We start from the raw sequence: 52,418 nt of genomic DNA on the forward strand, positions 1-52,418 counted from the left end.
TTCTTTCGAAAATGCTTCTCCGAGACCATCAATACACTATATTTTTGGAATCAGCTTGTCGAGATCTACGTTCCTGAATTTTTTCGCAATTTTTTGACGACTTTTTTAAAAGTGAAATTTTTCCAATGGTCCCCCCTTCTTCAAATTTCGGCCAATTTTTGACATTTTCGAAACTTAACTAAATACATTTTCTTGTAGATTTAGAGCTCTAAAACTCAGTTACGGTCTCGTTTCTATGATAACTGCAATCGTTTTTCCGGAATCGACCGTTGAAATATCGTGATTTTTAGAAATTTTCAAAAGTTCGCATTTCCTAGCGATTCTTTCGAAAATGTTGCTCCGAGACCATCAAAACACTATATTTTTGGAATCGGCTTGTCGAGATCTACGTCCCTGAATTTTTTCGCAATTTTTTGACGACTTTTTTAAAAGTGAAATTTTTCCAAATTTTTTCTTCAAATTTCGGCCAATTTTTGACATTTTCGAAACTTAACTAAATACATTTTCTTGTAGATTTAGAGCTGTAAAACTCATTTCCGGTCTCGTTTCTATGATAACTGCAATCGTTTTTCCGGAATTGACCGTTGAAATATCGCGATTTTTAAAAATTTTCAAAAGTTCGCATTTCCTAGCGATTCTTTCGAAAATGTTGCTCCGAGAAAATCAAAACACTATATTTTTGGAATCAGCTTGTCGAGATCTACGTCCCTGAATTTTTTCGCAATTTTTTGACGACTTTTTTAAAAATGAAATTTTTCCAATGGTCCCCCCTTCTTCAAACTTCGGCCAATTTTTGACATTTTCGAAACTTAACTAAATACATTTTCTTGTAGATTTCGAGCTCTAGAACTCACTTCCGGCCTCGTTTCTTTGCTAACTGCAACCGTTTCTCCGGAATCGACCGTCGAAATATCGCGATTTTTAGAAATTTTCAAAAGTTCGCATTTCCTAGCGATTCTTTCGAAAATGTTGCTCCGAGACCATCAAAACACTATATTTTTGGAATCAGCTTGTCGAGATCCACGTCCCTGAATTTTTTCGCAATTTTTTGACGACTTTTTTAAAAGTGACATTTTTCCAATGGTCCCCCCTTCTTCACTTTTCGGCCAATTTTTGACATTTTCGAAACTTAACTAAGCACATTTTCTTGTAGATTTCGAGTTTCAGAACTCACTTCCGGCCTCGTTTCTTTGATAACTGCAACCGTTTTTCCGGAATCGACCGTTGAAATATCGTGATTTCTAGAAATTTTAAAAAATTCGCATTTCCTACCGATTCTTTCGAAAATATTGCTACGAGACCATCAACACACTATATTTTTGGAATCAGCTTGTCGAGATCTATGTCCCTGAATTTTTTCGCAATATTTTGAAGACTTTTTTAAAAGTGAAATTTTTCCAAAAGTCTTCTTCAAATTTCGGCCAATTTTTGACATTTTCGAAACTTTACTAAATACATTTTCTTGTAGATTTCGAGCTCTAGAACTCACTTCCTGCATCGTTTCTTTGATAAGTGCAACCGTTTTTCTAGAATCGTCCGCTAAGATATCGCGATTTTTAGAAATTTTCAAAAATTCGAATTTCATACCAATTCTTTCGAAAATGTTGCTCCGTGACCATCGACATTTTCACTATATGAACTGTTTAAGATAGAACTACTTTATGATAACTCAACTCAGTAGGTTTTACTTACAAGTTTTTCGACATCACCACTGATAGTACAGTTCTTAAAAAAAAATCTGTTTTATGCAATAATTGACGAATCATTATTTTTAGACGTAAAATATTCAGATTTATTTATTTTTAATTAAAAAAACGTAAAAGTATTCTTGGTAGCCCTTATGGTTAGAGTGATAATAAAGCTTCAACTTTATAGCTGCAATAATAAATGATATGTACAGCAATGCATTTGAAATTGATAATAATTATATTTTTATTTAGATTTTTGCAAATTTCGTGTAAACTAGTATTTAATGTAATTTTAATTGTATGTCGTTTATTTTTATGATTTCCACAATCTACGCAATGTTGTTGGATTGTTTACTTTAAAAACTGCCTATTTTACAAAATTAATCACGGACAGACGATTACAGAGACATGGAAATGCGAACTTGCATTTTCCTATTTTGGAAGAAATTTTTTTCGCATCTGAAGCACGACCAGTAATATTCGTATTTGTTTAAGGTCGGTGTAGGTTTTTCAATCAACTTAAAACTGTTTTTATTAAAATGTACCCACAAAATAATCAGTATAATTATGTAAGTTTAATATGTATATAAGTTGTCTGCTAATTCCTCCACATTAAATGAATCCCCGTCTCTTCGATAAAAATTCTAGTCAAGTTTAAGTTAATTTTCTTTTCAATTAAAATCTCCATGCCACCAAATGGCGCAAAAAATTCGGCCATCCCTTGAAACAATCCTACATTCCAGTGAAAATCGCCACGATTTGGTGCCAGTGAGACATCACCCATGACGCCTTCAAATCCAGATAAGGAAGTCTTCTGCTTATGGGCACTTATTTTTTAGACACGCACCATGATGGCCAAAGCTCGACACTGAGAAAAATATTCTATACTAAGAGCAGCCAAAATTTTTGTCATCTTAGAGAAAAGTTGTTATAATAATCTAAAAGAGCTACTTTTTGTTTTTCTAGATTGTAAGAGATATAATATGTTCTTTCTGCTAAATTCCATACGAATGATCAAACTTGTGACTGCTGTTTTTGTCGGAATGTTCTGAATCTTTCGTCTGAAGGTTTCGAGTTTTCTTCGAAAGACACATCGTTTTCGTTAGAGGCGTGTTTTATATGTCCTTCACCTTTAAAACGAGCCAAATTTAGGTCAGATCAATTATACGTACCAATCTTTAAAATATTTAAAAATAGTATGTACTGTACGGTAGTCACGAGTAGTTTCATTTTGATGTACAAAATAAGTTGCACTGGGTTTTATAGGTTTCGTGATATCGTTACTTTTATCTTTGAACGCTCAACCTAAGGTTAATGGTGCCTTTGAAAAACTTTAGATAAGTTAATTTTCTGCCTCATGTATGTAAAAGAGCATTTATCAAAATGAAATATTGCTATTTACTAAACCCATTTCCCTAGATCGTACCTAACGCTCTTTAATATGAATAACAATGTTAAGTAATAACCATGTTTCGCACCAATTGAAAACATGTTCTTGGGAGGAAATGGGTTTTTAAAGTATTCATCTTAACTTTTTTATCTTTCAAAGCACAACCTAAAATTAATGGTGCCTTTGACAAACGTTCATGTTAATTTGCTGTCACACATATCTTAACTACAATATATTATAATAAAGTATTACCAGCTAGTCAAAATTTGACATGAACTATACATAATAATTTAGCCACATTTAGTTCCCAAACAGTGGCTTTCTTAACACAATCCACACGTATTTCTGGGATTAACGTTGTTATAAACAGAGTGTTTTATGTTTAAAAAATCTGTACGAATCTGTTGGGGTGAATTTTTTATTGTATGTACCCACCAAATAGTCTTTAAAATTATGTAAGTTTGATATATATATAAGTACCTACAAATACAACACTGTAAAAATTTCATAGTTCTAGCTTTTCTATGACTTTATCAACCACGTTTGGGTCAGCAGGAAGTTCCATACCTACAATATACTCAACAATTTCAGACATATTCACGTTCCCCAAACACCATTTCTGGTCCCCTATATCTCGTAAGAGCTTCGCCAAGCCATGGAAAGCTTTTTCTAATTTCAGTTTCTTAATCGTCTCGTCAAGATCTTGAATGCTAGTGCGCCATTTCTGCCCCAAATTATCACCCTTTACTCGTGAATTCGTGAAATATAATTTTAAAACCACAATCAAGTTCTCCTTTGAATTGTTTCCCTCTTTGGCCAGTATCATTTCTTTGATAATATTAATTAACCCATCAAACCCGTAGGTGATGTCTCCCCCCAATTTGTTAGTTACTGTAAAAAATTCCACTGGATTGTTTAAAGTTTCGCCCAGTATTTTTCCCAAGTCAAGGTGTTCTGCCAACTCTTCCAAAAAGTAGCACATTACATGAATCCCCGTCTCTTCGGTAAAAATTCTAGTCAAATTTAACTTAATATTCTTTTTAATTAAAACCTCCATGTTACCAAACGGAGCAAAAAAATCCCCCATTCCTTGGAACAACCCAATGACCCATTTAAAATCACCGCGATTCTGGGACAGGACATCACCCACCACCGTTTCAAACCCAACTAAAGAAGTCTTCAGCTTATCAGCGCTTATTTTCGAGATGTGACCCAGCGTGGCCAAAGCTTCACACTGAGAAGAATAATCCATACTCAGAGGAGCCAAAATTTTTGACATCTTTTCAGACATATCTTCCGGTATCGATTCCGGATCAAAATGGAGGCCGTGTTTCTCACCAATTGAAAAAATCTCTTTTGGCGGAACCGGATTTTTAAAGTATTCGTCGTAGCTTTGTTTCTTAACAATCCAAGTCTTGTCGGAAGTTCCAGCAGGAATGTAAACTCCTCGTCCGTCTTCGTACGAAAAACCGAAAGCGTCGCCGGTTAGACCGTCGTAGAGGATGCTAATGTTGTTGTGATAATCCAAAAGGGCTACTTTTTGTTGTTGTGGGTTGTGGGGGAAGTAGTATCCGTACTTTGCGTAAACTCGAAAGAAGTTACCAGATTTGGGGTTGTTGGGTTCTTCACAATGTTGCGATTTTTCTTCGGAAGACACATCGTTTACGTTGGTGTTATGTTTTCCATGGGCTTCACCTTTGAAACGAAGGAAATTGTGGTTGGATGATTGTTATTAGTGTTATACCTACCGAGCTTTAAAATATTTAAGATCAATATACCATGTATAGTAACCGAAATTGTCTTCATTTTTGGATTTCCAAAGTGAAGAAGTGCTGTTGGTTTTATAGGTTTGTGCAGTCGTAATTGTTTAATGTATGCTTATACTAGCATTAATTGTTTTACACTTTACTCTTGTATTTATATATTTTTTTTATTATTTTAGGTTAATTTAGTGTCACACATAATACATAAAACACAATTTACCCAAATGATTGGCTAGTGAAAAATAAAAATGCGAGATAAGTTCTAGTGGATATGCATTGAATTTCAAAATTCCACTTCGCAAGTAATAGCTTTCTTATCGCTTGGCATAATTACGTAATAAAAATTTAAGTGCAACCCAAAAAACTATATCTTTTTATTTTCAAAAAATCTTTATTGCAACACTAAAAATTTTCTTGTTGATGGGCCGATAATTTGCGGCAATTTTTTTACTGACCAAAATATAACTAATTACATTGGCTTCATTTCTTCGACAATTTAAACTGTTTTTGCAGAATCGTCCATTGAAATATCGCAATTTTTAAAAAGTTCGAAAAATTCGAATTTCATACACAATTTTCCGAAAATATTGCAGTTTTATAATCAACACGCTATATTTTGGAATCAGCTTGTCGAGATCGACATTCCTGAATTTTTTCGCAATTTTATGACGACTTTTTAAAAAGTTATATTTTTCCAATGGTCTTCTTCAAATTTCGGCCAATTTTTTACATTTTCGAAACTTAACTAAATACATTTTCTTTTAGATTTCGAGCTCTAGAACTCACCTCCAGCCCCGTTTCTTTGATGACTGCAACCGTTTTTCCGGAATTGACCGTTTAAATATCGCGATTTTTAGAAATTTTCAAAAATTCGCATTTCCTACCGATTCTTTCGAGAATGTTGCTCCGAGACAATCAACACACTATATTTTTGGAATCGGCTTGTTGAGATCTACGTCTCTGAATTTTTTCGCAATTTTTTGACGACTTTTTTAAAAGTGAAATTTTTCCAATGGTCCCCCCTTCTTCACATTTCCGCAAATTTTTGACATTTTCGAAACTTAACTAAACACATTTTCTGGTAGATTTCGAGCTCTAGAACTCAGCTCCAGCATCGTTTCTTTGATAAGTGCAACCGTTTTTCCGGAATCGACCGTTGAAATATCTCGATTTTTAGAATTCTTCAAAAATTCGCATTTCCTACCGATTCTTTCGAAAATATTGCTTCGAGACCATCAAAACACTATATTTTTGGAATCAGCTTGTCGAGATCTACGTCCCTGAATTTTTTCGCAATTTTTTGACGACTTCTTTAAAAGTGAAATTTTTCCAATGGTCCCCCCTTCTTCAAATTTCGGCTAATTATTGACATTTTCGAAACTTCACTAAACAAATTTTCTTGTAGATTTCGAGCTCTAGAACCCACTTCCGGCCTCGTTTCTTTGATAACTGCAACCGTTTTTCCGGAATCGACTGTTGAAATATCGTGATTTCTAGAAAATCTCAAAAATTCGCATTTCCTACCGATTCTTTCGAGAATGTTGCTCCGAGACTATCAACACACTATATTTTTGGAATCAGCTTGTTGAGATCTACGTCTCTGAATTTTTTCGCAATTTTTTGACGACTTTTTTAAAAGTGAAATTTTTCCAATGGTCCCCCCTTCTTCAAATTTCGGCCAATTTTTGACATTTTCGAAACTTAACTAAACACATTTTCTTGTAGATTTGGAGTTGTAGAACTCACTGCCGGCCTCGTTTCTTTGATAACTGGATCCGTTTTTCCGGAATCGACTGTTGAAATTTCGCGATTTTTAGAAATTCTCAAAAATTCGCATTTCCTACCGATTCTTTCGAAAATGTTGCTCCGAGACCGTCAACACACTATATTTTTGGAATCAGCTTGTCGAGATCTACGTCCCTGAATTTTCTCCCAATTTTGTGACGACATTTTTAAAAGTGAAATTTTTCCAATGGTCCCCCCTTCTTCAAATTTCGGCCAATTTTTGACATTTTCGAAACTTAACTAAATACATTTTCTTGTAGATTTCGAGCTCTAGAACTCACTTCCGCCCTCGTTTCTTTGATAACTGCAACCGTTTTTCCGGAATCGACTGTTGAAATATCGTGATTTCTAGAAAATCTCAAAAATTCGCATTTCCTACCGATTCTTTCAAAAATGTTGCTCCGAGACAATCAACACACTGTATTTTTGGAATCCGCTTGTCGAGATCTACGTCCCTGAATTTTTTCGCAATTTTTTGACGACTTTTTTAAAAGTGAAATTTTTCCAATGGTCTCCCCTTCTTCAAATTTCGGTCAATTTTTGACATTTTCGAAACTTAACTAAATACATTTTCTTGTAGTCTTAGAGCTCTAGAACTCACTTCCGGCCTCGTTTCTTTGATAACTGCAACCGTTTTTCGGCAATCGACCGTTGAAATATCGCGACTTTTAGAAATTTTCAAAATTTCGCATTTCTTACCGATTCTTTCGAAAATGTTGCTCCGACATCATCAACACACTATATTTTTGGAATCAGCTTGTCGAGATCTACGTCTCTGAATTATTTCGCAATTTTTTGACGACTTTTTTAAAAGTGAAATTTTTCCAATGGTCCCCCCTTCTTCAAATTTCGGCCAATTTTTGACATTTTCGAAACTTAACTGAACACATTTTCCTGTAGATTTCGAGCTCTAGAACTCAGTTCCAGCATCGTTTTTTTGATAGGTGCAACCGTTTTTCCGGAATCGACCGTTGAAATATCGCGATTTTTAGATATTTTCAAAAATTCGCATTTCCTACCGATTCTTTCGAAAATGTTGCTCCTAGACCATCAACACACCATATTTTTGAAATCAGCTTGTCGAGGTCTACATCCCTGAATTTTTTCGCAATTTTTTGACGACTTCTTTAAAAGTGAAATTTTTCCAATGGTCCCCCCTTCTTCAAATTTCGGCCAATTTTTGACATTTTCGAAATTTAACTAAATACATTTTCTTGTAGATTTAGAGCTCTAAAACTCAGTTCCGGTCTCGTTTCTATGATAACTGCAATCGTTTTTCCGGAATCGACCGTTGAAATATCACGATTTTTAGAAATTTTCAAAAGTTCGCATTTCCTAGCGATTCTTTCGAAAATGTTGCTCCGTGACCATCGACATTTTCACTATATGAACTGTTTAAGATAGAACTACTTTATGATAACTCAACTCAGTAGGTTTAACTTACAAGTTTTTCGACATCACCACTGTTAAAAAAAAATCTGTTTTATGCAATAATTTACGAATCATTATTTTTAGACGTAAAATATTCAGATTTATTTATTTTTAATTAAAGAAACGTATAAGTATTCTTGGTAGCCCTTATGGTTAGAGTGATAATAAAGCTTCAACTTTATAGCTGCAATAATAAAAGATATATTAAGCAATGCATTTGAAAGTGATAATAATTATATTTTTATTTAGATTTTTGCAAATTTCATGTAAAATTAGTGTTTAATGTAATTTTAATTGTATGTCGTTTATTTTTATGACTTCTACAATCTACGCAATGTTGTTGGATTGTTTACTTTAAAAACTGCCTATTTTACCAAATTAATAACGGACAGACGATTACAGAGACATGGAAATGCGAACTTGCATTTTCATATTTTGGAAGAAATTTTTTTCGCATGTGAAGCACGACCAGTAATTTTCGTATTTGTTTAAGGTCGGTGTAGGTTTTTCAATTAACTTAAAACTGTTTTTATTAAAATGTACCCACAAAATAATCAGTATAATTATGTAAGTTTAATATGTATATAAGTTGTCTGCTAATTTTCCACATTAAATGAATCCCCGTCTCTTCGATAAAAATTCTAGTCAAGTTTAAGTTAATTTTCTTTTCAATTAAAACCTCCATGCCACCAGATGGAGCAAAAAATTCGCCCATCCCTTGAAACAATCCTACATTCTAGTGAAAACCGCCACGATTTGGTGCCAGTGAGACATCACCCATGACGCCTTCAAATCCAAATAAGGAAGTCTTCAGCTTATGGGCTTATTTTGGAGACATGCACCATGATGGCCAAAGCTTGACACTGAGAAAAATATTCTATACTAAGGGCAGCCAAAATTTTTGACATCTTAGAGAAAAGTTGTTATAATAATCTAAAAGAGCTACTTTTTGTTTTTCTAGATTGTAAGAGGTATAATATGCTCTTTTGGCTAAATTCCATACGAATTATCAGATTTGTGATTGCTGTTTTTGTCGGAATGTTCTGAATCTTTCGTCTGAAGGTTTCGAGTTTTCTTCGAAAGATACATTTTTTTCGTCAGAGGCGTGTTTTATATGTCCTTCACCTTTAAAACGAGCCAAATTTAGGTCAGATCAATTATACGTACCAATCTTTAAAATATTTAAGAATAGTATATATTGTACGGTAGTCACGAGTAGTTTCATTTTGATGTACAAAATAAGTTGCACTGGGTTTTATAGGTTTCGTGATATCGTTACTTTTATCTTTGAACGCTCAACCTAAGGTTAATGGTGCCTTTGAAAAACTTTAGATAAGTTAATTTTCTGCCTCATGTATGTAAAAGAGCATTTATCAAAATGAAATATTGCTCGTTAGTCTAAATTAAAAATGAAAATTATATTCTGCTATTTACCGAAACTAATTTCTCTAGAACGTAACTCTCTTTAACATCAATTCTGGATAAAAATGATAAGTTATAACCATGTTTCGTACCAACTGTCTATCGTTATTTGTATCTTTCAAAGCACAACCTAAAATTAATGGTGCCTTTGATAAACGTTCATGTTAATTTTCTGTCACACATATCTTAACTACAATATATTATAATAAAATATTACTAGCTAGTCAAAATTTGACATGAAGTATACATTAAGTTCCTCATACAGAATCCACACGTATTTCTGGGATTAACAGTACAAGTTGTCATAAACAGAGTGTTTTATGTTTAAAATAAACATTTTCTTGTTGAGCTGATAAGTTGGGGTAATTTTTTTATTGATCGCCCCTGAAGTACGATGCAATAAATTCCGCTTCTTGGAAAAATGATACATTAGTGTAAAAGGTTGTTATTCAATTTGGATTTTTTTGCAATAGTCTGGATGCCTAGGGGAAATTTAAGGCGGATTCATAAATTACAAGTGCAGGAGTATGCTGTTACGAAATAAACCGGTACGACGCCTATGGGTTCTAATATGAACGGCGATGATGACTCATCGCGGCTTGACGGTGTTCGCCGGAAAAGAGCCTGGAAGCGGATGTTGCGACGGGTGTTCCAGAACAAGTCTTGAAGCGGTGATGGACCGTCGGGAGCAGTTCGTGTAGTCCAGACAACGAGAGCCAAATTCAGTTAACAAGCCGACCCCAACAAGTGTCAAAAAAACCAAGTGAAGTTGTGCCAGAATTATTTTTGTACATAATCGCTCTGCAATTAGTCGTGTAAATCCAAGTTATTAAGAAATACAATTTTTGAGTTTAACCCACGCCGATTTTAATACCCGTTCAATGTAACAATATTATATAAAACAATAGTGTAAAATTTCATAGTTCTAGCTTTTCTATGACTTTGTAAACCACATTTGGGTCAGCAGGAAGTTCCACACCTACAATATACTCAACAATTTCAGACATATTCACGTTCCCCAAACACCATTTCTGGTCCCCTATATCTCGTAAGAGCTTCGTCAAGCCATGGAAAGCTTTTTCTAATTTCAGTTTCTTAATCGTCTCGTCAAGATCTTGAATGCTAGTGCGCCATTTCTGCCCTAAATTATCACCCTTTACGCGTGAATTCGTGAAATACAATTTTAAAACAACAATCAAGTTCTCCTTTGAATTGTTTCCCTCTTTGGCCATTATCATTTCTTTGATAATATTAATTAAACCATCAAACCCGTAGTTTATGTCTCCCCCCAATTTGTTAGTTACTGTAAAAAATTCCACTGGATTGTTTAAAGTCTCGCTCAGTATTTTTCCCAAGTCAAGGTGGTCTGCCAACTCTTCCAAAAAGTAGCACATTACATGAATCCCCGTCTCTTCGGTAAAAATTCTAGTCAAATTTAACTTAATATTCTTTTTAATTAAAACCTCCATGTTACCAAACGGAGCAAAAAAATCCCCCATTCCTTGGAACAACCCGACGGCCCATTTAAAATCACCGCGATTCTGGGACAGAACATCACCCACCACCGTTTCAAACCCAGATAAAGAAGTCTTCAGCTTATCAGCGCTTATTTTCGAGATGTGACCCAGCGTGGCCAAAGCTTCACACTGAGAAGAATAATCCACACTCAGCGGAGCCAAAATTTTTGACATCTTTTCAGACATATCTTCCGGTATCGATTCCGGATCAAAATGGTAGCCGTGTTTCTCACCAATTGAAAAAATCTCTTTTGGTGGAACCGGATTTTTGAAGTATTCGTCGTAGCTTTGTTTCTTAACAATCCAAGTCTTGTCGGAAGTTCCAGCAGGAATGTAAACTCCTCGTCCATCTTCGTAGGAAAAACCGAAAGCGTCGCCGGTTAGACCGTCGTAGAGGATGCTAATGTTGTTGTGGTAGTCCAAAAGGCCTACTTTTTGTTGTTGGGGGTTGTAAGGGAAGTAATATCCGTGTTTTGCGTAAACTCGAAACAGGTTACCAGATTTGGGGTTGGTTTCTTCACAATGTTGTGATTTTTCTTCGGAAGACACATCGTTTGCGTTGGAGTTATGTTTTCCATGCGCTTCACCTTTGGAACGAATGAAATTGTGGTCGGATGATTGTGATTAGTGGTTATACGTACCGAGCTTTATAATATTTAAAATCAGTATACAATGTATAGTAACCAAAATTGTCTTCATTTTTGGATTTCCCAAGTGAAGTGGTGTCAGGTTCGTACAGTGGTAATTCTTAAATATAAGCTTATCCTAACATTAGTTGTTATACACTTTGCTGTTTTTTTTTACTATTATTTTAGGTGAATTTAGTGTCACTCATATACACACAATTTACCCAAATGATTGGCTAGTCAAAAATAAAAATGCAAGTGAAGTTCTAGTACCTATATATAGAATTTTCATATTGCGCTTTGCAAGTAATAGCCTTTTTATCACTTGGCATAATTACGTAATAAAACTTTAATGTAACCCAAAAAATTATCGCTTTTTATTTTTAAAAAGTCTTTACGGAAACAATAAAAAATTTCTTGTTGATGACCTGATAAGATGATATATTAGTGTGAAAGGTTAAGTATACAATTTGGATTTGTTTGCGAAAATCTGGATGCTCTCGGAAAAACGTAAGGCTGGTTCATAAACTACAAATACAAGAGTATGTTATTTTTAAAGTTTTAATAGGTTGTATTATGAAAAATCTGATGTGGCATCCTCTTATTTTAGCAAGTACTAACCCCGCCCACCCGCCCTATATTTTATTACAGGGAACTCATTTGCCAAAATCAGTGTTGTCTTAGCAGCTACTAACCCCGCCCACCCACCCTCTCGTTTCTTGGAAGATATGTCATTTGCAAAAATCAGTTTTTTCTTAACAGCTACTAGATAGGATAAGACTGATTTTGGCAAATGACATACCCTCTAAGAAGAGAGGGTGGGTGGGTGGGGCTAGTATCTGCCAAGATAAGACTGATTTTGGCAAATGAGGTACCTTCTAAAAGAAAAAATACTAGAAAATACATGAAAAATTGTAGAATCGAAAAACTGAAAAATCACAAAATTGAACGAAATATCCAAAAATTGGGAAATTAAAAAATTGAAAAATTGAGAAATCGAAAAGTCAAAAAACCAAAGTCGAAATATTACAAAATTAAAAAATCAAAAACCTGAAAAATCGAAAAAGTGAAAAACTGAAGAACTGAAAGATCGAAACTTTGGGAGGTCGAGAAATGCGAAAATCAAAAAATAGATTAATTGAGAAATCGGAAAACTGAAAATTCACAAACGTCAAAACTTGAAAAATTAAAAAATATTGAAGAACTGAAAAATCGAGAAGTTGAAAAATTAAAATCTGGAGGAATGTGAACATCAAAAAAATAAAAATTCGAAATCATAAAATTTAAAAATCGAAAAACTAAAAAATCAACAAATCGAGAAATCGAAAAAAATTGGAAAATTGAAAAATCGGATAATTTAAAAATCGAAAAGCCAAAACTAACAAACAAAAAATCGAAACATCGAAAAATTAAAAAAATGTGACATCCAGAAATTGAAAAATCAAAAGAACGAGAAATTAAGTAGTCGAAAAGTCGAGACGTCGAAAAATTAAAAAACTGAGCAATCAAAATGGGCCGAAATCGAAAAATCGAAAAGTTAAAAATGGAAAAATTGATAAACCGAGACACTGAATAGTCACAACATCGAAACAATGGAATCTTGATAAATCGAGATCTCAAAAAATTGAAAAGTCTAAAATTAAAAAATTCGGAAAATTAAAAAATTAAATTATAGAAGAACTGAAAACTGAAAAATCGAAGGATCTAGAATTTTAAAAATTGAAAAATTAAAATATCGAAAATTTGAAAAATTGAGAAATCGAAATATAAAACAGTCGAAAAATTGAAAAATCCAAAAAATTAAAAAAATAGAAACATCGAAAACTCTAGAAGTTGTTCAAAGAAACGAACTGTTGAAAAATTGGGAAATTAAAAAAATGGAAAATTGAGAAATCGAAAAACCAAAAAAGCTAAGTTGAAAAATCGAAGAACTGAAGAACTAAAAAATCGGAACTTGGATAAGTCGAGAAATGGGAAAATCAAAAATAGATTAATTGAGAAAGCGGAAAACTGAAAATTTAGCAACGTCAAAATTGAAAAATAGAAATGCTGAAGAAGTGAAAAATGAATACATCGAGAAATCGAGACATCAAAAAATCAAAAATTAAAATTCGAAGATGTAAAATTTAAAAATAGAAAAACTGAAAAATTGAGTCGAGAAATCGAAACTCCACAATTTAAAAAAATGAAAAATTGAAAAATCGGATAATTGAAAAATCGAAACATTGAAAAATTCGAAAATCGAAAAACTGAAAAGCCCAAAAGTAAAAAATCGAAAAACCGAGATATCATAAATCGAAACAGAAAAAATCAAAAACCGAGACATCGAGAAATCGAAAAATCAGAGGATCGAAGAAAAAACAATAAAAATTGAAAAACTGATGAATCGAGAAATTGAAAAATCGAAACATCTGAATTCGATAAATCGAGATAACAAAAATTGAAAAATCGAAAATTTTGAAAAAAGAAAAACTGGAAAATCGAAAATTTATAAATTCGATAATCGAAAAACCTAGAATTTTAAAAACTGAAAAATTAAAATATCGAAAAGTTGAAAAATTGAGAAATTGAAGTCTAAAACAGTAAAAAAATTAAAAAATCGAAATATTGAAAAATCCTAAAACTGAAAGAATTATCCAAAAAAAAACGAGAAATTAAAAAAATTGGAAAATTGAGAAATCGAAAAAATAAAACAGCAAAGTCCAAAAATCGATAGCTTAATTTAGATTGAAAAATTGAAGCATAAAGAAGTGAAAAATCGAAACTTTGGAAATTCGAGAAATGGGAAAATAAAAAAAAGACTAGTAGCTGGCAAGATAAGACTGATTTTGGTAAATGACATATTCTTTAAGAAAATATAGCGCTGGCGACTGGGACTAGTACCTGTCTATTTTTTAGGGTATTTCATTTGCCAAAATCAGTGTTATCCAACCAGGTACTAGCCCCACCCACCCACCCTCTCTTTTCTTAGAGCATATCTAATTTGCCAAAATCGATCTTATTTTAGCAAGTACTAACCCCGCCCCCCCGCCCTATATTTTATTAGAGGGATCTCATTTGCCAAAATCAGTGTTGTCTTAGCAGCTACTAGCCCAGCCCACCCGCCCTCTATTTTCTTAGAGAATCTTATTTGCCAAAATCATTCTTATCTTGGCAGCTACTAGCCCCGCCCACCCACCCTCTCTTTTCTTGGAAGATATGTCATTTGCAAAAATCAGTTTTTTCTTAACAGCTACTAGATAGGACAAGACTGATTTTGGCAAATGACATACCCTCTAAGAAGAGAGGGTGGGTGGGCGGGGCTAGTATTTGCCAAGATAAGACTGATTTTGGCAAATGAGGTACCTTCTAAGGGAAAAAAGTCGAGAAATCGAAAAGTCCATTACTCGAAAAATCGAAAATTCGAAATACTAGAAAATACATGAAAAATTGTTGAATCGAAAAACTGAAAAATCACAAAATTGAACAAAATATCCAAAAATTGGGAAATTAAAAAACTGAAAAATTGAGAAATCGAAAAGTCAAAAAACCAAAGTCGAAATATTACAAAATTAAAAAATCAAAAACCTGAAAAATCGAAAAAGCGAAAAACTGAAGAACTGAAAGATCGAAACTTTGGGAGGTCGAGAAATGCGAAAATCAGAAATAGATTAATTGAGAAATCGGAAAACTGAAAATTCACAAACGTCAAAACTTGAAAAATTAAAAAATATTGAAGAACTGAAAAATCGAGAAGTTGAAGAATTAAAATCTGGAGGAATGTGAACATCAAAAAAATAAAAATTCGAAATCATAAAATTTCAAAATCGAAAAACTAAAAAATCAACAAATCGAGAAATCGAAAAAAAATGGAAAATTGAAAAATCAGATAATTTAAAAATCGAAAAGCCAAAACTAACACACAAAAAATCGAAACATCGAAAAATTAAAAAAATGTGACATCGAGAAATTGAAAAATCAAAAGAACGAGAAATTAAGTAGTCGAAAAGTCGAGACGTCGAAAAATTAAAAAACTGAGCAATCAAAATGGGCCGAAATCGAAAAGTCGAAAAGTTAAAAAGGGCAAAATTGATAAACTGAGACATTGAATCGTCAAAACATGGAAACATCCAAATCTCGATAAATCGAGATCTCAAAAAATTGAAAAGTCTAAAATTAAAAAATTCGGAAAATCAAAAAATTAAAATATAGAAGAACTGAAAACTGAAAAATCGAAGGATCTAGAATTTTAAAAATTGAAAAATTAAAATATCAAAAATTTGAAAAATTGAGAAATCGAAATATAAAACAGTCGAAAAGTTGAAAAATACAAAAAATTAAAAAAATAGAAACATAGAAAACTCTAGAAGTTGTTCAAAGAAACGAACTGTTGAAAAATTGAGAAATTAAAAAAATGGAAAATTGAGATACCGAAAAACCAAAAAACCAAGTTGAAAAATCGAAGAACTTAAGAACTAAAAAATCGGAACTTGGATAAGTCGAGAAATGGGAAAATCAAAAATAGATTAATTGAGAATGCGGAAAACTGAAAATTTAGCAACGTCAAAATTGAAAAATAGAAATGCTGAAGAAGTGAAAAATGAATACATCGAGAAATCGAGAAATCAAAAAATCAAAAAATTAAAATTCGAAGATGTAAAATTTAAAAATAGAAAAACTGAAAAATTGAGTCGAGAAATCGAAACTCCACAATTTAAAAAATTGAAAAATTGAAAAATCGGATAATAATTGAAAAATCGAAACATTGAAAAATTGGAAAATCGAAAAACTGAAAAGCCCAAAAGTAAAAAATCGAAAAACCGAGATATCATAAATCGAAACAGAAAAAACCAAAAACCGAGACATCGAAAAATCGAAAGATCAGAGGATCGAGGAAAAAACAATAAAAATTGAAAAATTGATGAATCGAGAAATTGAAAAATCGAAACATCGAAACATCTGAATTCGATAAATCGAGATAACAAAAAATTGAAAAATCGAAAATTTTGAAAAAAGAAAAACTGGAAAATCGAAAATTTATAAATTCGGTAATCGAAAAACCTAGAATTTTAAAAATTGAAAAATTAAAATATCGAAAAGTTGAAAAATTGAGAAATCGTAGTCTTAAACAGTAAAAAAATCGAAAAACTTCGAATCAAAAAATCCAGTAGTCCAAAAATCGACAAGCTGAAAAATCGAAATATTAAAAAATCCTAAAACTGAAAGAATTATCCAAAAAAAAAACGAGAAATTAAAAAAATTGGAAAATTGAATAATCGAAAAAATAAAACAGCAAAGTCGAAAAATCGTTAGCTTAATTTAGATTGAAAAATTGAAGCATAAAGAGGTGAAAAATAGAAACTTTGGGAATTCGAGAAATGGGAAAATAAATAAAAGATTAGTAGCTGCCAAGATAAGACGACTGATTTTGGTAAATGACATATTCTTTAAGAAAATATAGCGCTGGCGGCTGGGACTAGTACCTGTCTATTTTTTAGGGTATTTCATTTGGCAAAATCAGTGTTATCCAAGCAGGTACTAACCCCGCCCATCCGCCCTCTCTTTTCTTAGAGAATCTTATTTGCCAAAATCATTCTTATCTTGGCAGCTACTAGCCCCGCCCACCCACCCTCTCTTTTCTTGGAAGATATGTCATTTGCAAAAATCAGTTTTTTCTTAGCAGCTACTAGATAGAACAAGACTGATTTTGGCAAATGACATACCTTCTAAGAAAAGAGGGTGGGTGGGCGGGGCTAGTATCTGTCAAGAAAAGACTGATTTTGGCAAATGAGATACCTTCTAAGGGAAGAGAGGGCGGGTGGGCGGGAGTAGTACCTACTAGAATAAGACTGATTTTGGCAAATCAAATGAGATCTTTCTAAGAAAAATTCCACAAAGAGTTTTATCTTATCAAATACTAGCCCCGCCCACCCACCCTCTCTTTTTTTAGAAGGTATGTCATTTGTCAAAATCAGTTTTATCTAGCAGCCACTAGTTAGGATACGACTGATTTTGGCATTTTCTGATAAGAGAACAGTTCTTAAAAAAATCTGTCTTACGCAATAAGTTACAAATCATTATTTTTTACGTAAAATATTTAGACTTATCGTTAAAGAGACATAAATATTCTTCGTAATCGTTATGGTTACAGTGATAATAAAACTTCCAGTTTATAGCCAACAACAACAAGACAACAAGAAATGATATGCTAACCAATGCTTTTCAAGTTGATATTAATTATATTTTTATTTAGATTTTTGCAAATTTCATGGAAAACTAGTGCTAAATGAACAACGGACAGACGATGACAGAGACACGGAAACGGAGACTTGCATTTTCATGCTTTGAAAGAAAATTTTTTCGTGATATTCGTATTTGTTAAAGGTTGAAGAAGGTTTTGCAATCAACTTTAAACTGGATTTATTAAAATGTGCCAGAAAATAATTTTTATAATTATGTAAGTTTAACAGAAACAACATTGTACAATTTCATAGTTCTAGCTTCTCTATGACTTTGTTAACCACGTTTGGGTCGGCAGGAAGATCCACACCCACAATATACTCAACAATTTCAGACATATTCACGTTCCCCAAACTCCACTTCTGATCTCCTATATCCCGTAAGAGCTTCGTCAAGCCATTGAAAGCTTTTTCTAGTTTCAGTTTCTTAATCGTCTCGCCAAGATCTTTAACGCTAGTGCGCCATTTCTGCCCTAAATCATCACCCTTCGCTCGTGAATTCGTGAAATATAATTTTAAAACCACAATCAAGTTCTCCTTTGAATTTTTTCCATCTTTGGCCAGTATCATTTCTTTGATAATATTAATTAACCCATCAAATCCGTAATTAATGTCTCCCCCTAATTTGTTAGTTACTGTAAAAAATTCCAGTGGGTCGTTCAAACTTTCACCTAGTATTTTTCCCAAATCAAAGTGGTCCCGGCAATTAAAAAAAATGGAAAATTGAAAAATCGGATAGTTCAAAAATCGAAACATCGAAAACTCGAAAAGCCAAAAGTAAAAAATCGAAAAGCCGACAAATCGAAAAATCGAAACATCGAAAAATTCAAAACCTGAGACATCGAGAAATCGAAAAATCAAATGCACGAGAAATCGAGGGGTCGAAAAGTCGAAAAATTGAAAAATTCAGAAACCGAAAAATCGAAAAGTTAAAAACGGAAAAATTGATAAATCGAGAGACTGAAAAAAATTGAAAAAATATAGAAGGACTGAAAACCCAAGAAATCGAAGAATCTAGAATGTTAAAAATTGAAAAATTAAAATATCGAAAATTTGAAAAATTGACAAATCGAAATATAAAACAGTTAAAAAATTGAAAAATAGAAAATTTTAAAAATCGAAAAACCAAGATGGCAAAATAAAAAAATTGAAAAATAGAAATATTGAAGAACTGACAAATCGAGAAATCCAAACATGAAAAAATCGAAAAAATAACAATTGGAAAATCTAACATTAAAAAAAAAACGGAAAATCGAAAATTTAAAAAATTCGAAAATTGAAAAACTGAAATATGTATAGAAGAACTGAAAACTCGAGAAATCGAAAAACCTAAAATTTAAGTTTAAGAAACGAAAGATTGAAAATCCAAAAAATTACAGGTCTAAAAATCGAAAAATCCAGAACTCGAAACATTGAAAATTGGAAATACTTACTAAAAAATCCCAAAACTCAAATATCGAAAAATTGAAAAATACAAGGAAGATTGAAGACTGAAAAATCAAAAAATTGAACGTTGGATCCGAAAATTGAGAAATTCAAAATTGAAAAATTGAGAAATCGAAAAGTCAAAAAAGCAAAGTGGAAATGTCGCAAGCTTAAAAAATCAAAAACCTGAAAAATCGAGAAATTGAAAAACTGAAGGACTGAAAAATGGAAACTTTGGGAAACGTCAAAATTTGAAAAATTAAAAGATATTGATGAACTGAAAAATCGAAATCGGAAAATCTAAAATTAAAACATCGTAAAATTGAAAAATGGAGCAATCTAACCATCAAAAACTTAAAAATTCGAAAATCTAAAACTAAAAAATCCAAAAACTGAAAAATCAACAAATCGAGAAACCGAAACTCGACAATTAAAAAATTGGAAAATTGAAAAATCGGATAATTCAAAAATGGAAAAACTAAAAGTAAAAAATCGAAAAACCAACAAACCGAAAAATCGAAACATCGAAAAATTCAAAAAATGTGACATTGAGAAATCGAAAAATCAAAAGAACAAGAGATTGAGGAGTCGAAAAGTCCAGAAGTGGAAAAACTGAAAAACTTAGAAATCGAAATAGTCCAAAATCGAAAAGTTGAAAATGGAAAAATTGATAAATCGGGATTCAAAAGAATTGAAAAATCGAAAATTTAAAAATTCGGAAAATTGAAAACTTAAAATATCTTAAAGTTGAAAAATTGAGAAATCGAAATATAAAACAGTCAGAAAATTGGAAAATCAAAAGTTTAAAAAACGAAAAACTGAAAATCCAAAAAATAAAAAATCGAAAAATCGAAAAATTCAGAAGTAGAAAGATCGAAAAGTCGAAGAAACGACATATTCAGAAATCCCAAAACTGAAAGAAGTATCCAAAAATTGAGAAATTAAGAAAGTGGATAACTGAGAAATCGAAATACCAAAAAAGCAAAGTCGAAAAATCGAAACTTGGAGATCTCGAGAAATGGGAAAATCAAAAATAGATTAATTGAGAAATCGGAAAACTGAAAATTCGGAAACGTCAAAATTTGAAAAATTAAAAGATATTGCAGAACTGAAAGATCGAAAAGTCGAAAAATCTAAAATTTAAAACATTGAAAAATTAAAATACCGTAAAATTGAAAAATGGAGAAATCTAAACAAAAAATTAAAAATTCTAAAATTCAAAAACTCAAAAATCAACAAATGGAGAAATTAAAACCCGGCAATTAAAAAAAATGGAAAATTGAAAAATCGGATAGTTCAAAAATCGAAACATCGAAAACTCGAAAAGCCAAAAGTAAAAAATCGAAAAGCCGACAAATCGAAAAATCGAAACATCGAAAAATTCAAAACCTGAGACATCGAGAAATCGAAAAATCAAATGCACGAGAAATCGAGGGGTCGAAAAGTCGAAAAATTGAAAAATTCAGAAACCGAAAAATCGAAAAGTTAAAAACGGAAAAATTGATAAATCGAGAGACTGAAAAAAATTGAAAAAATATAGAAGGACTGAAAACCCAAGAAATCGAAGAATCTAGAATGTTAAAAATTGAAAAATTAAAATATCGAAAATTTGAAAAATTGACAAATCGAAATATAAAACAGTTAAAAAATTGAAAAATAGAAAGTTTAAAAAACGAAAAATTGAAAATCCAAAAAATAAAACATCGAAATCTCGAAAAGTCGAAGAACGAAATACTAAAAAATCACAAAACTGAAAGAAAAATATCCAAAAATTGAGAAATCAGACAATTGGAAAATTGCGAAATCGAAGAACCAAAAAGCAAAGCCGAAAAATCGAAGAATTGAAGAACTGAAAAATGGAAACTCTGAGAAGTTGAGAAATGGAAAAATCAAAAAGAGATTAATTGAGAAATCGGAAAACTGAAAATTTAGCAAAATCAAAATTTGAAAAATTGAAAAATAGAAATACTGAAGAACTGAAAATTTAAAAAATCGAGAAATCGAAAAACCAAAATTTAAAACATTGAACAATTAAAATACCGCAAAATTGAAAAATCGAGAAATCTACACATCAAAAAAGCAAAAAATAAAAATTTGAAAATGTAAAATTTAAAAATGGAAAAACTGAAAAATCGACAAATTGAGAAATCAAGACTCCAAAATTTAATAAATTTTAAAACTGAAAAATCGGATAACTGAAAACTCGAAACATCAAAAAATTGAAAAGCCCAAAAGTAAAAAATCGAAAAACCGAGATATCCATAAATCGAAACATAGAGAAAATCAAAAACTGAGACATTGAGAAGAAAAATTAAAAATTGAAAAATTGATGAATGGAGAAATTGAACAATCAAAACATCGAAATATCTGAATTCCATAAATCGAGAAATCAAAAAATTGAAAAGTCGAAAAATTTGAAAAAAGAAAAATTGGAAAATCGAAAATTTAAAAATTCGGTAAGCGAAAAACCTAGAATTTTTAAAATTGAAAAATTAAAATATCGAAAAGTTGAAAAATTCAGAAATCGAAGTCTAAAACAGTAAAAAATTGAAAAACCTCGAATCAAAAAATCTAGGAGTCCAGAAATCGACAAGTTGAAAAATCGAAATATTGCAAAATCCTAAAACTGAAAGAATTATCAAAAAAAAAAACAAGAAATTAAAAAAATTGGAAAATTGAGAAATCGAAAAAATAAAACAGCAAAGTCGAAAAATCATTAGCTTAATTTAGATTGAAAAATTGAAGCATAAAGAAGTGAAAATTCGAAACTTTGGGAATTCGAGAAATGGGAAAATAAAAAAAAGATTAGTAGCTGCCGAGATAAGACCACTAGTTAGGATAAGACTGCTTTTGGCATTTTCTGATAAGAGAACAGTTCTTAAAAAAATCTGTCTTACGCAATAAGTTACAAATCACTATTTTTTACGTAAAATATTTAGACTTATCTTTAAAAGACATATTCTTCGTAATCGTTATGGTTACAGTGATAATAAAGCTTCCAGCTAATAGCCTGTAACAAGAAATGATATGCTAACCAATGCTTTACAAGTTGATAATAATTATATTTTTATTTAGATTTTTGCAAATTTCATGGAAAACTAGTGCTAAATGTAAGGTAATTTTAATTGTATGTCGTTTATTTTTTATGATTTTCACAATCTATGCAATATTCATGCATAGTTTACTTACTTACTTGAAAAACTGCAAATTTTAAGAAATTAATAACGGACAGACAATGACAGAGACGCGGAAACGGGGACTTGCATTTTCATGCTTTGAAAGAAATTTTTTTCGCGATATTCGTATTTGTTTAAGGTTGAAGAAGGTTTTGCAATCAACTTTAAACTGGATTTATTAAAATGTGCCAGAAAATAATTTTTATAATTATGTAAATTTAACAGAAACAACATTGTACAATTTCATAGTTCTAACTTCTCTATGACTTTGTTAACCACGTTTGGGTCGGCAGGAAGATCCACACCTACAATATACTCAACAATTTCAGACATATTCACGTTCCCCAAACGCCACTTCTGATCTCCTATATCCCGTAAGAGCTTCGTCAAGCCATGGAAAGCTTTTTCCAATTTCAGTTTCTTAATCGTCTCGCCAAGATCTTTAACGCTAGTGCGCCATTTCTGCCCTAAATCATCACCCTTCGCTCGTGAATTCGTGAAATATAATTTTAAAACAACAATCAAGTTCTCCTTTGAATTTTTTCCATCTTTGGCCAGTATCATTTCTTTGATAATATGAATTAACCCATCAAACCCGTAATTAATGTCTCCCCCCAATTTGTTAGTTACTGTAAAAAATTCCAGTGGGTCGTTCAAACTTTCACCTAGTATTTTTCCCAAATCAAAGTGGTCTGCCAATTCTTCCAAAAAGTAACACATTAAATGAATCCCCGTCTCTTCGGTGAAAATTCTAGTCAAGTTTAACTTAATTTTCTTTTCAATTAAAACCTCCATGCTACCGAATGGTCTAAAAAATTCTCCCATCCCTTGAAACAACCCCACATTCCAGTGAAAATCGCCACGATTCGGTGCTAACGAGACATCGCCCATGACGCCTTCAAATCCAGATAAGGACGTCTTCAGCTTATCGGCACTTATTTTGGAGACGCGTACCATGATGGCCAAAGCTTCACACTGAGAAGAATAATCTATGCTAAGAGCAGCCAAAATTTTTGACATCTTTCCAGACATTTCTTCCGGTATCGATTCTGGTTCAAAATGGTAGCCATGTGTCTCACCAAGTGAAAACAACTCCTTTGGAGGAACTGGATTTTTAAAGTATTCGTCGTAGCTTTGTTTCTTAACAGTCCAAGTTTTATCGGAAGTCCCAGCTGGAATGTAAACTCCGCGTCCATCTTCATAAGAAAAACCGAAAGCATCGCCGGTTAGACCATCATAGAGAAGACTAATGTTGTTGTGGTAGTCCAAAAGCGCTACTTTTTGTTTTTGTGGGTTGTAAGGTATATAGTAGGCTTGTTTTGCCAAAACTCGATAGAAATTACCAGCCTTGTTTTCTTCGGAATGGCCTGAGTTTTCTTCGGAACACTCACATTTTTGATCGGAATGGTGCTTTATGTTAGCTCCATCTTTGAAACAAGCAAATTTTGCTGAGAAATTTATTACGGACTAATAAATACATACCGATTTTTAAAATATATAGGATTAGTATGACAGTCACAGGTGCCTTCATTTTTTGATTTACAAAGTAAATGCGGTGCACCGGCTTTTATAAGTTGTGTATTGACGTAATCGTTATCTTTGGACTCATAACCTAAATTTAATGGTGTTTTTTGAAAAACTTTTATGTTAATTGTCTGTCACACTTATGTTAAACTATGTATATCAAGTTTGCTTTTCAAAATTAGAAGTGAAGGTAATATTCCAATGTATATCGACTCCTAGCACTAAGTTCCCTTAATCATAGTCCTCTTAACACATCACTTTCAATAATTAAGTTGGACATTCTGATTATTGGCAGCAATGTCAGTTCACAGTTGTCAATTTGACAGGAGCTCACCAAAAAACCAATAGGAAGATGGCAGCTACTGCTCAAAATTTCAATTTATATCAAGTATGCCATCATAAAATTTTAAATATGCTGCCAACTTGACAAAACTAATCATAAACTTTCATAGTTACTCGGTACTTAGGTAATTAAAATTAAACTATTCACAAACTCGTTTTTATGTTCTTTTTTTGGGTTGTAAGCTACATGCGTATGTATTTTTTTGCATGAAGTTAATATACATTACCACACTTTTGGAAGATGTTTTCTTACGAAGACACGTCGCCTGAGAACTTGTTTGATCCACAGACCTGAGCGCGCTCAAGCCAATGTCGACTCTAAGCAACTATTTTTTTTTTTTAACTAAAAATTAATTCTTTAATTGCGTTTGACAATTAACAAAACGTCCTAAGCATTGCTAGTGGAACCATAATCATGAAATGGATTTTTTTCGGGAAAGTGAAGTTAATTTTTACACATTTAAAAGTTAAAATATCGAAAAATTTAAAAAAACAGAAATTGATAAGTTGCCAAAACTGATAATGTTGAAAAAATTGAGAAATCGAAAACATGAAAAATCGGGAAATCTAAAAATCGAAAAGTCGAAACATTTTTAAAGTCGAAAAACCAAGATGGCAAAATTAAAAAATCGAAAAATTGAAAAATAGATATATTGAAGAACTGAAAAATCGTGAAATTCAAACATGAAAAAAAATAGGAAAATCTAAAATTTAAAAATCGAGAAATTCAACAATCGGATAATTGAAAAATCGAAACATTGAAAAATTGGAAAATTGAAAAATTAAAAAAAAACGAAAAATCGAAAACTTAAAAATTCCGAAAATTGAAAAATTGGAATATACTCGTAGAAGAACTGAAAACTCAATAAATCGAAAGACCTAAAATTTTAAAAACTGAAAAGTTAAGATATCGAAAAGTTGAAAAATTGAAAAATCGGAGTATAAAACAGTCGGAAAATTGAAAAACCCAAAGTTTAAGAAAGGAAAAATTGAAAATCCTAAAAGTAAAAAGTCCAGAAATCGAATGATCCAAAACTCGAAAAATCGAAAATTCGAAATGCTAAAAAATCCCAAAACTCAAATGTCGAAAAAATGAAAAATACATGAAAAATTGAAGAATCGAAAACTGAAAAATCACAAAATTGAACGAAGTATCCAAAAATTGGGAAATTAAAAAATTGAAAAACTGAGAAATCGAAAAGTCAAAAAACCAAAGTCGAAATATTGCAAAATTAAAAAATCAAATACTGAAAAATCGAAAAAGTGAAAAACTGAAGAACTGAAAAATTAAAAAATATTGAAGAACTGAAAAATCGAAAAGTTGAAAAATCTAAAATTTTCCACACTGAAAAATTAAAATCTGGTAAAATTGAAAAATGGAGGAATGTGAACATCAAAAAAATTAAAATTCGAAATCATAAAATTTAAAAATCGAAAAACTGAAATCAACAAATCGAGAAATCGGAACTCGACAATTAAAAAAATTGGAAAATCGAAAAGCCTACAAACAAAAAAATAATAACATCGAAAAATTAAAAAAATGTGACATCCAGAAATTGAAAAATCAAAAGAACGAGAAATTAAGGAGTCGAAAAGTCGAAAATTTGAAAAACTGAGCAATCAAAATAGGCAAAAATCGAAAAATCGAAAAGTTAAAAATGGAAAAATTGTTAAGCCGAATTGAATAATCAAAACATCGAAACATCCGAATCTCGATAAATCGAGATCTCAAAAAATTGAAAAGTCGAAAATTAAAAACTTCGGAAAATTAAAAAGTTAAATTATAGAAGAACTAAAAACTGAAAAATTGAAGGATCTACAATTTCAAAAATTGAAAAATTAAAATACCGAAAAATTGAAAAATTGAGAAAACGAAAAAATTAAAAATCAAAAAATAGGAACATCGAAAACTCTAGAAGTCGTTCAAAGAAACGAAATGTTGAAAAATTGAGAAATTAAAAATTGGAACATTGAGAAATCGAAAAACCAAAAAAGCCAAGTTGAAAAATCGAAGAACTGAAGGACTAAAAAATCGGAACTTGGATAAGTCGAGAAATGGGAAAATCAAAAATAGATTAATTGAGAAATCGGAAAACTGAAAATTTAGCAACGTCAAAATTGAAAAATAGAAATACTGAAGAACTGAAAAAAAGCGAGGAAACGAAACCTATAAAATTTAAAACATTTTGAACAATTAAAATATCGCAAAACTGAAAAATTGACAAATCGAAACTCCAGAATTTAAAAAATTGAAAAATTGAAAAATGGGATAAATGAAAAATCAATACATGAAAAAATTGAAAAGCCCAAGAGTAAAAAATCGAAAAACCGAAAAATTAAGAAGTCGAAGAAACGAGATATTGAAAAATCTCAAAACTGAAAGAAATATCCAAAAATTGAGAAAGTAAAAAATTGGAAAATTGAGAAATGGAAAAACCAAAAATGCAAAATTGAAGATCGAAGAATTGAAGGACTGAGAAATCGAAACTTGGAGAAATCGAGAAATGGGAAAATCAAAAATAAATTAATTGAGAAATCGGAAATCTGAAAATTTAGCAACGTCAAAATTTGAAAAATCAAAAAAATAAAAATACTGAAGAAGTGAGAAATTAAATAATCGATAAACCGAAATATATAAAATTTCGAACATTGAATAATAAAATATCGCAAAATTGAAAAAACGAGAAATCCACACATCAAAAAATTAAAAAATTAAAATTCGAAAATGCAAAATTTAAAAATAGAAAAACTGAAAAATTGACAGGTCGAGAAATCGAAACTCCAGAATTAAAAAAATTGAAAAATTAAAAAATCGATTGACTGAAAAATCGAAACATCGAAAAATTAAAAAAAAATGGAAAATCGATAACTTAAAAATTCCGAACATTGAAAAATTGGAATATACTCGTAGAAGAACTGAAAACTCGATAAATCGAAAAACCTAAAATTTTAAAAACTGAAAAGTTAAGATACCGAAAAGTTGAAAAATTGAAAAATCGGAGTATAAGACAGTCGGAAAATTGAAAAACCCAAAGTTTAAGAAAGGAAAAATTGAAAATCTAAAAAGTAAAAAGTCGAGAAATCGAAAAATCCAAAACTCGACATTTCGAAAATTCTAAATACTAGAAAATACATGAAAAATTGAAAAATTGAAAAATCATAAAATTGAACTAAATATCCAAAAATTGGGAAATTAAAAAATTGAAAAATTGGGAAACCGAAAAGTCAAAAAACCAAAGTCCAAATATTGCAAAATTAAAAAATCAAAAACCTGAAAAATCGAAAAAGTGAAAAACTGAAGAACTGAAAGATCGAAACTTTGGGAAGTCGAGAAATGGGAAAATTAAAGAATAGATTAATTGAGAAATCGGAAAATTGAAAATTCAGAAACGTCAAAATTTGAATAATTAAAAGATATTGAAGAACTGAAAAATCGAAAAGTCGAAAAATCTAAAATTTACAACATTGAAAAATTAAAACATCCTAAAATTGAAAAATGGTGAAATCTAAACATCAAAAACTTAAAAATTCCAAAATCTAAAATTAAAAAATCCAAAAACTGAAAAATCAACAAATCAGGAAACCAAAACTCGACAATTGAAAAATTGGAAAATTGAAAAATCGGATCATTCAAAAATCGAAAAGCCAAAAGTAAAAAATCGAAAAACCAACAAATCGAAAAATCGAAACATCGAAAAATTCAAAAAATGTGACATTGAGAAATCGAAAAATCAAAAGAACAATATATTGAAGAGTCGAAAAATGGAAAAATTGATAAATCGGGATTCAAAAAAATTGAAAAATCGAAAATTTAAAAATTCAGAAAATTGAAAAATTAAAATATCTTAAAGTTGAAAAATTGAGAAATCGACATATAAAACAGTCGAACAATTGGAAAATCTAAAGTCTAAAAAAGGAAAAACTGCAAATCCAAAAAATAAAAAATCCAAAAATCGAAAAATTCAGAAGTAGAAAGATCGAAAATGCGAAGAAACGAAATATTCAGAAATCCCAAAACTGAAAGAAGTATCCAAAAATCGAGAAATTAAGAAATTGGATAACTGAGAAATCGAAAAACCAAAAAAGCAAAGTCGAAAAATCGACTAATTGAAGAACCGAAAGATCGAAAAGTCGAAAAGTCGAAAAATCTAAAATTTAAAACATTGAAAAATTAAAATATCCTAAAATTGAAAAATGGTGAAAGTAAATAACAAAAAATTAAAAATTCGAAAATCTAAAATTTAAAAATTTAATTTTCTAAAAATTAACAAATCGAGAAATCAAAACTCGACACAATTAAAAAAAATGGAAAATTGAAAAATCGGATAATTCAAAAATCGAAAAATCGAAACATGGAAAAATTCAAAACCTGAGACATCGAGAAATCGAACAATCAAATAAACGAGTCGAAAAGTCGAAAAGTCGAAAAATTCAGAAATCGTAATAGACCAAAATCGAAAAATCGAAAAGTTAAAAACGGAAAAACTGATAAATCGAGAGAATGGAAAAAATTGAAAAAAATATAGAAGGACTGAAAACCCGAGAAATCTAAGAATCTATAATGTTAAAAATTGAAATATAAAACAGTAAAAAAATTGAAAAATATAAAGTTTAAAAAACGAAAAATTGAAAATCCCAAAAATAAAAAATCGAAATCTCGAAAAGTCGAAAAACGAAATACTAAAAAATCCCAAAACTGAAACAAAAATATCCCAAAATTGAGAAATTAGACAATTGGAAAATTGAGAAATCGAAGAACCAAAAAGCAAAGTCGAAAACTCGAAGAATTGAAGAACTGAAAAATGGAAACTTGAAGAAGTTGAGAAATGGAAAAATCAAAAAGAGATTAATTGAGAAATCGAAAAATTGGAAATTTAGCAAAATCAAAATTTGAAAAATTGAAAAATAGAAGTACTGAAGAACTGAAAAATTAAAAAATCGAGAAATCGAAAAATCTAAAATTTAAAACATTGAACAATTAAAATACCACAAAATTGAAAAATCGAGAAATCTACACATCAAAAAAGCAAAAAATAAAAATTCGAAAATGAAAAATTCAACAATGGAAAAATTGAAAAATCGAGAAATCGAGACACCAAAATTTAAAAAATTTTAAAATCGGATAACTGAAAAATCCAAACATTGAGATATCCATAAATCGAAACATAGAGAAAATCAAAAACTGAGACATCGGGAAGAAAAATTAAAAATTGAAAAATTGATGACTGGAGAAATTGAACAATCAAAACATCGAAATATCTGAATTCGATAAATCGAGAAATCAAAAAATTGAAAACTCGAAAAATTAAAAAAATGAAAAATTGGAAGATCGAAAATTTAAATACTTGGTAATCGAAAAACCTAGAATTTCAAAAATTGAAAAATTAAAACATCGAAAAGTTGAAAAATTTGAGAACTCGATGTACAAAACAGTCGAAAAATTTTAAAATCTGAAATCAAAAAATCCAGCAGTCCAAAAATTCAAATATTGAAAAATCCCAAAAGTGAAAGAAATATCCAAAAAAATGAGAAATTAAGGAATTGGAAAATCGAGAAATCGAAAAACTAAAACAGCAAAGTCGAAAAATCGTAAGCTTAAAAGATCGAAAAATTGAAGCGTTGAAGAAGTGAAAAACCGAAACTCTAGGAAGTCATGAAATGGGAAAATAAAAAAAGATTACTTCAGAAATCGGAAAACTGAAAATTTAGAAACGTCAAAATTTGAAAAATTGAAATATCGTAAAATTGAAGAGGACAAAAATTGAGAAATCGTATCATTGAAACATCGGAAAATTTGAAGAATGGAAAAGTGCTAAATTGAAATACTGAAAAATTGAAACATACAAAGTTGAAAAATCGAGAAATCGATAAGCGAAAAATCTCAATAGCGTATTTATAAGCCACAAGCAGGACTGTGCCACTTTTTAACATTTAAATAACATTTATTCGACAAAACTGTAGGATGACATCATCAACTCCTGGGGGCCATCAACGGATAAATTTTGACTAACGACTTGACACGATTGTAATAACTATGTATAAATTGGAAAATGTTGTTTTTTTTTTCCCAAAAATCTTAACATCTAAGGGAAAAACTCAACACGAATTCATAAACCATAAACAGAGGGAAAATTTTTTTTTTTAATTACATATACTATCATAAAATATGGAGATTACGTTATTTGATTGTTGGTGACAAATTTTGGTGAGATGGTCGAAACGGGTTAGTTCTTCGTAGTGGATGTGTATCAGATCAGCTATAATAAAAGTAAGTGCAATTTTCGTCCGTTGGTCTTAATGCTTTTTGTCTTTTTTTGCCTTTAATGCATTCAAAACCTTCCATACTGAACGTTTGTTGCCAGGCAGTTTTTGGTCCGAGATAGTTTTAAGAACTTCATACATATCGACATCACCAATCTGCCACTTCTTCTCATCGTCCATACGTTGCAAAATTTTAAATATTTTTCCCAACTTTCCATCCAATTTAGTCTTTTTAATAGTTTTTCTGATACTCGAGATTCCCCCTGCCCATGTTTTCTGGTAGTCGTCTTGAACTCCTCCTTTGTAGGTAATATATCCAGACACAGTAGCTTCTATGCTTTCATACGAACGTTTTCCATGCAAATAGCCCACGCTTTCAGAAACAACGTAAATATATCCACTGAAACTATGCCTAATGTGTCCTCCGAACCCTGCTACTATTTCAAAAAACGTCTCCTCGTCATCCAAATGTGGTGTTATTGCATCGATGAGGTCAGAATGGGGTGCCAAAGCTTCGAGAAAATAACCCAAAAGATGAAATTCTGTTTTGCTATTTAACAACTGCTTGTAATTCAACTGTACGTTTCTTTTTTTCAAGGCCTCCATTTCGCCGTCCAAATAACCAAAGAAAACTTTCCATCCCTTGTAGTAGCCGAGGGTTTGGTATAGATCACTCCGCAAGTCTAAATCACTGAGTGGTTTATCCAAAACTTGCTCATAACCCTTTATTCTTACTAAATGAACAGAACTGGCGGTCTCCAGTGCGTAGGCAAATGCTTGGCACTCGTCGTTGTAAGCCTGACTCTGGCTTGACAAAATTTTGAATAATTTCTTTTGAAGATCTTTTGGGATAGTTTCAGCGGTGATTTTCATTCCTTTTGTTTCACCGAGTTTGTAGAGTTCTTGTAGGGGGACTTGGTTTTTTGAGTATTCGGAAAAGGACTGTTTTTTGGCGAGCCAGGTTTTGTCGGAGACTCCGCCGGGAATGTACACTCCTGCGGTTTCAGCGTTGATAAAGACGAACACATCGCCTGTTTGACCGTCGTAGAAGCCTGTTGCGTTTATATTGTAAGCCAAAACGGCTACATACTGAGTGTTTTCCTTTTGTAAATCGCAGCCGAATTTAGGGTTGTACGAATATTTTATCCCTGTGCCCTTTTCTTTTGGTTTTTTACTTTCTTCACTGCTGCTTTCTTCTGAACTTTTACATAATCCTCCGCCTTCTCCAGAATGTTCATCTAAAAATTAGTAAAATAATATTCACTAACTATTCGTGAATCGTTGAATATTTTACCGCTATGTTTTTTGGAACCTTTTTCAAAAAGTTTGCCTAAAAATTTTTAAATAGTAACTAAAGTCTTTAATTTCGTTACTAAATACCTAATCCATCGTTCCCTGTAGGGTGTTTCCAGCCGAATCCTTTATGTCCTCCCAAATGTTTACCTACTGGTAATAAAAAAAACCAAAGCATACTTAAAAAATTATGTTGTAACGTTTCAAAAACTTTCAAAAACTGGCACATTTTCAAAATTTCTTACCTTCTTTACTTTCTCCGGAGTGACTCTCTGGAGAATCCTTCTTCTCTTTACTTTCATCTAAAAAGCGTTAGTTAAATTTGCTATTCTCAGTCGAAACTTAGCTTACCTTTAGCGAGAGCAGTTAGAACCAAAACAAAAAGTAGAAGTACTGGAAGTCGTTCCATTTTAAAAATGGAACTCATCCACTGTGTGGTACCTTTTTATATGGTGGTTTATGATGTATTTTTAAATTTTAGATTTAGTTCTTGCGTCAAGAGTTCGTCTTCATTACGTTTGCTATCTATGGTAACACGATGTAAAATTGGGATTTAACCACATGGAATTCATTAAAACCAAAAACATATGTACATTCATTTTACATACGATTTACAGATAAGAAATTCGAAAAATTTTATTTTTTGGGTTAATTTTGAATGTATTTGACACAGAATATACAAAAAGATTTAAAAAAATTTCAAAATTAATTGAAACTATAAGTGTAAATTCGGTATACAGTCTGTAGAAAATTTTATGGTAAGTGTGCACAATAAAATTATAAATATACAAAAAATGTTTATTAACAAAAATACATTTTTGACGTCAAAAAAGTAAATTTATGACGTTATCACTTATCAGTAGCGTCAATAAACAGTTTATATCCATTTTATTTTTATTTTAGATTATAGGGGTTATTGCGAAAATTAAAAGTTGTTCAGGAAACTGGACTTAAGTTTAAGCATACTTTTTTGTTGGAACCAAGTGCTTGTACACAGTTAGGAACGGAGAAAGGTATTAGATTATCATTATATCATGTTATTATAATTTTTGTGCATATTTTTTATGGTTATTCTGCTCATCAAATTCTGTCGTAAAACAATATTATTGTTTAAGATAAGATAAACATAAACCAAATAATGTTTTGCTTAAAAAAACTGCATAAACATGTATTTTGGACTTTTTACAGTTGTTAAAAAAGCACTGAAAGGAGAACGTGGAAGCATTTTTTAGCATATTTAATTAAGTTTGTATTTCTAGGGAAAATGAAATAGTAGTTTCGAGTCCAAAAGTCATTTTTGGCTTCATTTGTTCGAAAAATCCTGCCATTTTTCCAGGATTGTCCAATGAAATAAGTATGGCAATTTTTAAGATTAAAAAAAAATACTTTCAAAACTAATATTTATAAAATATGACCCAGGGACAGAAACGTGCTGAATTTTTCTGATCACTGATCAGCATACCGAAAAATCGAAAAATTGAGAAATCGAAATAGAAAAATTACAGTTACAAACTGAAAAATTGGAAAATATAAAATTTAAAAAATCGGTAACCCGAAGAATTGAAAAATCGATAAATTGAACACTAAAAAAATGAAAAATTGAAAAATCGAAATCCAAAAAAATTAAAAATCTAGAAAGTGAAATATTGAAACATTAATAACATGTCGAAAACTTGAAAAATAGAGAAATCTAAAAATCGAAAATTTGAAAAATTTTTAAAATCGCATGATTAGGATGTGAAAAATATCAAAAATTACAAAATGAGAAAATGTAAAATTTAAAAAATCGAAAAATTGGGAAATCAAATAATTAAAAAAAAACGAAAAATTGAAAGATCGGAAATCGAGAAATCGGAAAACCAGAAATCGAAAAATCCAAAATTTAAAGAAAAATTGAAAAATCCCAAAACCGATACATCCAAAATCGAGAAATCAAGAAGTCAAAATATATAGGATTAGTATGATATTTGGAATTATTGAAGAACTGAAAAATCTAAAATTTAAAACATTGAAAAATTAAAATATCGTAAAATTGAAAAATGGAGAAACCTAAACATCAAAAAAATAAAAATTCGGAAATCTAGAACCTAAAAATTGAAAAACTTAAAAATCAATAAATCGAGAAATCGGAACTCGACAATTAAAAAAATTTGAAAATTGAAAAATCGGATAATTAAAAATCGAAACACCGAAAAATCGAAAAGCCAAAAGTAAAAAATCGAAAAACCGACAAATCGAAAGTCAAAAACTCGAGAAGTCGAAAAATTGCAAAATTGAGAAACCGAAATAGGCCAAAATCGAAAAGTAAAATTGATAAATCGAGAGATTGAAAAAAATTGGAAAATCGAAAATTTAAAAATTCGGAAAATTGCTAAATTAAAACATAGAAGAACTGAAAACCCGAGAAATCGAAGAATTTTAACAATTGAAAATTTGAATTATCGAAAATTTGAAAAATTGACAAATCAAAATATAAAACAGTCGAAAAATTGAAAAATCGAAAAATTCAGAAGTAGAAATATCGAAAAATCGAGGGAACGAAATATTGAAAAATCCCAAAACTAAAAGAAACATCCAAAAATTGAGAAATTATACAATTGGAAAATTGGAAAATCGAAAAACCAAAAAAGCAAAGTCGAAGAATTGAAGAACTGAAAAATCGAAACTTGGAGAAGTCGAGAAATGGGAAAATCAAAAATAGATTAATTGAGAAATCGGAAAACTGAAAATTTAGCAATGTCAAAATTTGAAAAATTCAAAAATTAAAAATACTAAAAAATCAAAAATCGAGAAATCGAAAAATATAAAATTTAAAATATTGAACAATTAAAATATCGCAAAACCGAAAAATCGAGAAATGCACACATTAAAAAATCAAAAAATAAAAATTCGAAAATGTAATATTTAAAAATCGAAAAACTGAAAATTTAACAAATCGAGAAATCGAAACTCCAGAATTTAAAAAATTGAAAAATTGAAAATTCGGATAACGGAAAAATCGAAAAAAAGCCCAAAAGTAAAAAATCGAAAAACCGAGATATCCCAAAATTGAAACATAGAAAAATTCAAAAACTGATGAGACATCGAGAAACCGAAAAATCAATCGAAAAGTCGAGAAGTGGAAAAATTGAAAAATTGAGAAACCGAAATAGGCCAAAATCGAAAAATCGTAAAGTTAAAAATGGAAAAACTGATAATCGACAGATTGAACAATCAAAACATCGAAACATCCTAATTTCGATAAATCGAGATCTCAAAAAATTGAAAAACTAAAATATAGAAGAACTGAAAACTCAAGAAATCGAATAATTTATAATTTTTAAAATTGAAAAATTAAAATATCGAAAATTTGATAAATTGAGAAATCGAAATATAAACAGTCGAAAATTTGAAAAATCAACAGTTTCACACGAAAAACTGAAAATCCAAAAAATTAAAAATCGAAAAATCGAAATATGTACTAAAAAATCCCAAAACTCAAATATCGAAAAATTGAAAAATACAAGAAAAATTAAGAAATCGAAAAGTCAAAACAGCAAAGACGAAAAATCGAAAACTTAAAAAATCGAAAAGCTGAAAAATCGAAAAATTGAAGAACTGAAGAACTAAAAGATCGAAACTTTGGAACGTCGAGAAATGGGAAAATCAAAAAATAAATTAATTGAGAAATCGGAAAACTGAAAATTCGAAAAGTCGAAAAATCTAAAATTTAAAACTTTGTAAAATTAAAATATCGTAAAATTGAAAATTGGAGAAATCTAAACATCACAAAAATAAAAATTCGAAAATATAAAACTTAAAAATCGAAAAACTAAAAAATCAATAAATCGAGCAATCGCAACTTGACAATTAAAAAAAAATCGAAAAGCCAAAAGTAAAAAATCGAAAACCGACAAATCGAAAGTCGAAAAGTTGAGAAGTCGAAAAATTGAAAAACCGAAATAGGCCAAAATCGAAAAGTTAAAAACGGAAAAATTGATAAATCGAGAGATTGAAAAAAATTTGGAAAAAGTAAATTTATGACGTTATCACTTATCAGTAGCGTCAATAAACAATTTATATCCATTTTATTTTTATTTTAGGTTATAGGGGTTATTACGAAAATTAAAAGTTGTCCAGGAAACTGGACTTAAGTTTAAGTATACATTTTTGTTCGAACCAAGTGCTTGTACAGAGTTTGGAACGGCGAAAGTTATCAGGTTATCACATATATTTTGTACATATTTTTTGTGGTTGTTTTGCTCATCAAATCTGTCGTAAAACAGTATTATTTCTTTAGAATTCAGCAAGATAAGATAAACAACATAAACCAAATAATGTCTTGCTTAAAAAAACTGTATAAACATGTATTTTAGACTTTTTACAGTTGTTAAAAAACCACTCAAAAACAGAACGTAGAAGCATTTTTTAGCATACTTAATTATGTTTGTATTTCTAGGGAAAATGAAATAACAGTTTCGAGATCCAGAAGTAATTTTTGGCTTCATTTTTCCAGGATTGTCCAATGAAATAAGTATGGCGATTTTTAAGATAAAAAAAAATACTTTCGAACCTAATATTTATAAAATCTGGCCCAGGAACAGAAACGTGCTGAATTTTTCTGATCAGTGATCAGCATGCCGAAATTTATATCTCAGAATTTTTTGCGAAATTTTATGCAACTTTTTGAAATTTTTCAATGTCGAAAAATTGCGAAATCGAAATAGAAAAAATCGAAAAGTTACAAACTGAAAAATTGGAAAATATGAAATTTTAAAAAATCTATAAACCGAAGAATTGAAAAATCGATAAATTGAATACTAAAAAAGCTGAAGAATTGAAAAATCGAAATCCAAAAAATTTAAAAATCTAGAAACTGAAATATTGAAGCATTAACATGTCGAAAACTTGAAAAATAGAGAAATCTAAAAATCGAAAATTCGAACAATTTTAAAAAGCGCATGATTAAGATTTGAAGAACATCAAAAACTGAAAAATGGGAAAATGTAAAATTTAAAAAATCGAAAAATTGGGAAATCAAAAAATTAAAAAAAAAACAAAAATTCAAAGATCGGAAATCGAGAAATCGGGAAACCAGAAATCGAAAAAATTTAAAAGAAAATTGCAAAATCCCAAAACCGATACATCAAAAAATCGAAAAATCAAAAGTCAAAATATATAGGATTAGTATGATATATAGAAATATTGAACAACTGAAAAATCTATAATTTAAAAAAAAATGGGAAATCGAAAATTTAAAAATTCCGAAAATTGGAAAACTGAAATATGGATAGAAGAACTGAAAACCCGAGAAATCGAATAACCTAAAATTTTAAAAACTGAAAACTGAAGATGTCAAAAAGTTGAAAAATTCAGAAATCGAGTATAAAACAGACGAACAATTGAAAAATGTAAAGTTTAAGAAGCGAAATATTGAAAATCGAAAAAGTAAAAAGTCAGAAAATCGAAAAATCCAGAACTCGAAAAATCGAAAAGTCGAAATACTGAAAAATCCCAAAACTCAAATATCGAAAAATTGAAAAGTACAAGGAAAATTGAAGAAACGAAAAACTGGAAAATTGAAAAAATTGCACGAAATATCGAACAATTGAGAAATCGAAAAGTCAAAACAGCAATGTCCAAAAATCGCAAACTTAAAAAATCAAAAACCCGAAAAATCGAGACATTGAACAACTGAAGAACTGAAAGATCGAACCTTTGAGAAATCGGAAAACTGGAAATTTAGAAACGCCAAAATTTGAAAAATTAAAAAATATTGAAGAACTGAAAAATCGGAAAGTCGAGAAATCTAAAATTTAAAACATTGATAAATTAACATATCGTAAAATTGAAAAATGGAGAAATCTAAACATCACAAAAATAAAAATTCGAAAATCTAAAACTCATAAATTGAAAAACTGAAAAATCGAAAAATCGAAACTCGACAATTAAAAAAATTGGAAAAGAGAAAATCGGATAATTCAAAAATCGAAAGATCGAAAAATCGAAAAGCCAAAAGTAAAAAATCAAAAAACCGACAAATCGAAATATCAAAAAATTCAAAAACTGAAACATCGAGAAATCCAAAAATCAAAAGAACGAGAAATCGAGTCGAAAAGTCGAGAAGTCGAAAAATAAAACAGTGTAAAAATTGAAAAATCCAAAGTTTAAAAAACAAAAACTGAAAATCTAAAAAATTAAAAATCGACCAATCGAAAAATCCAGAAGTCGAAAGAGCGAAAAGTCAAAGAAACGAAATATTGAAAATTCCCAAAACTGAAAGAAATATCCAAAAATTAAGAAATTGAAAAATTGGAAAACTGAGAAATCGAAAAACCAAAAAAACCAAGTCGAAAAATCGAATAATTGAAGAACTGAAAAATCGAAACCTGCAGAAAATATGGGAAAATCAAAAATAGATTAATTGAGAAATCGGAAAACTGAAAATTTAGCAACGTCAAAATTTGAAAAATTGAAAAATAGAAATACTGAAGAACTGGAAATTCAAAAAATCTAAAATTGGACAATTAAAATACCGCAAAATTGAAAAGTCGAGAAATCCACACATCAAAAAACCAAAAAATAAAACTCCAGAATTAAAAAAATTGAAAACTTGAAAAATCGGTCAAGTGAAAAATCGAAACATCGAAAAATTGAAAAACCCAAAAGTAAAAAATCGAAAAACCGAGATAGCCAAAAACCGAAACAAAAAAATTCAAAAATTGAGACATCGAGAAATCGAAAAAACAGAAGATCGAGAAATCGAGAGGTCGAAAGCCGAGAAGAAAAGTTAAAAATTGAAAAACTGAGAATCGAGAAATTGAACATTCGAAGCATCTGAATTCGATAAATCGAGAAATCAAAAAATTGAAAAATCGAAAAATTTGAAAAAAGAAAAATTGGAAGATCGAAAATTTAAAAATTCGGTAATCGAAAAACCTAGAATTTTAAAGATTGAAAAATTAAAACATCGAAAATTTGAAAAATTGAAAACTCGATGTACAAAACAGTCGAAAAATTTAAAAATCTGAAATCAAAAAATCCAAGAGTCCAAAAATCGAAATTTTGAAAAATCCCAAAACTAAAGAAATATTCAAAAAAATGAGAAATTAAAAAATTGGAAAAATTGAGAAATCGAAAAACTAAAACAGCAAAGTCGAAAAATTGAAGCATTGAAGAAGTGAAAAATCAAAAGTTTGGGCATTCGAGAAATGGGAAAATAAAAAAAAATACTTCAGAAATCGGAAAATTGAAAATTTAGTATCGTCAAAATTTGAAAAATTGGAATATCGAAATATTTAGAAATCGTAAAATTGCCGAGGACAAAAATTGAGAAATCGTATCATTGAAACATCGGAAACTTTGAAGAATGGAAAAATTGAAAAAGTCCAAGATTGAAATATTGAAAAACTGAAACATTTAAAGTTGAAAAATCGAGAAGTCGAAAAGTGAAAAATCTCAGTAGCGTATTTATAAATCACAAGTTCAGGACTATGCTACTTTTTAAATAACATTTATTAGACAAAACTGTAAGATGACAACATCAAGTCCTGGGGGACATCAACGGATAAATTTTAACCAACGGTTTAACACGCTTCCAATAACTATAAATTGGAAAATGTTGTTGATTTTTTTTTCCAAAAATCTTCACGTCTGAGGGAAAAACTCAACACGGATTCATAAACCATAAACGGAGGATATAAAATTTAAATTACATCTACTGTAAAATTTGGAGATTACCTTATTTCATTGTTGGGGAGATGGTCAAAACGGGTTAGTTCTTCGTAGTGGTTGTGTATCAGATAAGCTCTATCTAAAGTCGGCTTATAGATAAATCACTTAGAGTCGATATTGGCCTGAGTACGCTCTGGTCTGTAGATCAAACAAGTTCTCAGGCGACGGCATGACAAACTTAGACATTTAAAATTCTATTATTCTCTTTTTTATACCTTCTTAAAATCAGGAAATTGTAAAGTTTTGGTGGTTTTGTGTTCCCAAATAATTATTTTATTTACGCTAAATGAAAATATAACAAAACTATAACAACATCAACAATAACCATATAAGTGCAATTTTCGTACGTTGGTCTTAATGCTTTTTGCCTTTTTTTGCCTTTAATGCCTTCAAAACCTTCCGTACTGAACGTTTGTTGCCAGGGAGTTTTTGGTCCGAGATAGTTTTAAGAACTTCATACATATCGACATCACCAATCTGCCACTTCTTCTCCTCGTCCATGCGTTGTAAAATTTTAGATATTTTCCCCAACTTTCCATCCAATTTAGTCTTTTTAATAGTTTTTCTGATACTCGAGATTCCCCCTGTCCATGTTTTCAGGTAGTCGTCTTGAACTCCTACTTCGTAGGTAATATATCCAGACACAGTAGCTTCTATGCTTTCATACGTACGTTTTCCATGCAGATAGCCCACGCTTTCAGAAACGACATAAATATATCCACCGAAACTATGCCTAATGTGTCCTCCTAACCCTGCTACTATTTCAAAGAACATCTCTTCGTCATCCAAATGTGGCGCTATTGCATCGACGAGGTCAGAATGAGGTGCCAAACCTTCGAGAAAATAACCCAAGAGATGAAATTCTGTTTCACTGTTTAGCAACTGCTCGTAGTCCAACTTTATGTTGTTTTGTTTGAAGGCCTCCATTTCGCCGTCGAAATAACCGAAGAAAGCTTTCCATCCTTTGTAGTAGCCGAGGGTCTCCTGCAAATCACCCCGCAACTCTAAACCATTGACTGGTTTATCCAAAACTTGCTCAAAACCCTTTAGTCTTCCTAAATGAGCTAAACTGGCGACCTCCATTGCGTAGGCAAACGCTTTGCACTCATCTTTGTAAGCCCGACTCTGGCTTGACAAAATTTTTGACAATTTTTTTTGAAGATCTTTTGTAATAGTTTCGGCCGTGATTTTCATTCCTTTTGTATCACCGAGCTTGTAGAGGTCTTCCAGAGGGACTAGGTTTTTTGAGTATTCGGAAAAGGACTGCTTTTTGGCGAGCCAGGTTTTGTCGGAGACTCCGCCGGGAATGTACACTCCTGAGGTTTCAGTGCTGATGAAGACGAAGACTTCGCCTGTTTGACCGTCGTAGAAGGCTGCTGAGTATGTAATGTAGGCCAAAACTACTGCATACTGAGATTTTTCCTTTTGTAAGTAGCAGCCGAATTTAGGGTTGTACGAATATTTTATCCCTGAGCCCTTTCCTTTTGGTTTTTTATTACCTTTACTGCCGCTTTCTTCTGAACTTGTACATAATCCTGCGCCTTCTCCAGAATGTTCATCTAAAAATTAGTAAACTAATATTGACTACTATTCGTGAATCGTTGAAAATTTTACCGCTGTGTTCTTTGGAATCTTTTCCAAAAAGTTTGCCTAAAAATTTTTAAAATAGTAACTATGTAAAGTCTTTAATTTCGTTACTAAATACCTAATCCATCGTTCCCTGCAGGGTGCTTCAGGCCGAATCCTTTATGTCCTCCCAAATGTTTACCTACTGGTAACAAAAGAACCAAATCATACTTAAAAAATTGTATTGTAACGTTTCAAAAACTTTCAAAAATTGGCACATTTTCAAAATTTCTTACCTCCTTTATTTTCTCCGGAGTGACTCTCTGGAGAATCCTTCTTCTCTTTACTTTCATCTAAAAAGCGTTAGTTAAATTTGCTATTCTCAGTGGAAACTTAACTTACCTTTAGCCAGAGCAGTTAGAACCAAAACAAAAAGTAGAAGCACAGGAAGTCGTTCCATTTTAAAAATGAAACTGATCCAATGTGTGGCACTATTTTTATATGGTGGTTTATGATTTATTTTTAAATTTTAGATTCATTTCTTGCGTCAAGTATCCGTCTTCATTGCCTTTGCTATCTATGGTAACACGATGTAAAAATTGTGATTAAACCAAAAACATATGTACATTAATTTTACATATGATTTACAGATAAGCATTATGGAAAATTTTATTTTTTGGGTCAATTTTGAATATATTTGACACAAAATATACAAAAACGTAATATAAAAAAAAATCCAAATTAATTGAAACTTATTTAACCTGTAGAAAATTTTATGATATGTAAGTACAATAGAATTATGAATACACAAAATATGTTTATTAAGTATTTAAAAAAAAAATGATATAACAGACTATTAAATCTCCGGTTAAATATGCAGGATAACATGTCCTTTCATTGTTAATTAATAATCCATTCTTATCGTTGCTCATACGGTTTAACATAAAAAATATACTTTGACGTCAAAAATTAAAACTATGACGTTATCACTTATCAGTAGCGTCAATAGTCAGTTACTGATAGTTACATTATTCTTTTATTTTAGATTATAGCGGTTATTACGAAAATTAAAACTTGTCCAGGAAACTGGACTTAAGTTTAAGTATACTTTTTTGTTGGAACCAAGTGCTTGTACACAGTTTGAAACGGAGAAAGTTATCAGGTTATTATAATTTTTGTACATATTTTTTGTGGTTGTTTTGCTCATCAAATCTGTCGTAAAACATTATTATTTCTTTAGAATTCAGCAAGATAAGATAAACAACATAAACCAAATAATGTTTTGCTTAAAAAAAACGTTATAAACATGTATTTTGGACTTTTTACAGTTGTTAATAAAAAGCACTGAAAAACAGAACGTAGAAGCATTTTTTAGCATATATAATTATGTTTGTATTTCTAGGGAACTAGATGATAGTTTAGAGATCCAGAAGTTATTTTTGGTTTCATTTCTCTAAATTTTATGCAACTTTTTGAAATTTTTCAATGTTTTTGTCTCATGAAAATTTCGATATTATTTTGACATCGAAAAATGACGAAAATAGAAAAATCGAAACACCAAAAGACCGCGAAATCGAGAAATCCAAAAATTGAAAAACTGTAAAATATAAAAATTGAACTGAACACTAAAAAAAATCGAAACATCGAAATCTCCGAAACATTTTAAATACCGAAAAATTGAAAAAGTGAGAAATCGAATTCCAAAGAATTGAAAAATCTAGAAACTGAAAAACAAATCTAAAACTTGAGAAACCAAAAAGCTGAAAAAAAAATTATAAGTTCGAAAAACTGGAAAGATAGAAGTAGAGAACTGAAAAATCAAAAGAACGGAAATCGAGAAATCGGAAAATCCAAAATTTAAAAGAATAATTGAAAAATTAAAAAAAATTGAAGAATCAAAATATTGAAAAATCCCAAAACTAAAACATAAAAAATCGAGAAATCAAAAAGTTAATTCAAAGTCGAAAAATTAGAAAAATTGAAAAATTGATAAGATAAAAATTGGGGAAATGAAAAAACTGAAATCTCGAAATTTTGGAAAATATAAAAAAGTTGAAGAAACAAAAAATTGAGAAATCCCAAAACTGAAACGCCGCAAAATGGAGAAATTGAAAAAATTGGAAAATCGGAAAATAAAAGTTGAATTTGAAAAATTCCAAGATTGAAATGAGGAAAACTTGCGGAATCGAAAAATTGAAGAACCGAAACAGAAAATGAACATCAGAAGAAATGACAAAAAATCCAAAAACGAACATCAGAAGATTGAGAAATTGAGAAACTAAATCGAAAACTCGAAAAATTGAGAAATCGAACCGAAAAATGCAAACGTTAAATTTGAAAAATTAAAATGTAAAACCGTGTTGTAAGTTTTTAACACCAATTGATTGATATTGATTGACTGAATATTTTCAATTAAAAAAAGTCGAGAAATCGAAAAATTGAAAAACGTAAATTTAAAAAATTGAATAATTCAAAAATCAAAAAACTGAAAACTCAAAAATTTAAACATTTGAAAAATTGAAAAGATCTAAGTATCGAACTAAAAATTGAAAAAAGGGAAAATCGAGAAATCGAAAAATCTAAAATTTATAACTCGAAAAATGGAAGAGTCGAAATTTTGAAAAATTCCAAAACTGAAATATCAAAAATTGAAAAATGGGAAAAAATTGAAGAATAAAAGAACTGAAAAATCCCAAAACTAAAACATCGAAAAATTGAAAAGTGGAAAAACTGAAAAATGGAAAAGTTGAAGAAACAAAAAATTGAAAACTCCCAAAACTGAAACATCGAAAAGTGGAAAAATCGAATAATTGAAAAATCAAAAATTCGAAGAAGAAAAATCGGAAAAATGGAAAAATCAGAAAACCAAAGATTTACAAAACTAAGAAATCGAGAAATTGAAAAGTGGAAGAAAAACTGAAGAATCGAAAAATTGAAAAACCAAAAAATCGAAAAATCGGAAAATAGATGAATCGAAAAATCGAAGAAACGAGATTCTGAAAAATTCCGTAACTGAAATGAGAAAAATTTGAGAAATTTAAATGCCGAAAAATTGACAAATCCAAACATCAGAAGATTAAAAATTCGAGAAATTAAAAAGTCGAAAACTCGAAAACTCGAAAAATCATGAAATCGAAGTAGGCGAAAACCGAAAACTCGAAAAGTTAAAAATTGAAAAATTGGAAAATCGAAATCAAAAAAATTGAAAAATCCAGAAACTCAAATGTTGGAAAATTAACAAATCGAAAACTGAAAGATTGGGAAATCTGAAAATTCGAAAGATGAAAAATTTTTAAAATCGAATTATTAATTTCAAGTACATCAAAAAATATATATACTCGAAAATTGAAAAATGGAAGATTTAAAAAATCTAAAATTTGAAAAATGAAAAACAAAAAAAACGGGAAATCGAGAAATCGAAAAATTTAAAATGTAAAAAATAGAAAAATCGAAAATTCGAAGAATGTAAAATTCAAAAAATCGAAAAATGTAAAATTTAAAAAACGTAAAAAATTGAAAAATCAAAAAATTTTAAAAATTGAAAAATTTAAATATACGAGAGTATCGCACTAAAAAAACGAAAAATGGGAAATCGAAAAATTAAAAAATCGAAAAATTTTATTGAAGAATCGAAGAATTGAAAAGTCCCAAAATTAAAATATCGAAAAATTGAAAAATCGTGAAACCAAAAACTCAAAAATTCGAAATCGAAAAATTGCCAAAATTGACAAATCGAAAAGGAAAACAAATCGAAAAATCGAAAAATTCAAAAAAACATTCAAATGGAAACATTTGAAGAAGCAAAAAATTGAAAAATCGCAAAACTGAAACATCGAAAAATGAGAAAATGAAAAATTGGAAAATCTGGAAACTGAAAAGTCAAAAATTCGAATTCGGAAAATCGCAAAAATTGAAAAGTCGAGAGAGTGAAATATGGAGTCGAAAAACTGAAAAAATCGAGATGCTGAAAAATTCCATACCTGAAATAAGGAAAATTTTGAGAAATCGAAATAGGCCAAAACCGAAAACTCGAATATGTTAAATATTAAAAATTGAAAAATTAAAAAAAAAAATCGATAAGTCGAAAAATTGAAAATTTGAAAAATGGATAAGTCGACAATCGAGAAATCGAAAAATTGAAAATTTGAAAACTGTAAAAACCGAATAAATTAAAAATCGAAAAATCAAAAACTTAAAAAATCGAAGAATTGAAAAATCCCAAAACTGAAACATTGAAAAATTGAGAAATCAAAAAATGGAAAATTCGGGAAATCGAACAATCGAAAAAGCGAAAATAGAACAATCAAAAATTTGAAAAATGGAAAAATTGAGCAGTTAAAAAAAATCGAAATACGGAAAAGTCGAGAAATCGAGAAATGTGAAAATCGAAAAATTAAATAATCCAGAAACTGAAAAATGAAAAAATCGTAAACTGAAAAAAATCGAGAGATCGAAAATTTGAAAAATCCAGAAGTTGAAAAATCGAAAAATTGAAGAATAAAAAAACTAAAAAATTCCAAAACTGAAATATCTCAGTTCTTAACTTACAGGAATTCTTATAAAAAATAAATGAAATTTGCAAAATCAAATTTTACGAGCCTAAGTTTTTGAAAAATTTAGGCATGTTTTATTGTACTTCAGATGAGAAATTCATTCAGTTAACTTATTAACTAATAAAAAAAAAACTTCTTTGCGTAATGCGAAAAAGTGAACAAAAAATTATATGGTAACTACCTGATATCAGACATTTTTTGCAGAGTTTTTATTCATCGATACATCGCACAGGAAAATGAATCTCAATGACGCTATGTGGATGAATAGAAATTACGAATGTTACAATTCGCCAAAACAAATTAAAAAAAAAAATCGACAATTTATACGGTCAAAGAACGGAAAATTAAACATTCTTCAACGCAATGTAATAGATTTAGAATTTAGAAGTATTTTGTTGTTTTTGCCAAAGATCTGGTTGCCTTTGGTAAAAACTCAACACTGATTCATAAACTACAAATCCGGCTATTTTTTCGTATGTCTTAGAGTTCGTGAAACGTCCAGAAAACATGAAAGTAAAAACAACCACAAGAACAATAATCTTTGATACCAATTTAACATTTATTAATTTATTCACGACCGAAATTCCGCAAATCGATAAAAATAGAACGATTACAATTTATTTTGAATAATTCGCCTTTATGTTAGTTCCTGTACTTTCACGTCGATTTAACCCCTTGGCATCACTCAAAATTCACCGCTCCAATCAATAATCCGTATAATAAAGGAAACTGGCGAAATGACTCCGACTCTCCGGTTATGCTAATGCAATCGAAAGTTCTTGCTTAATTCTTTTCTCCACAATGCTCATAATCATAAAACACATCCTGTGAAGATCCTACTCTTTATGATAATGTAGCAGCGGTTACAACAGGTGTAAGCTACCGAATTACTTAACGATGATGTCCAAACAACGAATTTTATGGCCAGTTATTGTCAATTTCCTATCCAGTTTTGCCATTAGCATTTCTATCCACATTTTTTAAATTAGCCACCGTAACTTATTGTTGTTTCAAATTAGCATCTCTATCTTGTAGAATACAATATTTTAATGTATTCCAACGGTAGATTCGAAAAATGCGGTATTATTAGTGTGTCATTGAAGCGATAGCATCGACTGTAGCTCATAATTTGTTATTGTGAATATGTAGGAACTTATATAATATTTAAATAAATTGAATCGTGCTAATTGCGGTCATTACTAATCATTACCGCGAGATTTATGAGCACATGTGAGGGAAAAATCGGCCTTAGCAAAAAATATTTTAATTAAAATTGAACACATGATTAATTTTAAGGTCGCACCTCGAAGAGCGATTTCTTGCAAATGACAAGCGATTTTCCTTCGCCATAAACGGCGTCGAGAAAACGCAACTCATTTCGCATACTGCTTGTTTCCGTTCAGGTTGGCATAACACTCTGTAACCTTTCAACTATGTTACACCTTCATTAATAATATTTTTTTGTGGTGCAAGGTTGCTCTTGAATGGTATCTCGCGATCGTGGCACGCTTCGAATTTTCAGCGTGTTTTCCTGCGATAGTGTGGAAAACAAACGGTTTCCGCATCGAAAGGTCATTGTTAAGATGTATTGACTGATGACGGATTTGCTTTTTTTGCTGGATGGGTCGCAACCAAAGCAGTTATTTATTGTCTGCTTAAATGTCAATTTTGATAACTTAATGTGGCTTTTAATAAATGCGGTCTTCAATTAGTGGAACGGCTCTAGTGTTTGGATTGCTTTTTATAGATGTTGAGAGGGTATTGTTTGGGAATTTGCCATTGGTGCGGTATTTGCGGGTCGGGGCAAAAAATCAAAATTGCCACTTCGAGAATTTTAAGAATTATGGCGTTTATTAATGAAATGAGTAATTATCGAGACGATGTTCGTGGCATTTAGGTGAATGTTAATTATGCTTCCGTTTGAAGTAATTACATCCATTACGTATTGAAAGGAGAATAAAAATGTTTTGAATTGGTCATAAATTTTCTACAAAAACAAATTTATTTAAACGAAAAAGGTCAGGTTAATTTTATCAATCAAAATAAAAATTAATGAACGTTCTAAAAGCGCAAAAAGTTGCGACGATAAATATGTGGAATTAAATGACTTGAGGTTTTCTAGAATAGTGTTTAGAGAAATGTGCTTTAATAAAATAATATATGGGTGGAGTTGACGTCATCAAGTTTTCGGAGGGGATGACCAGATACATTTTTGTCACGTTTACAATTTTAAAATTTTTGCAAAATTATGATATAATACACAAGTAAAGGTTAAAGTTAAGGTCGGATTAATAGACCACAAGTATAGTAACATATTATTTAAGATATTTCATCACAAACAATGTAGACAGAGAAGTGCGAACCCCATTTCCTTGAAACTAGAGTCCTCTGTATGTTGTATTTTAACACGGAAGTCGTGAATCCTCCGCCTACTACTTTATCATTAGTAATTTATCTAAATTCAAATTATAATTTAAGACACTGGTTTTATTGCCCATTTATCCTAATCTTTGAATCATAGATCGCGTTGATTATGATACAAAACACCTGAAAAGTATTTATGATGCATCTATAGAATGACTGTATTCACCATCACAAAAAGACACCACATACTCTAAAATGGCTTTCAAAGTGGTACTCACTCTATATTTTTTTCATGTTTATGGATCTTGTAAAAAATAATAAACATAATTGTTTATATGTAATTAACTTCCAACATTTAACTCAGACTTTTACTTTTTTTTAACATAATATAGTTAAGTCGTATAGAATTACCATCCGAATACACTAAAATCTGAAGCAAACTGAACTTCCCTCTTCGCTGAAGTACAGACGTACTAATCTAGCTTCTTCGAGAAATTATAAAATTTGATTATAGAAAATTTTATTTATTTTATGACAACCCCTAAGAGAATTCAAAACTGAAAGAGGATTCAAAATTCAAGGCAGATTCATGAACCACAAGTATAAACCTATGTTATTTTATAAATATTTGATAAAATTTAAATGGCGTTTATGAAGCAAAATTTTGAGGTGATAGCATACAGATAGATGTAAACGAAAAACCTATTGTTTCATATTCTGAAGTTCATGCCTGATACGTCGAGAAAACATGAAGGTAGCAATGCGCCGAATGGACCTTATTACAATACAATACGAACTAAAGGAACAATGATTAAAAAATTCGACAACAAAAAGTGACAAAAACATTGTCAAAGAAGGCGACAAAAAAAGACAGTAAAAACACAAAAAGGCCACAATAAAGCAATAAAAAATATTTAAAAAAATCGCCAAAAAAGGGAGTAAAAAAATACCAAAAAATGACAAAAAAAGACAACAAAAAAACAAAACGACGCCCAAAAGATGGCAAGAACGAAACAAAAAAGCAAAAAAAAATTGATCTCATGGACTATCCTCGCTCTTGAAGTAGAATCAAACAAATCCATTTTTTTAGGAAAAAAGTAGACAATTGTTAAAAAGCGAAAAAAGAGGAGTAAAAACGACAAAAGACACGAAAATACAAAAAAATGACTAAAAAAGACAAGAAGAAAAGGTAAGAAAAGCAATACAGTAAAATCAACGGAAAAAGGCAACAAACGGCCAAAAACCGCGAGTATTTCAACAAAAAAAATCGTCAAAAATGGAGTAAAAAAACACAAAAAAGCAAAAAAAAGGATGAGAAAGAGCCAAAAACAGGGCAAGAAAAGTAACAAAAAAAGAAAAAAATAGATTTGATGTTGTTAGGCAGAACTTTCCTCATTCTTGAAGTGAAATCAAACGTATCCAATTTTTTAGGAACAAAAATCGTCTTGACTAGATTTGATTTGACTTAATTTTATTTTATTTAGGCAGTTATTAAAAAAGCGACTAAAAGGCAACAAGAAAATGAAAAAAACGATAAAAATGAGAAGAAAATTAATAAAAAATTTCGACAAAAAATAGAGAAAAAACGGTGAAAAGGCAAAAAAGTAACAAAAAAGCTAATTTCCTCTTATTAGATATATTTTTTTCGACGTTGAAGTAGAATCAACCAAATCCAGTTTTTAGGAAAAAGAATAAGACAGTAGTCAGAAAGTGACAAATATGGGGGCTAAAAAAAAGCAATAAAAACAATTCGAAGGGAAAAAGCGACAAAAAAACACAAAATTGGAACAAATGTGTAATAAAACAGACAACAAAAAATGCAAAAATAAAAACAACAAAAAAGCGAGAAGAAAAGTAACAAAAAAGCAAAACAAAATTATTTCATGTTATTAGGCAGAATTTTCCTGGCTCTTCAAGTAAAATCAAACAAATTCAGTTTTTTTATGAAAAAATACGACTTAATTGGATTTAATTTGAATTAATTTTATTTTATTTAGACAGTCATGAAAAAAACGTGTAAAAGGCAACAATAGAACGAAAAAAACGACAAAAATGGCAAGAAAAGTAATAAAAAAAATCGACAAAAAAAGTAGACAAAAAATATACAAAACGGTAAAAAAGGCAAAAAATGTACAAAAACGCGACGAAAGAATTTAGACAAAAAATTGTCAAAAAGAGATTAAAATACACAAAAGAACTACAAAAAAATAACAAAATGACAAAAGAAAAACAACAACACACAAAAAGAGGCAAAAAAGTAAAAAAAACTGATTTCGTGTTATTTTATTACATAGATCTTTTTCGACCTTGAACTAGAATCAAACAAATCTAGTTTTTAGGAAAAAAATATACAGTGGTCAAAAAAAGTGCCAAATATATGCAGAGTAAAAAAAGCAATAAACAAATTCGACAGAAAAAGCGACAAAAAACACAAAATAGAAATAAAAATGTGATGAAAAAGTGAACAAAAAACGCAAAAAAAACAACAAAAAGCCGCATTAAAAGCAACAGAAAATGATCTCGTGTTATTAGACAGAACTTTCCCTGCTCTTGAAGTAGAATGGGACAAATCGAATTTTTTAGGAAAAAAATAGTGAGTCATGAAAAAAACACAAAAAAAGTGTTACAAAACACAAAAAGCCCCAAAAATGCAACAAAAAAAATAACCAAAAAGAAAAGCAAAAAATCGACGAAAAAAGCCAACCAAACGACAAAAATCGTCAAAAACGGAGTAAAAACAACACAAAAGAGCAACCAACAACTCAAAAAACAACAAAAAAAAAATCCGACAAAAAAAGTGCAGGAAAGCAACACTTAGAATTTTCCTCACCCTTGAAGGTTTTTTTTTAAGAAAAAAAAATAGTAGACACAATTTTCCTCGCCCTTGAAGTAGAATCAAACCAATCCAGTTTGTTAGGGCAAAAGGAGACAGAAATGCAAAAAAGTTATTAAAAGAGTTAACAAAGACGAGAAAAAATACTACAAAAAATAAGAAAAGCAATAAAAAAATTCAACGGAAAAAAGCAAAAACCGCCAAAAACCGCGACCAAAGAATTTCAACAAAAAAATTGTCAAAAAAGGGAGTAAAAACACAAAAAAGCAAGAGTTATAAAAAAATAACAAAAAAAAACAGGGAATGAAAAGCCACAAAAAAAGTTGATTTCATGTTGTTCTACAGAACTCACTCTTGAAATAAAATCAAACATCCAATTTTTTAGAAACAAAAATCGACTTTAATTTTATTTTATCCAGTCGTTAAAAAAGCGACTAAAAGCAAGAACAAAATGACAAAAAAATAAAAAAAAACGGTAAAAAAGGCAAAAACGACCAAAAACGCGACAAAAGAATTTCGACAAAAAAATGTCAAAAAGAAAGTAAAAAATACAAAAGAAAAACAAAAAAAGACAAAAAGATACAAAAAAGAGGCAAAAAAAAAGTCATAGAAAAAATTGATTTCGTGTTATTAGATAGATCTTTTTTGGACCTTGAAGTCGAATCAAACAAATACAGTTTTTAGGAAAAAAATTAAGAGTGAAAAAAAAAGCAATAAAAAAATCTTCGGGAAAAAGCAACAAAAACACAAAATAGGAACAAAAATGTGATGAAAAAGACAACAAAAAACGCAAAAAAACAACAAAAAGCCGCAATAAAAGCAGACAGAACTTTCCTTGCCCTTGAAGTAGAATCAAACAATTCGAATTTTTTATGAAAAAATAATAAGTCATGAAAAAAGTGTCAAAAACACAAAGAGCCACAAAAAATGCAACAAAAAAAATTACCAAAAAAAATCGATTAAAAAACCAACCAAAAAAATAGAAGAAAAAGGGCAAAAAAGGCCAAAAATTAGCGACCATAAAATTTCGACAAAAAATCGTCAAAAACGAAGTAAAAACAACACAAAAAAGCAAAAACAACTCACAAAAATGACAATAAAAAATTGCACGAAAGCAACACTTTGAATTTCCTTCGACCTTGACATTTATTTTTTTAAGAAAAAAAATAATAGACAGAACTTTTCTCGCCCTTGAAGTTTTTTTTAAGAAAACAACACAATTGTCATTTTTTGGCGAAAATCGTGACAATTAGGGTAAAAATTCAAGACGGATTCATAAACTAGAAGTGTAGGAGTATGTTACGGAAAAACGGAAATGCAAAACCTATTCTTTCGTACTCTAGGGATCTGAAACGTCCAGAAAACAAGTGTCGAATGGACACTTGTTTATACTCGGGAAGTAAAAAACGACGAAAAAAGACATTAAAAACTGACCAAAGAAACTGCAACTAAAAAAATCATGAAAAAAAAATCGTCAAGCTGATATTACTATAACATATTGTTAGACGATTTTGACTTTTTGGCGAAA

At 30.2% G+C, this 52,418-nt stretch overlaps 4 protein-coding genes across 5 annotated transcripts; all 4 read right to left on the bottom strand.

The window, feature by feature from the left end:
* Positions 1-10,340: 10,340 nt before the first annotated feature.
* Positions 10,341-11,852, bottom strand: LOC135128304 (uncharacterized). Of its 2 annotated transcripts, XM_064055217.1 has the most exons (3): positions 11,801-11,852; positions 11,638-11,755; positions 10,341-11,583 (listed from the first exon to the last, which is right to left on the bottom strand). In XM_064055217.1, the coding sequence occupies exons 2-3, from the start codon at positions 11,693-11,695 to the stop codon at positions 10,397-10,399; spliced, it is 1,245 nt and encodes a 414-aa protein (XP_063911287.1). In that variant the 5' UTR covers positions 11,696-11,755; positions 11,801-11,852; the 3' UTR covers positions 10,341-10,396. The 2 variants fall into 2 exon arrangements, with proteins under 2 accessions (XP_063911287.1, XP_063911286.1); XM_064055216.1 differs by having other exon boundaries at positions 11,638-11,850.
* Positions 11,853-22,599: 10,747 nt separating this feature from the next.
* LOC135128306 (uncharacterized) lies at positions 22,600-23,989 on the bottom strand. The gene is made up of 2 exons (XM_064055218.1): positions 23,924-23,989; positions 22,600-23,868 (listed from the first exon to the last, which is right to left on the bottom strand). The coding sequence occupies exons 1-2, from the start codon at positions 23,970-23,972 to the stop codon at positions 22,685-22,687; spliced, it is 1,233 nt and encodes a 410-aa protein (XP_063911288.1). The 5' UTR covers positions 23,973-23,989; the 3' UTR covers positions 22,600-22,684.
* A 6,478-nt stretch (positions 23,990-30,467) lies between these two features.
* On the bottom strand, positions 30,468-32,270 carry LOC135128166 (uncharacterized). Its single transcript, XM_064055060.1, has 5 exons — positions 32,213-32,270; positions 32,107-32,163; positions 31,949-32,014; positions 31,863-31,898; positions 30,468-31,806 (listed from the first exon to the last, which is right to left on the bottom strand). The coding sequence occupies exons 1-5, from the start codon at positions 32,268-32,270 to the stop codon at positions 30,602-30,604; spliced, it is 1,422 nt and encodes a 473-aa protein (XP_063911130.1). The 3' UTR covers positions 30,468-30,601.
* A 7,591-nt stretch (positions 32,271-39,861) lies between these two features.
* Positions 39,862-41,648, bottom strand: LOC135128307 (uncharacterized). The gene is made up of 5 exons (XM_064055219.1): positions 41,543-41,648; positions 41,437-41,493; positions 41,280-41,345; positions 41,189-41,224; positions 39,862-41,133 (listed from the first exon to the last, which is right to left on the bottom strand). The coding sequence occupies exons 1-5, from the start codon at positions 41,598-41,600 to the stop codon at positions 39,929-39,931; spliced, it is 1,422 nt and encodes a 473-aa protein (XP_063911289.1). The 5' UTR covers positions 41,601-41,648; the 3' UTR covers positions 39,862-39,928.
* Positions 41,649-52,418: the final 10,770 nt, after the last annotated feature.

Source organism: Zophobas morio, unplaced genomic scaffold (assembly GCF_036711695.1).
Source record: "Zophobas morio isolate AGI-343-1 ecotype UQ-CSIRO unplaced genomic scaffold, CSIRO_AGI_Zmor_V1 ptg000012l, whole genome shotgun sequence".
Classification (NCBI taxonomy): domain Eukaryota; kingdom Metazoa; phylum Arthropoda; class Insecta; order Coleoptera; family Tenebrionidae; genus Zophobas; species Zophobas morio.

Bases quoted from the DNA above. Each gene is read 5' to 3' on its own strand.
- LOC135128307 (XM_064055219.1), bottom strand. From the start codon at position 41,600: ATGGAACGACTTCCTGTGCTTCTACTTTTTGTTTTGGTTCTAACTGCT. The intron at 41,494-41,542 runs GTAAGTTAAGTT...AACGCTTTTTAG, and splicing joins TCTAACTGCTCTGGCTAAAG to ATGAAAGTAAAGAGAAGAAG. The intron at 41,346-41,436 runs GTAAGAAATTTT...TTTTGTTACCAG, and splicing joins CTCCGGAGAAAATAAAGGAG to TAGGTAAACATTTGGGAGGA.
- LOC135128304 (XM_064055217.1), bottom strand. From the start codon at position 11,695: ATGAAGACAATTTTGGTTACTATACATTGTATACTGATTTTAAATATT. The intron at 11,584-11,637 runs GTACGTATAACC...TTCGTTCCAAAG, and splicing joins TTTAAATATTATAAAGCTCG to GTGAAGCGCATGGAAAACAT.
- LOC135128166 (XM_064055060.1), bottom strand. From the start codon at position 32,270: ATGGAACGACTTCCAGTACTTCTACTTTTTGTTTTGGTTCTAACTGCT. The intron at 32,164-32,212 runs GTAAGCTAAGTT...AACGCTTTTTAG, and splicing joins TCTAACTGCTCTCGCTAAAG to ATGAAAGTAAAGAGAAGAAG. The intron at 31,899-31,948 runs GTATTTAGTAAC...AAAAATTTTTAG, and splicing joins TACAGGGAACGATGGATTAG to GCAAACTTTTTGAAAAAGGT.
- LOC135128306 (XM_064055218.1), bottom strand. From the start codon at position 23,972: ATGAAGGCACCTGTGACTGTCATACTAATCCTATATATTTTAAAAATC. The intron at 23,869-23,923 runs GTATGTATTTAT...CTTGTTTCAAAG, and splicing joins CCTATATATTTTAAAAATCG to ATGGAGCTAACATAAAGCAC.